General features: G+C 64.0%; 3 protein-coding genes across 15 annotated transcripts; 2 read left to right on the top strand and 1 right to left on the bottom strand.

Annotated features, from left to right (window-relative positions):
- The first annotated feature begins 25852 nt into the window (after window positions 1-25852).
- RBBP8NL (RBBP8 N-terminal like) lies at window positions 25853-40250 on the top strand. 8 transcript variants are annotated; one of them, XR_014832034.1, is made up of 14 exons: window positions 25853-25966; window positions 31062-31207; window positions 32163-32205; window positions 32763-32858; window positions 33203-33275; window positions 33673-33745; window positions 34138-34268; window positions 34415-34497; window positions 34731-34897; window positions 35455-36172; window positions 36400-36523; window positions 36869-37079; window positions 37162-37297; window positions 38884-40250. XR_014832034.1 is itself a non-coding variant. In XM_085003329.1 (14 exons), the coding sequence occupies exons 1-14, from the start codon at window positions 25859-25861 to the stop codon at window positions 38901-38903; spliced, it is 1986 nt and encodes a 661-aa protein (XP_084859455.1). In that variant the 5' UTR covers window positions 25853-25858; the 3' UTR covers window positions 38904-40250. The 8 variants fall into 8 exon arrangements, 5 of the variants coding, with proteins under 5 accessions (XP_084859455.1, XP_013853480.2, XP_084859453.1 ...); XR_014832035.1 differs by having other exon boundaries at window positions 33163-33275; XM_085003329.1 differs by having other exon boundaries at window positions 37012-37079.
- Window positions 40251-41635: 1385 nt separating this feature from the next.
- Window positions 41636-55086, top strand: CABLES2 (Cdk5 and Abl enzyme substrate 2). Of its 3 annotated transcripts, XM_085003330.1 has the most exons (11): window positions 41636-42030; window positions 47303-47421; window positions 48814-48885; window positions 48983-49075; window positions 50025-50102; window positions 50322-50430; window positions 50888-51053; window positions 51413-51516; window positions 51659-51765; window positions 52663-52867; window positions 53002-55086. In XM_085003330.1, the coding sequence occupies exons 4-11, from the start codon at window positions 49047-49049 to the stop codon at window positions 53140-53142; spliced, it is 939 nt and encodes a 312-aa protein (XP_084859456.1). In that variant the 5' UTR covers window positions 41636-42030; window positions 47303-47421; window positions 48814-48885; window positions 48983-49046; the 3' UTR covers window positions 53143-55086. The 3 variants fall into 3 exon arrangements, 2 of the variants coding, with proteins under 2 accessions (XP_084859456.1, XP_001924544.1); XR_014832036.1 differs by lacking the exon at window positions 47303-47421 and having other exon boundaries at window positions 50322-50579; XM_001924509.5 differs by lacking the exon at window positions 47303-47421.
- Window positions 55087-55194: 108 nt separating this feature from the next.
- On the bottom strand, window positions 55195-56448 carry RPS21 (ribosomal protein S21). 4 transcript variants are annotated; one of them, XM_085002502.1, is made up of 6 exons: window positions 56331-56448; window positions 56108-56170; window positions 55961-56024; window positions 55753-55824; window positions 55344-55522; window positions 55195-55260 (listed from the first exon to the last, which is right to left on the bottom strand). In XM_085002502.1, exons 2-6 carry the CDS (start codon window positions 56155-56157, stop codon window positions 55251-55253), a joined length of 375 nt encoding a protein of 124 aa, XP_084858628.1. In that variant the 5' UTR covers window positions 56158-56170; window positions 56331-56448; the 3' UTR covers window positions 55195-55250.
- Window positions 56449-66983: the final 10535 nt, after the last annotated feature.

Here is a 66983-nt window from a genome sequence, read left to right as displayed (position 1 = left end):
TGCCCACCAATGTCACTGCCCCTCATGCACGGTGGGCTCTGAGGGAGGCCTGCAGGAGGCTGTGTGGGAAGGGGAGGCGGGAGCTCTCCAGGAAGGTGGGGACCACCTGGGAACCCCGGGAGCCTGCTCGTCCTGGAGAACAGGCCAAAACCCACCTACCTCTTGCCGAATGGCACAGGGTGGGAGGTGGTCCAGCAGAGGCAGGTGGTGGTTCTGCCGCAGGCTGCCTGTGCCCGCCCAACTGGGACAGTGACGCTTCTTCCTCCCGCTGGTCACTTCTTATCTGTTCATCTTCAGCTCAAAGTCAGAGTGACCCTGCTGGCCCGGTGCTTCTCCCCTGCACGTCCTGTGGCCTTTCTGGCACCTGCCCGTCCTGGAACCACAGATTTGAATGTCCTGTGCCCTCTCAGTCTCGCCCATGAGGAAACAGCTTCCCTGAGGACAGGGACTCGTCTGGCCCCTTCCTGCCCCCAACCCCATGTCCAGAGATGAGCCCAGTGACAATGGAGTGAGGGCAGTGTGACCCACGTGCCTGGCCCTGCTGACCAGCCACCCCCACCCTCCACCCCGCAAAGCCCATCCATCCACCTGGGGGGGGGGGGCTTCTGACTGTCTCCCGTGACCCTTCAGACCCTCAGTCCTGCAGGGGCAAAAGAGGTGGGGTGGGGTCCCCAGGGCCCTGGGTGAGGGGGGTCCCCAGAAGCACGTCCCCAGGGCAGGATTGGGGTGGGGGTGATTTTTGAAGGTGAGCTCCTAGATGCCATGCGGGGGCCAGGGAGGGAGGAGCAGCTGATGCCATTTCGGGTGTGACCCAGCCCCAGCCTGACCCACCAGGCGCCGAGCGTCCAGGATGCTCAGAGGCGGCCCTGGCCCGAGCTGTGGAAGCCGCTTTCATCCCCCACACTGGTGGGACCCTGTGCTCGCGGCCAGGGGGCTCCAGGGGTCAAGGACCAGGGTCTGCCTGCCTGGGGCTACAGCCTCGACCTCCAAGACCACCTGCCCCCACCCTCCGAGCCAGATTCCTGCCCTCTGAGGCCCCCGTCCCCAGGGCCAATTCCGATCACAGAGACCCCAGGCCTGTTCTGGGCCGGGGGCTGGGCAGACTAGAGGGGCCCTGTGGGATTCCCCCTCACCTAGACAGCCATGTGTAGGAGCCGTTCAGGTGCCACGCGGCAGGCAGGCCTCGCCCCGGCAGGCCTGTGGACACTGGCCAGGCTGAATCCACCAGATCCTTTTTCCCAGACATTTGGAAATGACTCCAGGTGGGGGAGGGGCAGAGGGCCCTAACCTGCTCCCAGGGCTTCATATCTGACCTCTGACACTAACCAGTGACCTCTGACACTAAGTCGCGTCTCCGTGTGTAAAATGTCTAGTGGTTGTAAATTACGCAATTGTCAAGTTCGGCTCCAGCATTTCTTGGCTTTTTAACATGCAGGGGCCTCGGAACACGGCTGTGGGCAGCGTCCTTGATCTTGACCTCTGGGAGGCCCTGGTGGCCAGGAAAACCCACTGGGGGGCATCCACCTGTGTGCAGGGAGAGAGGAAAGAGGCCGTGAGGCGACAGACAGAGATCGAGGACGGAGTGGGACACGGACGCTCCGGGCTGACACCTGAGCCCCCTTTCCCCCGTGGGCTGTGCGGGGGCTTGTGTCCCTGGGGGTGACACTGGGGGCAGGAAGGACAGGGATCCTGCTTTCCCAGGCAGCAGGGGTGACGGAGGCTTAGGGAAAGCAGGTGAGGCATTTTCCGAAAGATTCTGAAGACCCGGCCCTGCCCCCTGCGGGGTCCAAATCAGGAGGGGCTGTGGGGGGAGGAGTCGGGGAGGGGCCCCCCAGCCAAGAGCCCGCCAACCTCTGCTGGGGAGCCTCCCGAATGGGGGCACCACCTGCCCCCGCCCCCCAGGCAGGGCTCAGAGGTCACCCAGGGTACTGGCCAGCTTGAGCCGGTGAAATGGGTCCTGCGGGCCCCTGGGCCCAAGCCCGCCCGAACCCACCTGAGAGACCTCAGCCCTGTGGAGGGTGGCCAGGGCTCCTCCGCTTGAACGTGGTGTCCACGGGCCCAGCTCTCACTTCTGGGGACAAGGGCTCGGGAAGGGGCCGGGGGCTGGGGTGGCAGGCTGCCCCCTGGCTCAGGTCAGGTGGGTGGTGTGATTTCCTCAGCCAAGCCCGGAAGTGCATCCCGGACGTGTGGGGACAAAACGAGCTGAGCAGAATGACTGGGGTCCTCCCTTCAGGGACTCCCCTGCTGGCTTCCAGAAGGATGGGGTGGGGGACAGTCACCCCCATGCAGTCCTATGAGGCCTCCCTGCAGAGCCCGGAGCCCTCAATTCAGACCCAGCGGTTAGGGGGAGCATAACGAGTTTCTCTGATGCTTTAGCAAATCACAGAAAAGCCTGAATTCGGCGGCCTCCTTAACCCAGCACGCAGCCAGCGTGCGCTGCCCGCTGAACAGACAACCAGGCGGATCTCCTGGAAGCTGCGCCAGGATTTTCTGGAGAAAGACTGAAGACACGCCAGCATGGCCCCATGAACCCTCCTAACGAAAGCATGGGGCCCACGCTTCCGGCCCGCACACACTTGAAAGCAGCCACTCCCCTGGTCCCGCTCGGAGCCCTTTCCTGCGCTGTGGTCTCGGGACAGCGGAACGCCTGCAAGCGCTCATAGCCACTTGCAGACAAATCTCCTTGTTTATTTTATGAATGAGAGGGGACGTGAACGACTCCGATTAAGTACATTTCCAGGCTCCAAGGCCAAGAGACACTTAGCGCCAGCCCTTCGAAGCCCTAGAGAAGTCAGAGCCAGGTCCACAGCGACGGCCCCTCGGGGTCTCCAGGCAGCAACAGGCTCCCCAGACCCACCATCGAGGCCCCAGGAGGATATTCAACTCTTGGGACAGAGCAGAAGGGTCTCAGACAGGCAGACAGACCAGCACTAACCGGCTGGCCAAGAGCAGGCACTGGGCCCCCTGGCGTAAGGCATCAGTCGGGCTGACCTGGGCAGGGATGGGGCAGAGTGGGGACTGGCATAAGCGCCCAGCTGCTCTGTGCCAGGTGCCCCCCTCCCTGCACCCCATCTGGAGAGCCCACGTGCTGTCAGAGAAAGCCAGTGTGGGCCTGCGTGTGCCCCCGCCGGTCCCGGGGGGCCAGCCTCAGGCCCTGTCCTCCGTATCCTCGCCACAGCCTCTGGGGCTTTTACAAGGACCCCGCAGCATTTCTGCCAGCAGAGAAAACTCGGGCAAAACCCCACAACCTGCCCTCCCATTGTCTCACCCACTAGGGGCCTGCCCAGGCCAGCGCGCTGGGACACTCAGTCCTGGCCTGGTTCTGGGGTAGAAAAGCAGGTGGCGTTCCCATTGTGGCTCAGTGGGCTACAGACCCAACTAGTGTCCGTGAGGATGCGGGTTTGATCCCTGGCCTCGCTCAGTGGGTTAACGATCCAGCGTTGCCATGAGCTCTGGTGTAAGTTGCAGATGAGGCTAGGATCCCGCGTTGCTGTGGCTGTGGTGCAGGCCGGCAGCTATGGCTCTGATTCAAGCCCTAGTCTGGAAACTTCCAGTTGCCGCAGGTGTGGCGGCCACGTAAAAAAAAAAACAGAAACAAAAAAAATGAAAAAATAAAAAAAATTTAAAAAGATAGAAACAAAGAAAGGAATGCCTTCCTGGGTCCTCCCTGTGGACCCCAAAGGGAGGGGCAGCCCCTGGGGCCCCAGGAGGAGAGGAGGCCACTCTTAGGTCCTAGGGACAGCCTGGCCCACTCCACTGCTCACTGGGCATCCGCTTCCTCCACTCCCAACCCCCAGTCCTCACACACACTTGCTCCCTGGACAGGGCGGTGGACTCCCAGCCTGTCGCCCCCTCCCGCCTCCCCCAGACCCCAGCTCGGGGGTGGGCAGGCAATGGGTGTTCAATAAAGACCAGTCTTGGGCAGGTTAAGGATGGAAGGGGCCCAGGGCCCACTGCAGTCCTGCCAAGAGGGGGCTGGGCACCCCCTGCCTCTCTCCGGACTCTCACGCTCCCTCCTCAGCCAAGACCCTGCTCGAAGAACCCATCAAGCCAGACAATAGGCTCTAAAAATACCCCGAAGGCCGGCGGGATTTCCCAGGAACATCGGTAAATTCTGTCCAGCGGAAGTTATAAATACTAAATAATGCTAATTCAGAGCCATTCGTCATCTGGGGACAGCCTCGTCCTTTGTGGGGTTAAGGGATGTTTTTCCAAATTCGTAATTTATTGCTCTTTACAGTTAAATCCGGCCACGGGCAAAAAAGGAAAAATGAAAAAAGCAGGGTCTTCCCTGGAGCCACTGAGAGCCGGGGCCCCAGGAGGTCCGGAGCTGGGTCAGGCGGTGCCCGGACCCCCTCTGTCCTGGCCAAGGACCATGGGCGGCCACCATATCACCCCCTCTGCCCCCACCCCATCAGCAGCCGGGACTCTGGCTCCCCTGGGGTCTCAGGGTCAACCTTGACCTCTGCAAACGAGCCAGTCCTGGTCGGCCTCCTAAATGAGGCTCCGCTTCCTACACGCAGCTCTGCCCGCTCCAGCCGTGGGTGACCGGAAGCCCCCTCCTGCCTTTCTGATGCCCCCGACATCGGTCCCTCATGCCCAGCCCTCCAATAAGAGCCCAGCAGGGTTCACGCTCATCCGCCCTCCAGGCTCTACCCACTTGCCCCCTCGCAGGCACTGCTCAGGGCCTGTCTCCCCCACGCCCTGCCCTGCCCTGCCCTCACACTCCTGGCCAGGCTCTGGTCTGCCCTGTCTAGGGGGACTGGGGTCCCGTAGGCACCAGGCATGGCCACCTGTGCACCCGGGACCCAGCAGTCCCCAGGGACACACCAGGGACTCTCCAAGGTGATTCAGAGGCCACCTGCGTCCTCAGGCACAGATCCAGCCTCCAGCCCACTGGCCGGGGAGCAACTGGGAGCCACTGGGGCTACAGGGACCAGCCACATAGGCCTAGCCCGCCTCCAACACCGGGACACGCATGGGTCAGTTAAGAGCATCCAAGTGGTCAAGAAAGGGCAGCTCATGTACCAGCGCCTTGGGTGGGGTGGCGGAGGTTAATGGCCCTGAGGACACAGGCATATGCAGGTGCATGGGGATCCCGGGACGAAGGTCCCAGAAAGAACAACAGCCATAAACCAAAGGGCAGCGTCCCCGACAGAGGTTCAGGCTGCAGCCGGCACCCAGGGGCAGGAGGCCATGGGTGCTGGGATCAGCCGCAGCCGTGAGGCTGGGCAGGCGGGCATCAGGCGGGGATGCGGGCCGGGGATGTGGGGACACAGCAAAGGCAGCAGTGATGAAGCAGGTGGATGGCCCGCCCTCTGCTAAGCCACGTGGTGGTTAGCAAGGAGGTAGGGCAGGGCGGACACTGTGAGGGGGCGAGCCCGGGGAAGGCAGAGCCACACACGCGCGTCGCTCCCACTGTGCGCCCCAGGAAAGGCCCACTGGGGTTCGAGGGCAGCAGCGCCCCCTTCTCGTGGGAGGAGGGCCCGTGTCCAAGGATCCCTCTGAGTTCCTGCTTCTCCTCTGAGAGCTTCGCGCGGGCACCGCGGGCACACGCGACGGGCGCGGGATGAAGAGATGACTATGCCTCCCACGCGGCGGCAGAGCGCCTGCGCAGGGAGGTTTGGAAGGTGGGCGGAGCCGGGCACGTCTGGGGGCTGCCCACCCCCGGGCCACTGGGAGCTGTGGCCCGGTCCGCTCACAGCAGCCACCTCTCTGGAGAACCGCCCCGGACCAGGGGGAGCCAGGACCTGCCCTCCCAGGCAGAGCCTGGAGGCAGATGACGCCCACCAGGCAGGGGCGGCCACGGTCAGGGACAGACGGGGGAGGGGAGGGGCTCGGGACCAGCCCTGTTCAGCGGTGGGAGTGGCTCTGGGCATTTCCCGTGGGATCAGGCCGAGGCTGGTCTCCAGCAAGACGCCCTCCTTCTTACCTTCCCGGCCCCATCCTGCATCCTGCCAACCCTTCTCCTGGGAACCCCTCCAGGGGCCACTGCAGGTGGTCACCATCCCAGGCTCTGCTTCCAGGGACCAGGACTGAACAGGAGCTGAGAACAAAGCCTGGGAAGCAAGGCTGCTCTCAGGACTTACTGGTCCCGTTTTTTTTTTTTTGTTCTGTTTTTGCCTCAGCATGTGGAAGTTCCCGGGCTAGGGGTCCAATTGGAGCTGTAGCTGCTGGCCTACACCACAGCCACAGCAACGCCAGATTCCCTCACCCACTGAGTGAGGCCAGGGATCGAACCCACAACCTCATGGTTTCTAGTCGGATTTGTTTCAGCTGCGCCACGACTGGAACTCCCGCTGATCCCGTTCTTTACCAGCCTCAGGTGCAAGTCAGATGTGGGCCTCTGTGTACGTACACAAGGTCCAGGGCTGAGGGCTGCTGAGTCCCCTACACCAGGTCACGGGTTGAACGGTCCCCACAAAATTTACCTGCATGTCCTAACACCTGCCTCTCAGAATCTGACTTTATTTGGAAATAGGGTTCTGCAGATGTGATTAGTTCAGGTGAGGTCCTTAGGGCAGGCCCTGACCCAAGCTGGCCAGTGTCCTCAGAAGAAGGCAACACGGGGACACAGGCAGGCTCACAGGAACACGGCTGAGTGCGGATCGAGGCAGAGATGGGCTGAGGCGTCCTCAAGCCCAGGACACCAAGACCGCCAGCACCTCCAGAGGCTGGACAGAGGCTGGACAGACGCCCCGCGGATCCTCAGACCCAGCAGAGCCAGCCCTGCCCCGCCTTGATCTCAAACATCCTCCTCCCGAACCAGGAGAGCGTGGGCTTCTGCTGTGCAAGCCCCAGTCCATGCTGCTTTGTGACAGTGGCCCTGGTCCCTGGCACCACCTCCCACCCCTCCCCCTGGAGTGTCCACCAGGAGAGACGACCACAAGGCAGCTGCACAGAGACCCGCCAGGTGCCAGACGGCGCCCTGATCCCATCCCACAGGTGAGAAGATTGAGGACTGGAGCCTGGAAGGCAGAGGTCCCGTGCCTGGGTCCAGGTGGGTCGGCAGAAGCCGCTAGGGCTCTGCCCACTCCGGTCGAGGGAGCCGAGCCTGTGGACCCCGCTGCCCAGATTCTGCTCCAAGTCCGAGAAAAACAGGAGCGGCCCCCTGACCCCCGTCTTGCAAGTTGGCCTGTTCACGTCCGACAGGCCATTGCCTCTAGCTGTGACGTCCTCTGTTGCATGTCTGCCCACCGTCCAGGCCAGTACTGTCCAGTTAATCACAAGTTGAGCCACACGTGTGCCCTCGGTGTGCCGGTGGCCACGCTGAGAAAGGAAAGAGAAACAGGTAGGACGGCGTTATCAGGCCGTGCGGTAGCGGCGGTATCAGCGCCCAGCACTCCATCACACAGCAAGAGCTAGGGCACCTTCGCATCTTCCGCTCCTGCTGCGTCTCTGCGATCCGTGTGCATTTCACGCTGACGGCGCAGCCCAGCTGGGACCTGTCCCGGCAGCCGCCTGCGACTCTGGACCACCAGGAGGGGCCGCGCAGGTAGAGACAGCGCCACCGGGCTACTTCCCGTTTCCATCCTCAAACCCAGAGAGCGTGAGCACAGGCCACGGACACTTTTGCTTGTTTGCTGAGCAAATGATTGGCCCTGCAGGGCAATGGGCAGCAACCTAACCGGCCTTGAGGCCGCCTCTGCGCCTGCGCGGAAGGGCGGGGCTGCCAGGCAGGAGGCAGGGCGTGGTTTGGGGCGGGGCCACCAAGCAGGGAGCGGGGCGTGGTTTGGGGCGGGGCCCGCACCTGGCTCCAAGGTGTGGAGGGCGCCCAGACCTGGAAGCAGGGACCCAGGTGCAGGGGACGGGAGCTGGCCATGCCCCCGCTTCCTGGAGGTGTGGGAGAGGAGGAGGGAAAGGGGAGCCTGGGTCGCCCACGTCCCCTTCATGACACTCAGGGGAGGGGGAGGCAGGACCTCGTGTGGCCTTGCTCCATCCCAAACCCAGGAAGCTGGACTTCGACTTTGTGCTCAGTTCCCACCCCAAAGGGGAAGGTTGCGCTGGTGTTTGGAGACGAGGCCTTCGCGTTCAGAAGCCCCAGGCACACAGGCCCAGCCCCCCACCATCCCCTCGTCCGTGACAGATGGGGTGGGTTTTCCATGCAGCCTCCTGGCGGACACCCCAGAGTGGCCAGGCCACGTAGGTGGGATGGTGGTTGTGCCAGCTCTGCTGCCAGGCCGAGGTGTCTGCTGATGCCCCAGGGAAGGAAGGGCCTGGTGGGGAGCCAGCCGCGGGGGAGGAGACTCACATTTTCCGATGATGACAGCAACACCGCCGGGCAGCTGGGAGGCCTGCGTAATGAGGGCCCTTAGTCCCTCCTGGGTCAGCCCCAGCCATGGGTGGGGGCGCAGGGCACACCCGGGGCAGGTCTAGCCTGGACCATGGAACGTGTCCCCCAGAACCCTGAAATCGGCCGTAGGTTCCTTGCCCCAGTCTCACTGCCTACACAGGCCGCAGGGAGGACCAGGGCTGCCGAAAGGGAGGATGAATGGGTGGAAGCCCCCGGCCCCCAGGGCACCTGTTCCATCCCATTAAAGCTGAAGGTCCTACAGGGCCAGCAGCTTGACATTGGTGAGCACAGGCCACTGGCCCCGGCCCCACACATCCCCTAAACCACCAAGCCTGGTCAGACGAACCACACACCCACCTGTAACCTGTCATCAGGGAGGGGCAGGTGCGGGCTGTTCCGGAGCAGGGCCCAGACCACACAGCACGCGGCTCCATTCCCAACTCTGCATGTCCTGGCTGTGTGGCCTTGAGCAAGTCACTTCACCTCTCGGTGCCTCCGACCAGCCCTGCTTGTTATTGCAGAGATCGGAAGCCCCCACAGCATCAGCAGGGCCAAAAAGAGTACTCAGGGGGGAGCAGGGGGCCGCTGAGGGAATCTCCTGGACACCCCACACCCCTCGTGCAAAACACCAAGCTGCCACGGAAGGCATTTGTCCAACCGCCACTCTCAGGTCCATGTTCCTGGGGCTGACACGGAGGCGAGGTCCTAGAGGGGAGAGGTGGCAGCCACATGGGCAGGTCACCTTTCTGCAGCCCCATTCCATGGACAAGGGCCCGGAGGCCCCCAGCACTGGGTGTGCCCCCACCTGTCACCTACAGGGCTCCCCTGCCTCACAGTCCACTGGGCTCTGGTTAGAGCTTGGGACGCGTGTGGGCAGAACCAACCCTGGCACCCTCTCTGGGGCGCTGTGGACGGGGCCCGAAGCCCACAGTCCAAGGCCTCCCTCATGAGTCCCTTCCAGCCAGGGTCTCAGACACATGGGGCCACTGGCCAGCCAGCAGGACTCCTCCCCACATTCACAAGAACGGTGGCTGCCTGAGGCCAAAGAAAGGGCCACTGACCAGAACATTCTGAAACCCCTGAGCAAGGCAGGTCTGTCACTGCCCTGAGGCATCGCAAACCCCAGGTGTGTGGGTCCCCTCGTTAGCCCCACCCCTGGGCCCTGGAAAGGGGTTGGGCCCACTCCCCCCCCCCCCCGCCCCCGCATTCATCTGCCTGAGGTCAAACGGGAGCAGCAGAGACCCCGGAGGGGGCCCAGGTGCTGGGCTTACCGCTTGGGAAGGCCTGGCTGTCCTGGGCCAGACTGGCCCTAGGACTCTACAGGCAGGGGCTGTTGGTCCTTCGGGGCCTGGGGGTGACACCTGGCAGGGAGGGGCACACGGTCTGTGCCTGAGGGAGTGAGACTTGGGAGGCTCCCAGGCCCAGAGGCCAGCCTGGCCCAGCCTGGGGGATGCCATCCATTATTCAAGCCATCAAGTGCCCCCTGTCAAGTGCCCGTCCTGGGCTGTGTTCCTGTCTTGGGGCGGCTGAAGCAAAGGGCCATAAACTGGGAGCTGACAGCAACGGAAGTTTACTTTCTTGGCCTGAGGGCTGACCCCAGGGCGCCGGCAGGGCTGCGGCCCCTCCGAGGATTCCGGGGGGAGGGTCCTTCCCGCCCCTCCCAGCTCTGGCGCTGCAGTCCCTGTGTCCCTGTTCTTGTGGCCTTGTCACTCCAAACCCCTCCCCCCGGCACATGGCTGCTCCCTGGGCCTCCTGTGGACATCTCTTCAGAAGGACCCACCCGGAGTGCCCATCGCGGTGCAGCAGAAACGAAGCTGACCAGGAACCATGAGGTGGTGGGTTCAATCCCTGGCCTCACTCAGTGGGTTAAGGATCCAGCATTGCCGTGAGCTGTGGGGTAGGTCGCAGACACGGCTCAGATCTGGTGTTGCTGTGGCTGTGGTGTAGGCTGGCCGCTGTAGCTCCAATTGGACCCCTAGCCTTGCAACCTCCATATGCCGCGGGTGCGGCCCTGAAAAACGCAAAAAAAGAAAAAAAAAAAGAACTAGTCGTTGGCTCAGGGCCACTCTGGTGACCTCTTCCTGACTTGACGACTTCCAGGATCACAAAGGCCCTACTTCCAAAGGAGGTCAGGTTCTGGGGGTCACATGCCTCCTGGGGACATGGTTCAACCACAACAGATGCCAGCCCCTTTGGGCTCCGTGCAGGTGGCCGGGAAGGGGGCAGAGGGGGGACCGCTCAGCAGGTGCAAAGGCCCTGAGGCATCAGCCGGCCGGAGAATGGGGGGAACAGCCTAGGATCCCGAGGCTGCTGGGGATTCGGAGGTGAGGGATGCACTTCCTTTAAAGGGCCCTCTGCTGTGGCGCTGGGCACAGATTGCAGGGAGGTAAGGTGTGCACAGTGCAGGAGGTACGGCGGCCATGAACCCGATCCCGCACCATGGAGCCAGGACACAGAAGGATTTTTTTTTTTTTTTTTTTTTTTGTCTTTTTAGGGCCGTACCTGCAGCAGATGGAAGTTCCCAGGCTAGGGGCTGAATTGGAACTGCAACTGAAGCCTATGCCACAGCCATGGCAACACAGGATCCAAGCTGCATCTATGACCTACACCACAGCTCAGGGCAACTCTGGATCCTTTACCCTCTTGCCACCGCAGGAACTCCCAGGGTCGGAATTTAAACACCACGCTGAGCAGGAGGACCCAGCCCAGGGGAGGCAGGTGTTTCCAGGACACCGCAGGTGAGAATAGAATGTCCCAGCTGCAGCCCACACCCGCAGGTCCTGGGCCTGGGGAGAGGGGCCCCCAAAGCTGAGGTCGGGGAAGCGGCCTCCTTCCCCACTCGTGTGTTCAGCCAGCCCTGGGCCGTGTAGGCACAGAGGGTGAGGGGCCCTCCGCATCACCCCAGGGGACACCCCTGGCTCTGTTATGCTGCCCGTAAGAATGGGGTCTCGGTGCTCCTGGGCGCCCCAAGTGCCTCCTCCAGCACAGCCCCCACGGTGCCCCAGACCCCTGGGCTCTGAGCTCAGGAGGCAGCTACCCCTGTGGGGACCTCAGTCCAGCCCAGGTCCCTCGGGCGTCGGTGACATCTCCCCTCCAGCTCCCGCCCCCGTGCAGTCCAGTAACAAATGTCCAGGTGCCCACAGAGAGACCCTGAGCAGGCAGCCCCAGGCAGGCCCCTGGGCCGCACTCAGGTATCCGAATGTCTGGGGTTGCCCGGGGGGCCCACAGGACAGAGCCCGTCTCCCGGGGGCCGGGCGCACGTGCTGGGGCAGCCGCGGGGCCTCCACCGGCCAGCTCCCTGGCGCCAGCCCTGGGCCCCAAGGCCAGGCAGCTGGCGAGGCGCCCGGCCGCTTGCTGGCGCTCACTGACCAGCACTGAGTCCGTCCCGAGCACCCTCGCTGGACAGCACCAGACATCAGCGGTGAGACCTGGGGAGCAGCGGGAGGCCGAGGACCGGGGCGGGCGGGGGGCTGCCCTGGACTCCTGACTACCTGCCTCCCGAGCCCTCACCCACCCGCCTCCGCGAGGACCACGGTGGGCTTCGCCCTGCTCTCTTCCTCCACAGGCGTCTCTGCCCCGCCTTTGATCTTCCATCAAGCCCTCGGCTTCTGCTCCGTGTCGGCCGTGACATTGACAATTGTTTATTAGTTCTAAAATAGCTGAAATTCATGTCAAACATTCCGCATGTTAGAAAAATGTTTATGAAGTGTTATCATCGTTTATGTAACTGTGTGTGTTTGGAAAGCAACATAGGATGTAGGGACCACACAGGCCTCAGCCCCAGGCCACGCCTGCCCAGCTCCGGTGCTCTCGCTGCCTCTCAAGTTCAGGGAGCTGTCCCTGGTGCCCTGGCCACCCAGGTGTGTCAGGTCCAAGAGGGCAGGAGTCCATGGCCTTCATCTCTAACGCAAACAGCCCGGGAATTCCCAGCACGGCTCAGGGGTTATGACCTGACTGGCATCCATGAGGTGGCGGGTTCGATCCCTGGCCTCACTCCGTAGGTGAAGGATCTGGCGTTGCCGTGAGCTATCGGGTAGGTCGCAGACACGGTTCAGAACCCATGTTGCTGTGGCTGTGATGTAGGCTGCCAGCTGTAGCTCCAATTCGACACCTAGCCTGAGAACCTCCATAGGCTGCAGGTGCAGCCCTAAAGTTAAAAAAGAAATAAATACAGCAAGCCCCCTGGGATGGGGGGCATTGCTGAATCCTTGAGGGGTCTCTCCCACCAGGCTGCCCAGCCCCAGTTGGGGCCAAGTGCACTGTCCTGCTCTACCCCCGGACCTTTTTTTTTTTTTTCTTGCGTTTTAGCGGCATATGGAATTTCCCAGGCCAGGGGTCAAATCAGAGCTGCAGCTTCCAGCCTACACCACAACCACAGCAACTCGGGATTCGAGCCGCATCTGCAACCTACACCACACCTCACGGCAACACCGGATCCTGAACCCACTGAGCGAGGCCAGGGATGGAACCTGCAACCTCAAGGATCCTAGTTGGCTTCATTTCCGCTGCACCACAACGGGAACTCCTCCTTTCCCCAGAGTTTGATGTATCTACGTCCCTCCCACTGGATGGGCCTTGCTTTGGAGGCCGGTCCCTCCTGGGACAAAGGTGCCCACACAGGCCCCACAGTTTGGGAGGCGGCGGCCCTCGGAGCGGGGCTTCGTCGCAGACAGGCTCTGATTCTGCCCACCGCCCAGCACGCGGCCCGGACAGCTCACTTCAGCTCTCGGCCTCCGCTGTCTTATCTCCAAATTGGGATCAATACCTGCAAGAATGGCTTGAACCAAGAGGGACAAAGGGCTCTGTGGGAAAGATGGGCACCCCTGGAACTCACGCGTGCTGGCAGGAAGGCGAGGCGCTTGAGTAGACACTGCGTGACCCGTGGCGCCCTGCTGCGTGTGGGCCCTCGGAGAGGAGGACCTGCGCTCAGGCAAAACCTGCGCACGAACGCCCACGGCAGCTCCGCTCACCAAACGGGCGTCAACAGGGAAGCAGGTAACAGGTGCGGGAGGGAACGCAGCTCAGCAAGAAGAAGGTGCCCGCTGGGAAGGGACCCCGTGGGTGCATCTCCAACACAACTGTGACCAGACGGGGCCACCCACAGCATGGCTGCGGCCACCCCTGGAGGCAGAGTGTGGCCCGGTGATTGTGTCGGGGACTGGAGGGGGTGAAATGCCCAGAGAGAGGCAAGAGGCAGCCCCTCCAGGCGAGGGAAGCCCTGTGATTTGGGGCCCCATCGTTATACGTGTTCATCAAAGCGCACCAAACTGGGAGTTCCCGCTGTGATGCAGTGGGTTAAGACTCCAACTGCAGGGGCTCGGGTCGATGTGGAGCTGTGGTCGATCCCCGGCCCAGCGCAGTGGGTTCAAGGACCTCATGTTGCCATAGCATCAAAGCTTCAGCTCAGATTCAGTCCCTGGCCGGGAACTTCCATGTGCCTCAAGTGCGACCACTTTAAAAACAAAAAAAAGTGGAGTTCCCATCGTGTCCCAGTGGAAACGAATCCGACTAGAAACCATGAGGTTGCGGGTTCGAACACTGGCCTCGCTTAGTGGGTTAAGGATCCAGAGTTGCCATGAACTGAGTTGGGTAAAAGCAAGTCCTCAGGGCACCCTGGCCGCGCCAGAGCCAGCGGAGCCGGCTTACGGGAGGCCCAGCTGCTGCTGCTGTGTCCAGCCCAGGACACGCGTTGGGCCCACTCTCCAGGCCTGTGAATGTTTGCACAACCCCAACACCCCTCGTCCCATCACCGTGCCTTCCTCCCCACGGGGGAGGCTCCCAGCGGGCCTCGGGTGCACAGAGGGGCTGCCAGGCCGGGTACGGGCGTCAGCGGCACCTTGTCCCCAGGACGCTGAGTCAGCAGGAAAGGATTTTGACCCCCTTACCCATGTCCTCATTATTTAACTTTTTTGAAAGGCTGTAACATTCTGACTTTTAATATTTTCAATTCTTGTTTCTCATAAAACAACAATATTAGTGTTTCTGTAAAGCGCAGCAACCATTATTGTATCTTTACGACGTGTGCGGGATCCGTGGTGCATGGGCCGCGGCTTCCTGACATCACACGCCCGGTCGCGAGCCTCGTTACAACATCTGGGCGCACACAGGCTCCTCCTGCGCTGCAGGACGATGTGCTTTTACTATCGGTGAGCTGCCAGTGGACGGTGCGGCTCGGCTGCGAGCACTGCGTCACAGACCCCTCCTCCCCTAAAAGCACGATCCAGCCGTCACAACTGCCAGCGACGCGCCGTCCCCATCACCCGCTCCTACGAATCCCTGTAGCTCGTGGGAACCAAGGCCGCCCTGGGCAGACACACACGCCCGGGAGCCCTGCCATCCATCGTGGTCCAGGCTGTTTATATCCGGGGACAAATAAGCAGAAGAACGAGTTTTCAGCTTCCTGGAGTCAGGCGAGGTGGCCCAGAACTGCTGGCCCGGCTCCGGGCGGGCATCACAGCCCTAGTGACCAGGACGCCGTGTCCAGGGACAAAACCACCCTCACTGACAGCCCGGCTCCCTGCACCCGTGTCCCACCTGGCGGAAGGCTGAGGGGTCAGCGCCCTCTTCAGCCACTGACCCCAGAATGGCAACGAAAAAACAATCTCGAGTCAACTTTGGGGGAAAAAAAAAAAAAAAAAGGAGTTCCCATTTTGGCTCAGTGTGAAAGACACCCACTGGGATCCATGAGGACACGGGTTCAATTCCTGGCCCCACTCAGTGGGTTAGGGTTCTGGCATTGCTCTGGCTGTGGTGCAGGTTGCAGGCACGGCTTGGATCTGGCATTGCTGCGGCTGTGTCATAGGCCAGAAGCTGCAGCCACAATTGAACCCCTAGCCTGGGAACCTCCATACCCTGCGGTGTGGCCCTGGAAAAAGAGTGCGCTGTGGGCAGGGCTGAGCGGGCTGGGCCTGCCCTCGGCCTCCCACACCGGTCCTGCCCTCATCACATCCCCACACGTGCCAGGAGACAGGCACCCAGAAGCCACCGTTGTCCCCAAAGGAGGCTGAGGTGGGCAACAGTCCACGGCCCCAATCTGTCCCAGGCCCCTCTGCCTCCCTCCCCCAAATTTTTGAACACTCTGGAGTTAATGTTTGTCTTTTTTCTTTCCATTCCATCTTTGTTTTTAATTGTATGGCCGCACACACGGCACATGGAAGTTCCCAGGCCACGGACTGAATCTGAGCTGCAGCTGCGGCAATGCATCCTTGAACCCACTGCGCTGGGCTGAGCTGCTGCAGTCGGATTCTTAACCCACCACACCACAGTGGGAACTCCTCTTTCTGTCTTCTTATCAGCAAATAGTTCCGAGACCTGCCAGCAATCGTCCACATCTCTTCTCGACCCGTTCGCATCCCTCTGAGACCAATTCCTGCTCCACCTGGCTTCCCCGCCCCCGCCCCTGCCCCCCAACCCCAGAAGCTTCCGTGGGACCCATCCCCCCAGAGCTCCCCTGCACTCCCCTGACCGATGCCTCGTGAGCTAGGAAGCTGCCTCATGCCTCAGAACTCAATTCCGCCCTAAAATGCCTGGCAGTGAGCTGCTGGTTGATGCTTCCAGGTTTGGAATCACAGATTTGCTCCACTGCCCTCCAGGCTCCAGAAGCACTGAGGAGAAATCTGAGGTCTGCGGTATCCCGACTCCTGCCTAGGGCCTTTCCCTTCCTTTCTGGAAGCTTCCAGGGAGGCCTCTTCCTTCCAGGTCCTGGGCAACTTGCCCTGAGATGCCCAGATGTGGGGCTTGCCCATCACACGCTCTGAGCCCTCTGGGTCCCTTCCTTGTGCACCCGTGCGTACTTCCGTTTGGGGAAATTTTCTCATTTTATTTCTTCAACTGGGAATAAAGTCTGCCAGGGTCAGAATCATGCCAGGGTCCCCCATTCATGCGTTCATTTAAGAAGTGCGTGTGTGTGACCCAGCAATCCCACTGCTGGGCATCTACCTGGAGAAAACTCCAATTTGCAAAGATACATGTACTCCTATGTTCATGGGGCACTGTTCACAACAGCCAGGACATGGAAACAACCATTGACAGAGGAGTGGATAAAGAAGAGGTGGTACATACGCACAATGGAATACGACTCAGCCATGAAAAAGAATGAAATCATGCCAGCTGCAACGACATGGACGGAACTAGAGAGGATGATGCTGAGTGAAGTGAGTCAGACAGAGAAAGACAACCGCCATATGATATCACTTATACTTGCGTCTAAAATATGACATAAATGACCTTAGCCGTGAAACAGAGGCAGACTCACGGACACAGAGAGCGAACTTATGGTTACCAAAGGGGACAGGGAGGGGGGGACACGTGAGCAATCTGGGAATAGCCGACTGCCATACACACTACTGCCCAGAAAACAAACCAGGACCTACTGTGGAACATGGGGCACTGCACTCGGTATCTTGGAATAACCTAGAATGGAAGTGGCTCTGAAAGAAAAAAGAAAGGCCCACGGTACCCCACCACGTGCCTGGTGGCAGGACTAGGAGATGACAATCTGAAGTTACTCCACGGACCAGGAGGCCACTGAGACCTGCCCCCTGCAATGCTGGGAGAGGAGGGCCTGACCCAGTCTGCAGTCAAGGAGGGCTGCCCTGAGGAGGTGGTGCTGGGGCCAAGGCATAAAGGATGCCCAGGAGTCGGCTGGACAAAAGCGGGGAGCTGGCTGCAGAGGACCCCCACCACGTGGGCCTCGGTGGGCCCGTCCAGGAGGGACCAGACCCGCAGGCTCTGAGGAGGCTGCTGGCTGCACTGGGGAAATAGAAGTTTGTGCCCGGGAGCCGTTGGTGGCAGGTCGAGGACAGCAAATGTCCCCCAGAGGGGACCACCTGCCCTGGGCTGTGTGCTGAAGCTACAGCCTCCTTCAAGCAACCTGCTGACGTGGGGGCGTGGCCAGCCCCCAGAGTAGAAAACAGGGACCTGCAGCCAAGCCTCCCCACCCCGGGGCCTGCCTCGGAATCCACACCAAGCTTGCACAACCCGGAGAGCCGGCACCTCCCTCCACTCTCCCTTGTCCTGTCTTTATTTAGCTAGTTTCTTTTTTTTTAGGGCTGCACGCACAGCGTATGGAGGTTCCCAGGCTAGGGATCCAATCAGAGCTGCAGCTGCCGACCTACACCACAGCCACAGCCACGCCAGATCCAAGCCATGCCTGTGACCTACACCACAGCTGACGGCAACGCCGGATCCTTAACCCAACGATGAGTCCAGGGATCGAACCCGCATCCTCATGGGTACTAGCCGGGTCCATTACCACCGAGCCAAAGCGGGAACTCCCGTCCTGTCTTTATTTAAAGTGTCCACACTTCTTTCATCACCAGTCGGGCCGGGGGCGGGGGGTCATCCTAAGGTCCTATGAATTTTGTCCTTCTAAAGTACTGCACTTCATCTTTGGAGTTCCTGTCATGGCGCAGCAGAAACAAATCTGACTAGGAACCACGAGGTTGTGGGTTCAATCCCTGGCCTCACTCAGTGGGTTAAGGATCCGACGTTGCCACAAGCTGGCAGCAACAGCTCCGATTAGACCCCTAGCCTGGGAACCTCCATATGCCATGGGTGTGGCCCTACAAGGACAAAGAGCCCCCAAAAATTAAAAATAAAAATAAAATAAAGTAAGGCATTTTAATATTATGGGCTATTTCTTTTAAAACTAAACATACAACTCCTGCATGAAGCAGCTGTGGCACCTCAGACCCCCCCCCCCCCCCCAGAGCTGTGAAAACCTGTGCTCACAGAAACGCCTTCACAAGAATGCTCACAGCAGAGTTCCCGTCCTGGCCCAGCGGTTAAGGAAGCCAACGAGGATGCATGAGGACGCGGGTTTGATCCCTGGCCTCGCTCAGTGGGTTAAGGATCCGGCGTTGCCGTGAGCTGTGGTGTAGGCGGTGAATGCGGCTTGGATCCGGTGTTGCTGTGGCTGTGGTGCCAGCGGGCAGCTGCAGCTCCCAGTCGACTCTGAGCCTGGGAACCTCCAAATGCCGCGGGTGCGGCCCTAAAGAGCCAAAAAAAAAAAAAAAAAAATGTTCACAGCCACTGATGTGTGGTCAGCCACCCGGGGCCCGGTGACCTTCGGGCGGGGGTCGGGGCCGGCTGCTCGCCTCCGGGCACACGGCAGATCTCCAAGCATTAGCGATAAAGAGAAAGAAGCCACTGTACAAACGGAGGGCTTGGAGGACCTCAGGGCGTTACGCTGAGAGCAAAAGCCCGTCCCAAAAGCTCGCACACGGTGGGATCCCATTGATGTAGCACTTTCGGAATGACAGAGGTCAGAGATGCAGACCAGATGAGCGGCTGCCGGGGTTTGGGGCCGGGGTTGGAGGGAGGCGGCGCGGTCACAAAGGGAATGGGGCGTGTTCTCTGTCTCGGCTTCGGCGGCGGGTCCAGGCAACTGGGGGAGAGAAAACCACGCAGGACCTTCACACACACGCAGTGCGAGGGCCCTGCCACCCCTGGGCGGGTGTGCGTGCCCGCCGTGGAACAGGCACGTGGGACTCTGTATTATTTCTCGCAGCTGCCTGTGACTCTGCAATCATCTCAATCAACATTTCAATTGAAGCGACACCAGAAGTCCCACTGCGGTGCACTGCGGTAAGACTCCGACTGCAGCGGCTCCCGTTGCTGCAGAGTCTCGGGTTCAGTCCCTCGCCCAGGAACTTCCATCAGCCGTGGGTGCAGCCATTAAAAACAAAAACAAATCAAAAAAACAAAAACCCACAGAATCCAGAAATGAATGTCACATCTCTTGACTTTTGGTGTGGCCTTGAATTTTGTCCCCTCTCCTCACCCAGATCCAGCCCCGGTAGAGACCCCCTACCTACCAGGGTCTCCTCCTGACTCGGCCGCTTGCTCCCTCCCCGCCCCAGACGTCTGTGGACCCGCCTGGGCCCTTCCGCTCCGTCTCCTGCACCGCCCAGTTCAGAGCCAGGCCCACAGCCCTTGGCCTGGAGCCCACCCAGCCGGCCTGTCCTCATCTTTCCTCAAGAATCAGTAGCACCCGGGCAGCAACCTGAGTGTCCATCGACAGGACAGTGGGCGCAGAGACGTGGTACAGACACACGACGGACGGACGACCCCTCCGGAAACGGCAGCAGCAGGAAAGCCTATGGGAAGGCGAGGTGGTTCACACGGAGGGAACCTGGAGCCGTGAGAATGGGATGCGGGCCATCAGGCTTCCAAGATGAGCCTGAGAGCGGCTCTGCCTAGATCCCCAGGGGAGTTCCTTGGTGTCTCGGTGGGTTAAGGATCCAGCGTTGTCACCACTGTGCTGTGAATTCGATCCCTGTCCCGGGAACTTCCGCATGCCGCGGGGGCAGCAAAAAAAGAACTAGATCCCCGGGTTTCGCCTCCAACCTGCCGCGTCCCGGTGTCCACACTAGCCTGGCCGTCGGTCCCGTCCATCCACTCCCTCCCTATCCAGCCAGCCAGCTATCCGCAGACCCATCTCCCTGTGCATCTGTCTCCGCCCTCTGTCCAGGCTGGTCGTCTCCTGACCTGCCTTTCACACACTGCCACAGACACACGAACAACCGTTTTCAGCAAGGACCCCGCTGACTCCAACATGAGGGTGTGCAAAACCCAAACACGGTGCTAAAGGCAGCGGGTGGTTCTCACTCGCTGCTCAATTAAATCACTTCAGGTTTGTTGAAATCCTGAGCCCTTTGGCAGCTCCCCAAAAAGTTAAACCTGAGGTCACTGTACGACCCACCCCTCCTGCTCCTAGGCATCTGCCCAAGAGAACTGGAAACAGGTGTTCCATCAAAACCGTGTAGGTGAGGAGTTCCCGTTGCGGCTCAGAGAAAGTGAACCCGACTAGGAACCATGAAGACGCAGGCTGGATCCCCGGCCTCGCTCCGTGGGTTAAGGATCTGGTATGGCTGTGGCTGTGGTGTAGGCCAGCAGCTGCAGCTCCAATTCAACGCCCAGCCTGGGAACCTCCACATGCGGCGGGTGTGGCCCTACAAAAACCCCACCAAAACCACGTAGGTGAATGTTGAGAGCAGCCCAGTCCACTGCAGCGGAAAGGTGGAAAAAAACCCGGGTCCTTCGACAGGTGGGGGATACACGAAATATCTGTTCCTCGGAGGGAATAGCATTCGGCCGTGAAAAGGAGTATTAACTCGCTCTTGGTGTGGATGAACCTTGGAAATGTTATGCTCAGTGACAAAAGCGCCACCAAAGACAGCACAGGGAGTGATTCGGCTTACGTGCTGCGTCCGAACAGGCAAACCTACAGAGACAGAGGGCAGCCTCGCTGCTGTCGGGGCCGGGGGCGCGGCAGCTAAGAGGTCCTGGGGTTCCTGCTGGGGTGATGAAAATGCGCTGGAATGAGGGGTGACAGCTGCACAGATTCAGGGATGCGCTGCGTGTCCCTGGGCTCTACGCTGTCCAGACGGTTAAAAGGCAGAGGGAGGCGGTGACACGGGCAGGAAGCACGGGCAGGAAACACAGCCAGGCCGAGCGGAGGTCCCGGGGGAGGACGCGCGGTCCTCACGGAAAGAGACTTCGGCCTTCCTCGTGCTGCTTTACTGCTTTGCCGGGTGGGTCATCCTCGCAGCTCTTGCTGTCAGAAAGGAATTTTAAAGCTAGGGCGCCTAGGGTCGAGGCCGCATGGAGGGCGGGCTCTGGGGGCCTCACCCTTTTCCTCCCCCAAGAAATCCCAGGCCCCCTCTGCCCTCCCAGCTGCCCGGGCCGGGCCCCTCCCCAAGCCAGGCCACCCAGAGCCAGACAGGAGAGGGACCGTGGCCCCAGACATCACCGCAGGCCCCTCTGCAGCATTGATAGGTGACACATTTATCTGGGGGCCAGGGCTACAGGGCTGCCCCTGGCCTGGCCTGGCCAGTGACCCCTACCTCCCCCCACCCCGTCCCCTCCCACCCCATCTATCCATCCAGTAACACAAACAGCAGGCACAACAGGCCCTGCTTTTAAAGGTACTTTCGCAGAAGTCTTTGAAGCCTTATCTCCGACCCTCCCAGCACTTGGATAAAAGCCCAGGCCTCGCCCCGCCAGCCTTCTGTCTCCAGCTGTCCGAGGAAGCAGGGCTGGGGGCCCAGGAGCCCCGCTCGCAGTCCCAGCCCCAACCCCAGCCCCCTGGGGTGAGAGGAGGCACCGGTGCAGGGGTCCCCTTGAGCCGCCCTGACGCCCCACTCCATGGCCTCAATCTGAAACTGAAGACTGGGGGTCAGGGGGTGACCCCCCTGCTCTGCCACCTGGCCCGGCCTGCAGGGTGGGTGAATTGAGGGTCGGTGCGTTTCCCATGAGCCTGGACAGCGTTTCTCCCACTCCCCAAGATACGGTCACATTTGCTCCTCGCATCCGCGCTGTGAAGTAGGCGTCTCTGTGCAGGCGGGGCTGAGCCCCGAAGCGGGTGTGGATATCGGGAGGGGAGAGGGAGCGGATGGAAGCAGCGGAGCCGCCTCCGTCAGTCCAGACGCCTCCCAGACGCTCTGAGGAGCGAGGAATCCCTTTGTCACACAGCAGAAACTAGCACAACCTTGTAAATCAACATACTTCAATAAAACTAAAAAATGAAGAAAAATAAAAGCATTTAAAAAAAAACCAAGAGGATAGAGTTCCCGTCGTGGCTCCGTGGTCAACAAAGCCGTCTAGGAACCATGAGGTTTCGGGTTCGATCCCTGGCCTCGCTCAGTGGGTTAAGGATTTGGAGTTGCTGTGAGCTGTGGTGTAGGTTGTAGAGGCGGCTTGGGTCTGGCATTGCTGTGGCTGCCGTGTGGGCCGGCAGCTGCAGCTCCCATGTGACCCCTAGCCTGGGAATTTCCTTATATGCAGGTGCGACCCTAAAAAGAAAAAAACAAAGAAAGAAAGAAGAGAAACAAGCATGCCCACTCTCTCACCCACTTCAGGGCGTCTCAGACCCTCCCCCCACCTGGTAGCCCATCATGGACCCCAGGCCACGAGCCCCCAGGGCCAGATACGAACACAGAGGTGGGGGGAGAGTTTGAGAAACTCCTAAGGGTGTTCGGGTAAGACAAGCGCAGCCTGGGACCCAGCCCGGGGGAGGGCTCGCCTCCTCCAGGACCTCCCCCAGGGAAGGCCCCCTCCCCCCAGGCCCCCGCCTAGCACCCCACCCGCCCCCCGCCACCGTGCACAGAGGGTCTGTGTGGGGCCAGGAGGCGAAGGTGAGCTCCCAGAAAAATCCCGGCTCAAATGCTTGACCGGGTGATGCCCAGAGCACCCCTCACGGGCCTGGGCTCAGTTTCCGCGGTGAGGGGCCAGGGCGGAGGGGCTGAGGCAGGAGCACCCTTGGCCGCTGGTCCGCATCCAAGGACAGCTGTTGAGAGTCGCGGCAAAGCAGGAAGACACTTATTCCTCCTGGGCTCGCAGCCACCCGGCAAACAGGTGGTCCAGAGCAGGTGGCGGGATCAGGTGTCAGGTCCAGCCACCGGCCTCCCAAGACGGGGTGGGAGCCGTGGCCTTGCCACAGCCCGGGGGCCACACCAGAACCCAGACAAAGCCTGAAAGAAATCAGGGCACCCCGGGAACATCAGGCCAGCACCCGTGTCCTGCCCCAGAGCAGGCCAGGGCTGGGGCCGACTGGCAGCCAGGGCAGGAGTCAGGGGCCAGCGCTGCGGGCAGAGCATGGACACGCCCAGCTCCCAGCCCTAAGAAGCATTTCGGCTTCTTCTTTAATTTTTTTTTGTCTTTTTGTCTTTTTGCCTTTTCTAGGGCCGCTCCCACAGCATATGGTGGTTCCCAGGCTAGGGATCGAATCGGAGCTGTAACCACCAGCCTACACCACAGCCACAGCCATGCGGGATCTGAGCCACATCTGCAACCTACATCACGGCTCACAGCCACGCCGGATCCTTAACCCACTGAGCAAGGCCAGGGATCAAACCGGCAACCTCATGGTTCCTGGTCGGATTCGTTAACCACTGCGCCACGACGGGAACTCCCTCGGCTTCTTAAAAATCAGCTTTATTCTTCTCATGCAGTCCGTCCATCACGCTCCTTCATATTTACGCAAAGGTACTGAAAACTATGTCCATCCATGACCCACACGCGGGTGCTTCGAGCAGCTGTCGTCACAGCTGCCAAAACTTGGAAGCAAGCAGGATGCCCTTCAGGGGGGATGAGTAAATGCACTGCGGTCCTCCAGAGCGGGAGAGCTGAACGACCGTCACAGGAATAGCACTGGAAAGGAGTGAGCTTTCCGGCCGTGAAAAGACATCAAGGACGCGTAAGTGCCTTTCACTACGTGAAAGGAGACAATTCAGAAAGGGGACGGAACTGGTGATTTCAACCCCAGTCGAGTTCTGGAAAAGGCAAAACCATGGAGACAGGAAAAAGCTCAGGGGTTGCAGTGGCGAGGAAGAGGGGGTGAACAGGAGGAGCGCAGAGGACCCCCGGGATGGGGAGACCACGCCGGTGACACTGCCACGTGGACACGCACCCTGCTCCGTGTCCACACCCACAGCAGGTCCAGCACGCGAGCGAGCTCTCAGGGAGACTGGGGGCCCTGGGGACAATGACGTGCCGGTGCAGGTTCAGCCGTCACAATGAGGCCCCACCTGGGGGGGACGTGCGAGATGGGGGCGCTGTGGGTGGGTGGGCAGAGAGGGTATATGGGACATCAGTGTCCCTTCTTCTTGAACCTAAAACTACACTAATAAATAAAGCTATTTTTTTTTTCAAAAACTTGATTGGGGTATAATTTGCATACAACACAATTCACGTTTTTTAAGTGTAAGTTGAATTTTGTCCACCTAGCCCTCCCCTGTAATAGCAACCACCACGATCAGAATCTAGAACTTTCCATCCTCCCAGGGATTTCCTGCTGCGTGTCCCTGACCCTGGTCCCCCTGGACCCTGGCAGCCTCTGGCTATCACGGACCAGAGGCTCCTTCCTGGGCTCTCATCAGTGGGGTCGGCGACACCCCCAGGGGGACGTCTGACATTGACCGTATCACGGTGTCAGAAGTCTCTCCTCCTGACCAGTGGTGTGGACGCCCTCGCGCCGTCCATCCACTCACCCGACTGAACGTGGTGCTGGGAGCACCTCGGACCCTGGGTTGTGGGGTGGCAGTGAGCTGACCTTGAGGAAACCCAGAGCTTGTGTCCTGTCAGAGCCCCTGGCCCATCCGCTGGTCAGCACCGTGAACACCTGGGGGGGGACCCTGGCCCAGCAGGTGAAGCCAAATTTGCGGCCAAGACCCTGGCTCAGAGAGGTTGGGTAACTGGCCCCAGGTGATCCAGCTCTCAAGAAGCAGAGTCAGGGTTCAGAGCTGGCTGGGGAGGGGAGGGGAGCAGCGCAGTTAGGCTGACGCTGGCCGATGCGAGGGTCAGCCCTCCCCGGGGACACCCAGACTCACACATGCAAAGCCACGCAGCACACACTCATGACCTTGACACCCACCAGCCACACGACGAGAACATACCAAACCCACGAACACACAAGCCGAGGGGTGAGCACATGCAGGAACACACAGTCCCCACAGGCCAGGCTGTGCCCACACTCCCACGTCCACCCCCTCACCCAGGGCACGCAGGCACTGCAAAGTTCCAGGGCCTGGCTGGAGCCTGGGGGTGCCCGGCTGACAGCTCCGCCCCTGGGAGCCCAGGGCCGGCAGGGGCCTCAGCAGGAAGTGCATCCCAGGACTTCGCCAGGGCTGCTGGCCCAGAGCCCGGTCCTCCTCCATGAAGACCTGGGCACCGCCTGGGGTTCACTTGGGCACCCTTGGGGGAGCTCCTGCACAAACCAGTGATGGCAACACGAGGGGTGCTTGCCAGGGTCAGGGAGGGAGGCACAGGGTTGGGGGCTGGGAGAGGGAGATTCCGGGGAGGCCTGGGGGCAGGGGGCAGGAGGCAGGGGGCGGTGTGTGGGGCGGCTGCGGCCCTCGGAAGCCAGCTCTTTTCTGCATGAGTGCTGCCACCGTGTCGCCAAGCAGAGAACAAACACGGAAAACCACAATGACCGCCTCCTCCTGCACCCTGGGCCATGGCCCCTGGGCCCAGCCCCACAGGGCACCCCAGCCCACCCTGATTCCCAGAGATGCCCACCCACCTGGCCACCTGGCCCCCCGCCTGCTCTCCATGGGCTGGGATGGGGGCGTAGCGCTGGGTGGAGGGCCTCCCGACAGGGCCACTGCCAACCTCCCTTCTGGGTTTCTGTCTGCTGAGCTCCAATAGGGACAGGCCTGCCCTCGGCGTCCCCACTGTGCCGACAAGGAAACTGAGGCTGGAAAGGCCAGCCCTCGGGAAGCCAGGGGGAGAGGCAGGAGGGGGCCCTCGGGGCCAGAGGCCCCAGCTGCCCCCCCTCCCGCCCCAAGGTGACAACCAGGACCGATGCACCTGCTCCTGCTGGTGTGCCCCTGCAGCCCCGCCCCGCCCCTCAAGTCCAGGGTCTCCCTGTGAGCCGGCTGGCCAGAGGCGCGGGCCACGCGGTAATTACGGAGAAACAATCCAACCTCTATGAGCGCTCAGACCGACCCGTTCTGCCACTTTCAGGGATGGCAGAACCCGTTGGGCAGCTTCGAGCAGTCTCTGCCTCCTTTCTGCTCCTGGCCCCGGGAATTGAAAACCAGTCTAGCGGGTTTGGCCAAAATTATGTCTTGTTCCCAAGCAAGTTCAGCGCCGGCTTCTATCTCGCAGGCGGGAGGCTCCAAATCGGAACCGAGGGGAGGGCCACGGACGTCGATGCGGCCGAGGGGCCGGGTGAGTACCCGGGGGACCCCCGGGTGGGACCCTGTCTGCCGTCGGGGGCAGGGGAAGGGGGCACGTGGTCTGGGGTCGCCATAGGGGCGGTCTTCCCCGAGGTGGAGGCCCGGGCTGCTCACTGAGTAGGAGGTGGGGCCGGCCACCTGCTGGGGGCACCCGGCCCAGGAGGCCCAGTGGGAATGTGGGCCTCAGTGAGCTCCCTGGGCAGAGGGCTTGGGGGAGCCAAGGCTGGACCTGGCACAGATGTGCCAGGGAGTCCCCATTGTCTGCGGAGGGTCTGGGGGCACCAAGAATGGACCAATGGCCAGGGTCTTCATCCTGGACCTGCCCACTGCTAGACCCTCACAGTGCAGAGCAGGTGCAGCCCGGGGGGAGAGGGGCAGAGCGCCGTGCCGCCAGCCTCAGCTCGGGGCTGGGTGCCATGGGACCCTCGGCTGCCCCCAGCTCAGTGCCCCCTGGGAAGCAGTACAGATGGCTCCTCGGGGACTCAGGTCCTGCTCAGTGTCCCCAGCCAGGCCTCAGGAAGGCAGCCAGCTCAGGCACAGCGGGCCCCCGGGGCCACCCATCCCTAAGGAGTCAGGTTGCAGGGCCCGCTGTTATCTGAGCCACGAAGCGACACCTCAGCCTCACTGAGCAAGAACGCGCACACCTGCCTGGTTCCTCTGCGTGTGTGCACATGTGCAGGCGTGCACACGCGTGCACAGCTCTCCCGGCGCCCATGCAGTGCTGTGTGCGTGGCGGGGGAGGTGGCTGAGGGTGGCACCCACGTGCACAGCGTCTGTGTTGGGCATGCACTCGTATATGGTGGAGGTGTGGGTGTCACACGCACATGTGCACGAGTGCCACGGGTCTCTGTGTCGGGCGTGTCAGAAACAGTCCCTGGAGTGGCCCCTCTCTGGACTCAACCTGCCACCTGAACCAGCCCAGGAGGTCATAGGAGGCTGCACTGGTGACTGGACAGTGACACTGCTTTGAACCTCAGGTTCCACATGTGTGAAGTGGGGGCCACCCTGGCCACTCGGTGGGCATTTGTGTGCCCCGTAAAAGCACTGCACAGGGAGCCTCTGCTGGGCACCTGGATGTGGGGCTTCGTGGACTAGTGACCACCTCTGTGTTTGATTGGTCACTGGGCGCCCGTCACATCGAGCCATCCCAACAGGCCAAAGTGGCACAGATGCCCTCCAGCCTCCAGAGCTGGGCTGGGGCAAGCCACCCTCCACGCTGTGGCCCAGACCACCGAGGCACAGCCATGGCTGGAGTTGCCATGGAGGGGCTTCGTCCATCACCGGGTGGGCCCCCCAGAGGCCGCGCAGAGACACCAGAGCCACTGCTTCGGGCCTCAGTGGCTGAATCTAGAGAGTGGGCACCTCCGCAAAGACCGCGTGGGCTCCAATCACGCGGGCAGACAATCGGGAGACCGCGGTTACTGCTGCTATCGTTGGCACTGTTATTCGGGGAGAAAGAGCAGAATCAGGGGCTCAGCACGCCCGCCTCCCAGGGGCTGCTGGAGCTGAACCCCCACAGGGAAGGAGCCCGGGGGCACCCGGCCTGGGAACAGGGCAAGAACTCTCACCCTCATGGGCTTTTCTGTTCAGCCAGGCCACGCTTGGTCCAGGGCCACAGCTGGGGGTTCAGTGGCCCCCTCCATGCATGGGGGCCAGGTGGCACCTTCCCCAGGCGCAGCCACCACGATTCAGTGGACCCTAGGACAGGCATTGTCCGGCAGGTGTCACCTGGACACGCATTACTTGTAAGGAGCCTCAGGACGAACTGACAGGGGGCTGGAAGTACCCCCAGGTGAGGAAGGAGGCCCAGAGATGGGAAGGCCTCCCCGAGTGACACAGGGGAAAGGCAGGACGGGGACACACCAGGGCTGGTGGCTTGGACACCCTTTGCCTGGGCTGACTCTGCCCAGTGTGAGTGGCATGTGGGCAGGGCCACCGGCTGACCCACCTGCCCTTCCCCCCACCTGCTCATTCCAGGTCCTTGACCCTAGCACGGACCTTCCAGCCTGGGCATGGAGGGGCAGGGGCACCCCTGGGGGCCTTAGGAGCAGAGCTCGGGCCTCTGCTCCCCCACCACCCTCACCCCAGTGGGCCATGCAGGCCACCCTCTCCTGCGCGCAGACCCCTGCCTCCCGAGGGCATCGCCCCTCATTATAGCACCTCCACGGCTCCCACCCCAGACCCTAGCGTCTGTGTCCAGAAGCCCCCAGGCCTGGGGGGGTGCCCGCCTACCTTGAGTTCCCAGATCCCAGCCCCCCACGCCTGGCAAACAGAGCAGGGCTACCGAGGGGCTGGCCCGCCAAGCCCCTGGTGGGAGACAGGTTGCACTTTCACAGCCCAGCCCGGGTTCTTTCCACCCACAGCCACTGAGCTCCTGCCCAAAGCCCAGGGCTGGCAGACCTCACCTCGGGCAGGGACCCGCCTCCCTCCACCTCCTCCCACTTCCCCGGACCCTCCCCATGCTCCAAGGGTGGAGGCTGGAACTGGGGGGGCTACCTTGCCTCTGCCAAATGCATTTCTGTCGCCTGCCAGCCCAGCATGGGTCACAGCGGCCCCATGGTATTGTCACCTGGGCTGGAGAGTGCTGGTCCCTAGGAAGCAAGGGCTCCTGGCAGGATGTGAGCCTTCCAGCGCTGCTCCCAGCACCTCCTGCAGGGCCATGTCTGAGCGTCCCCCTGCCCAGCAAGCAGGACCCTTCAGAGACCCTGAGAGATGCGGCCGGGGGGGGCCCTCAGATGGTTTGGGCCATTTGGGGAACGACAAGGAGCCCAGTCTGGGGGCAGGGGAAGATGGCCTGGGCCTTCGCCAGCCCAGCCTCCACACGCAGTGATGTCATCGGAACAATGCCGGCCTCTCACTCGGACACAGAGCCCGCCCAGCCTCTCCCTCTCCTGGCCCAGGGGCACTGCAGGCGCCCCGAGGCTGCTCCTTGCTGGTCGGCCCAGCTCAGACGCAGGCGCAGGCGGCTGCTGGGAAAGGGCTGCCTGTCGGGCGGGTCCGGGTGGAATTTCAGGCACAGCGGCTCAGCCCCTCCCCGGCCCACAGGCCCCGCCTGCCCAAGCCCGAGCTCAGAGCCCCCACCACCTCGGTGCCCAGGAGCCCCACTGCCCAGCAGGGCCACCCGGGTGCGTCCCTGGTCCACGCCAGTTAAGGGCACGGCATCCTCAATCCCAAGTGGGTTCAAGCCCCACCACCCACTTCCCACTGGGCAGCCAGGGAGCGTGACCTGACCTCCTTGGGCCTCGGTTTCCCCATCTGGTGAGTGGGCTCCCTGCAGTGAGGTCAGGGTTAGACAGGCTCCAGAAGTGGGGCCAGGATGCTCATTTATACCCCCTCGAGCCCCGGCCTCCCCCGGCCTCTGGAATTGGCCTCTTGTCCCCTAGCCTGCAAGGACATCCCTCAGCAGGTGAGCTCTGGCTCCAGGCCCAGAGTGGGGGACCCTCCCAGGCTCCCCTCTCCCCAGAGCCCTCACCCACCCAACAGAGCCAGCAAGTAGGCACCCCCACTCTGCCGGCCATCGCTCAGGAGGGCCCCAGAGGCCAGGCAAGTCTGAAACGAGTTTGGACTTTGGGGAGCCCCGCCTCCCCGCCGCTCCGCCCTCCAGCACACCCCAGCTGGTCCTGACCAGGCAGCTTCCGTGGCCACTGCGGGACACAGGACTAGAACTGCTCTCTGTCCTCTTGCCGGGCCCAGCCTTGCATCCCCAAGTCCAGGCTTCCCCAGGGCTCTGACACTTGAGCTGGGGTTCAAAGACCCTGCTAGGAGCCAGACTCCACTGTCAAGCCTCCCTGGGGACAGCTCCAGCCCAGAGCTGGCCCCGGCCCCTGGCTCCTCTTGGGGTCACAGGGTCTGCTCCCTCAGTTAGTGATGCCCCAGCCCCGTCACCCCAGACACCCACCACCCCAACTTCCAAGAGCCCCTTCTGTGCTCTGTGTGCGTAACTCCTGCAGTGGGCTGGCTTTCAGGTCTGGCCCCCGTTGGGCAGTGTCACCCTGTAATGGCACTGGGTGTCAGGGAGCCACCACCAGACATTCACCAGCAGGAGTTTGGGGGCTGCGGCCGGGCCAATTTTAAAGGCAAGCAAGACCACGCCCCTTCTTCAGTGCGTTGTAGGGGCCCAGGGGGGCTCTGATCACACTTTCCAGGGCCTGTGCAGCCTCGGGGGCGGGGCGGAGGCAAGGACGCCAGTGCCCTGGCCCAGGCAACACACCAGGGGTCCCGCGGTGGTTGGGCCCAGGCGGGCACCGTGAAGCAGGGAATGGTGAGGTTCCGGGCATAGCTGCTGCTGACAGTTCAGTGCGGGATGCTGGGAGGAGCCGAGAGTTCCAAGAGGCCAGCTGCTCATTTGCGGGTCCCCCTTGTCCAAGCTGGACCCCAAAGGATCCAGCAGGATGCTCGCCCATGCCCACTAGGCGGGCACTGTGGCCACGGCCACAGGGAGGAAAGGGCAGCTCAGTGGGGCCAGCGCTTGCAACAGGCAAAATCTGTCCAGCTCCCAGCGTGGGCTCTCAGCCCACACTTCATCCTCGGTAAAGGCTTCACGGATGTGAAACCCAAGCAGGAAAGGGGCTCAGGCCATGAGGGGCGGCCAGGGGCTTTCCCGCCGATGCAGGGTTGCCAGGTCCTGCAGGGGAAATGGGTAGCTGGCCCCCACAGAACCCCTGCCCACCATGGCCCCCCGGGGTCACCCATGCCACGGCGGGCACCTGTACCCCGCTGAGTGGTCTCCCCACTGGGTGCATGCACCCTGCTCACTCCCGCTGGTGGTGAGCTGGTCTCCAGTCTGCCTGAGCAGCAGGCCCACGGGCACCATCGAGGCCCTGCAGCACGCCTGAGCCCGTGCCTTCAGACCCCTGCTTTGCTGGGAGAAGCAGATTAGGGAGTTGAGGTTAAGGGGCGATGTCCCATCCCCAAATGTCCCCCTCCAGTGGGGACATGACCCAGTGGGAGCCGTGGGGTGGCCCACAAGACAGGGGTCCCACACCCACGGGGACGGGCACCCACCTCCTCTCCAGGCCGCTGCCAGACCTGCAGCCCACAGGCCCTTGCTGAGCCCCGTGGCCCTGACCCCACTTCCTACCCCACAGGCTGGAACCCGAGGGGCGGTCGAGGCCGGGGGCCTGTCCCTGCACCTGGAGCACAGAGGGGCCTGGGCCAGGGCTGTGGGGAGCCATGGAGAGCTTCGTGGAGTCACTCAACAGGCTGAAAGACATCCACGAGAACGAGGTCATGGGTGAGCACCTTGGGGAGGGCCACCCCTCACCTGGACCTCGGTCCAAGGGCCAAAGCCAAGCCGGGGCTCCCCAGGCCGCCTCCGATCCTGGGCCCCTTGCCCTCCAGGCGCAGAAGGGGAGTCCTGACTCAGAGCCCGGAGCTGCAAAGTGCCGGCGACGGGCCTCGGAGCCGCAGCCCAAGCGCGGCCCTGGAGGGGCAGTGCCCGAATGATCAGCTCGCATCAGAGCGCACATTGAAAGCCGACGCGGCTGCAGACAGCCAGGAGCTCCGGCCAGGGTGGGGCCCTCACCCAGGGTGGGGCGCCCCAGTGTCCCCCGAGAGGTCGCCTACTTTTGGGGATGGGGTCTCAAGGCTCCAGGGGCCTGTCTGGAGCCTTCCAAGGACTGGAACTGAAATCCCTGCTTCCCCCCACGACCACCCCGCACCGCCCCCCCGTCTCCCCCCCGCAGCAGGCCTGGGCCGGCTCCTCCCCAAAGGGCCTGGTCACCTCCTCAGAGACCCAGAGGGATGGGGAAGCGTGGGTTAGCCTAGGGCCCAGGCTGGACCCCAGGCAGGTGGCGGGTAGGGCGTCTGCTGGGGTCTCCATCAAGAGCCCATTTAATTTCCACCCTGGCAGTGTCCCCCAAAACTCTCCTGGGACTTGGCCAAGGGGGTAGTCACTCCCAGCATCAGGGTCCCTCCCACCAGATCCAGAGCCGCCGGGAGGGGAGGGGCCTGTCCCCAGGCAACCGTGAGGCAGAGGCAGGGTGGGGGGCAGGCAGAGGGTATGGACTGGGAGCCCTGGGGTGGGGGCAGCCTCAGGAAGCCAAGGAGGGCACCCAGGCAGGCAGCGGGCGTCTGGAGAGGGCCCGCCAGACACCCAGGGACAGGAGGGGCCCGGGCTCTGCCACGGGGGTGGCCCGGGTGGCAGCACAGCTGGGCCCGACCCTCTGCCCCTTTCCTCGCTCCTCCAGGCCTGCAGAACAAGCTTCTGGAACTGAACTCAGAGAGGTGCCGGTGAGTGAGGTCAGGCCCTGGCCCGGTGGGAAACAGACGAGAAGGGCGGCAGCCGGCCGCGCCCCGCAGCCCCGGGGACGGGTGCCACCATCATCCTGCAATGCGAGGGGGACCCAGGGGAGTCACCCGTCCAAGGTTGTGTGTCAGGTTGCTGGTGGAGCCCACCCGAGGGAACAGGGACCTCCAGGGGCTGGGCACGCCGCGTCCACGCAGGCCAGCCCCACCCCCACCCGGTCCCAGTAACTATCAATAGCAGCACCCCCGTGAGTCCTGGAGACCTGGGGGCACGCTCCCCATACCCCCATTTCACAGAAGCCTGCGTAGTAGTCCTGTGGCACTGTGAGTGGCACGTGGACAAGCCAGCGTCACCAAGGTGGCCTTGAACGCCCGCACGTGGGCACGCTGGGTCAGGCACGGCCCATGTGAGGTCCACTCCTCAAGGACGCCCCCCAGCTCGGGACCTAAGCCAGTGGCCATGGGCGGAGGCGGGCGAGGGGGGGCAGCAGGGGCTCCCCGGCAGAGAAGAACCTCCCCCCCTCGGCTCATCCCCCCCACAGGGACGCCCAGAGGGTGGAGGAGCTGTGTGCCAAGAACCATCAGCTCCGGGAGCAGCAGAAGGCTCTGAAGGAGAACCTGCGTGCGCTGGAGAACAGGTGGGGGCGCACCTGATGGCCACCCCACGATGGTGGGGGCGGTGGGTGGAGGGAGGGTGAGAAGGGGTCTGTGAAGAATGAGTTTGGGGAACTGGAGTAAATCAGCCAGGCAGGTCTCCCTCTGCAGGACTTCTCAGAGCCTTAAGAACCTTGTACTTTCAAGGTTCCTTCCCAAACCCCACGCACATGAAACGCTTAACCTGCCAGGCGGGGCGCCCACAGCACATGCTGAGCGTGGGCAATGAGGTCCCAGGCGATGAGGCCCCCGGCCCTCCACGGCCCTCTTGCCCTCCTCGCCCCGCAGGCTGCGGGCTGGCCTGTGTGACCGCTGCATGGTCACCCAGGAGCTGGCCAGGAAGAAGCAGCAGGAGTTCGAGAGCGCCCTCCTCCAGAACCTGCAGCACGTCTTCCTCCTCAGTGAGCCCTGCGCCCCGTGCCCCCCTCTGGCCCCAACAGCCCCCCCACTCCCCAGGCCCCCGGGCTGGGGCGTCCCTGCCCTCCGCTGCCTCCTTCCTGTGATGAGGAGGGTCCCGGGGGTCCTGCCCACGAGGACCAGCCCTTTCCCTTGGGGGGGTCCCGGGGACAAGCTCGGTCCTGGGGGCGGGGAAGCCCCTCCAGGCTGGTGGTATTCCTCCGCGCCCCCCCCAACCCACGCGGGCAGCAAGCAGCTCGGGGGCACCTGCTGTAGCCCAGGCCCTGGGCCAAGGGCTGGAATCCCCGCTGGGGGCAGGAGAGGGGGGCTCCTGGGGGCTGTGCAGACCCCACCCTGCCCTTCTTACCCCCACCCCACGCCCCTAATCCGTGTCTCCTGCAGCCAATGAGCTGACCCGGCTGCAGGAGGAGAACGACACTTTGAAAGAGGAGGTGAAGCGGCTTCGGGGTCCAGGGTGAGTGGGGGTGGGGGAGGGGGAGGCATTGGGTCCAACAGGCCCAATCCACGTACCCCCAAGAGCCGGTGGAGCAGAGGGGCTCCCACCTGCCATCACCCCACGACAGACTCGTGACCTGCCCTGGTCCACAAGCCCAGGACCGAGTAATGGGCGCCTTGGGAAGGGAGCCCCCCAACCCCCACGGCGGCTCTGCCGCTTGGGCTCCACCAGGACATCGGTGTTTGAAAGGCCCCAGGAGGGTGCGGCTTAGTCCCCACTGTCTTTCCTGGTCACCCGAGTGTCCCACACAGGCAGCTTGGTCCCCAGGAGGGCAGGTGCCTTAGCCTTTCTGGGGGTCCCAGGGCGCTGGCCTCCCTCAGCACCCATCTTTGCCTTCCCTCTGGAGACAGGCCCAAGCCCCCGCTCAGGGAGGGCTCCTCGGACCCCCCATCACCCCGGCTGCCCCCCTCCCTGGGCGCCCAGAAGGCCATCACGGAGAAGCCGCTGGGAGGCCACGAGGAGAGAGAGGACGACCACCCAGGTGCGGGCGGGCCCCAGGGAGACGGTGAGGTGGGGGCGGGGGAGGCCAGCAGGCTGGGCCCCCCAGGGCCAGGAGCCCTTGGGCCGGGGCTGAGCTGCCCCTCTGAGCGCCCCCCAACCGTCCCGCCTCTGCTGCTTCTCCCACAGAAAGGCCGGTGGGGTACAGGACGTCTCCCGTGGCCAAAATCTCCCCGGGGGCCAACCTGCCCGAGCCCCGGGCCCCGGACATGGTGAGGGCAGGGGACCCAGGCGCACTCCCCTTTCACAGGCAGCCCGAGACGGGAGACTGGTGGCCCTGCTCTGTGCCAGGCACCCCAACCATCCCATGGGGCACGTGCCTGTGCTCCCTCCCAGCAGGGCCCCTGAGCCCCGTGGGACCTGGGTGGAGGTGAAGGGGTCACACAGAGAAAGGGCAGAGGTCCACGCCGACCCCCACCGAGGCTGACCTGTCCACCCCGTGCAGAGCCCCCAACACATCTCCAACCAGCTGCACGGGACCATCGCCGTGTTGCGGCCGGGGTCCCGGGCCTGCTCCGCCAACCGAGGCTCGGCCAATGGAACGCCCCCGCTGCCGCCCCCCAGGAGCAGCCCACCCAGCCCACCTTGCGGGCACAGCCTCCCTCTGGACAGGTGAGGCCCCGCCCACCGCCACCACCAGGTGCCGCCTGCGTGGGGCGCCCAGTCTCCATCCTGGTCCCACCTTTCCAGAAGGGGCCAGCAGCCCGGGGAGTCCCCCCACCCTGTCCCTCCAGGAGCTCCTGCTCTTCCGGGCTCGGCTTCCCCAGGTACCCTCTGCATGGCCACCTTCTGAACAGCCGGGGCCCAGTGGGGGTCGTGGGGATAGGAGGGGGCCTGAGCCCTGCAACTCCTCTCAGAAGGGCCACGCAAAGCCTCTCGCGTGGACCGAGACCACTCTCGGTGTCTGAGAGGAGCGAGGGGTGCGCGGGTGGGATGGGCGCTCCAGCTGATCGGACAGGCAGCTGATGCCCAGTAGCGGCCTTGGAGGGTTGGTCCCCTCTCAGAGCCCCAGGCCATGATCGCCAGGCTCCAGGAGCTGCCCCTCCATCCTCTCCCCACCGTGTGACTCCCACTCCCACACCCCAGGCCTCGGAGGGCAGCTCCCCTCACCTCCCTGTGAAATGAGGGCCACCTGAGGGCCTTGGTCACTGGCTTCTCCTTGCCCGCAGCTTCCTGCAGCCCTCACAGCCCGCGGCCAAGACCTGTGAGTCCCTGAAGCATCCCCTCCCGGCTGAGCGCCTCTGCCTCCTGAACCGCCACCTGGCCCTGCACCTTCGGAGCCCCTACTGCAGTCCCCGGGCCTCCGCCACAGCCCCCAGTGGTCCCCAGCCCCAGGGCCTGAAGGCTGGGGAGACCGAGGCCTGGGAGGAGCCAGCGGGCCTGCTGGGCCTGCCGGGCACCCTGGCAGGCGTGCGGGATTCGCAGCTGGAAGGGGCGCTGCACCTGCTCCTGGCCCAGCAGCTGCGGGCACGGGGGCGGATGCGTGGGCCCAGGATGAGGGGCCAGCCAGCGCCGGGGGAGCCGCCACCCTCTCCGCCTGCCAGCTTCAACTCCAAGGGACCCGAGGGCGAGGCGGCCGGGACAGCATTGCCCAGAGGGCGGCACCCACAGCCCACAGCCCCGGGCAGCCCCAGCGGGAAGGAGGCCACAGCCACACAAGACGGTGCCCCAGACAAGCCCCTGGACCTCTCAGAGCGGGGCCGGGGCCGGGACAGCACCCCCAAGCCTGCCAGCCTGTTGGGGTCCCTCAGCCCCCCGATTGCCCACACTCCCAGCCCCAAGCCGCCCCAGGGAGCAGAGGCACCTGGTCAGCCTGGAGCCCAAGGACTCAGCAATGGCACCAAGGAGGCCAGAGAGCCGGAGTCGGAAGGGCCTCCAACCCCGGCGGTGAGGGCCCCAGCCCTGTTCCTGGCCTCCACCCAGAGCATCCGGCTGCCCCAGGGTGCTGTCAGCCCCACCCAGCCAGCTCCCAGTGCGCCCAGCCTGGTGCACCCCACACGCACACACCGAGCCCCCGCTGCAGCCCCCGCCGGGGTCCAGGGCTGCCCCGAGGCTGGTCTGGGGGCAAGGAGGTGGCCTCATGTGAACTCAGGTCACTCTCTGCCTCCCCCCAGGACCCCCCACGTTGTCTCCCAGGGCCCCACCCCAGCCTGCCCTCTCCCAGTGGCACAGATGAGGACAGAGGGCGCCCCAAACCGCCCCCCCGCTCGCAGAGGCCGGAGGGAGATGGCTGCCCAGGTGCGGATGAGCCGGGGGACACGGGGAGAGGAAGCACGGCGAGGAGAGGGGCGAGTGGCGGCATCAGCCGGAGGCCCCACTGTGGGACCCAGCTCAGCCCCCTGGGCCTGGTCCACCCAACCCTGGGTCTGGGACCCCCTCTGCCTCCTACAGACCCAGAAAGGCGTCGGGGGCCCGGGGAGGGCACGTTTCTGACCACAGGGGGTGGAGGGGGAGCGTTCTAGCAATGAGGGCCTTGGAGCAGGTCGCGCATCCGTCACCCAGGGCCGAGCCGGGGGACACCCAGCTGGTGGCGACATCGCACGGGTGCTGGGGACACGGGGCCTGGATCTGACTCCAGGGCAGGTTCCTCAGCCCCTCAGGGCCTCAGGTTCATCATCTGCAGAGCTGGTCACCCCCGGCCCCAGTCTGGCAGGTCAGCGGGGCCCGTGCTTTCCCTGGACTTCCAGGCCCCCGGCCTGGCCTGACCCACGCCCTGCGCCCTGCAGAGCTCAAAGCCGACGTGCAGCAGCTGGAGTCGGATGAGCTGGACGCGTCGGACGCCTCCGACAGTGAGGTGGGTGCCGGCCCCCCGCCGAGGGTGGGGGTGCTGGGCTTGGGGGCGGGTCCTCACCATGGCCACACCCCACACCCCTCAGGTGGGCCTGGACTTGGAGGCGGGGGCCACGCGGAGCGCCCCGGGGGAGGGGCCCAGCTGCTTCTGCGCCAAGGAGCGTGGCCGGGGCCTGCAGCAGAAGAGGAAGAGGGCCTCGGACCCGGACCCGTGGAGCAAAGGTATGGGGGGTGAGGGGGACGCAGCCGCAGCACCAGCGCCCCCGCCCCCTTTTCTGGCTGCTTGGAGCCCAGAAGCCAGCCCTCGGGCCTCTCCCAGAGCGGCCCAGGAGGGAGAGGGCCGGGTCAGGCCTGGGTGAACCCTGACTCGCCTCCTCCTCCCAGGGCCAGTCCCTTCTGCCCGAGCGTCAGTGCCCTCCGGAAAGGGGGCAGTAGCCGAGCTAGCAGGAGGTCCAGCAGGATAAATTACAGGGCAGAGGAGGCGTCCTGGGCCACGAGAAGCCCCCAGGCCTGATGGCCTTGGACCCCTGTCCCCCTCCCAGTCCCACCTGGAAGGAAGTAGGGATTCCAGAACCCTCCAAAGACGAGCAGCACCCTCTGGGGGTGGGTCGGTTTGCTCCCTCTGGGGGTGGGGTGCTGCTCACCTGTTTGCCGAGGGTGGTACCCGTGCCCCGTCCCCACCCCGGCCGAGGGTCTCAAGACGCCCACCCCCCTGCCCTGCTGAGGTCACAGTGGGAGTTGGGCTGGGCCTCCAGACGCCCGCGAGGGCCTTTGAACAACCGAGCTAACACGGGATGCGGCCCTGGTGTTTTTCCAAGCAGGCCGGCCTTGCAGCTGGGCTGTGGCCGCCACAAAGCGCCATTGTTGCCAGGAAGGTGACCACGGCCTTGTTTGCAGGGCCAGCGGTGGGGGCCGGCACGCCCGTGTGATCTCGTGGCACTTCCTCCTAGGCATCTCTGGAAGCTGTCCTGGTGGGCACAGCGGCAGCGGTGTGCCCCGCCAGCCCCCAGCCTCCACCCTGAGCCGAGCCACCCCACCACCACTTGCCCGCCCAGCCGGGGCTCCCCAGCAGGCAGCCCTAGCACTCACAGGGTGATCAGTGAGGACACAGCCCTTGCCAGCTTGCGGCGCGTGGCTCAGCACCAGGGGCAGCATCCTTGAATCTTGTGCCCGTGGAGAGGTTCAGTGGCATCCTGTCCTGAGTGCCTTTGGGCCTCATGACCCGGCCCAGTGGGGAATGATCTCTGTCTTGTTGACGGGGAAACTGAGGCTCAGAGGCGCAGTAACTTGCCCAAGGTCATGGAGCTGGTTCGTGGGGTCAGGATTCCAGCCTGGCCCGTCTGACCCAGAGCTGGTTCTGCATCAGAGATGCACCTGGAGCCCAGCATCTTGGCGGGTCCCACCTGCAACGGTCTCAAGGACCAGATGCGCCTCCCCCGTAGCCCCAGAGGGCAGGCCCGTGGAGGCAGCAAACCAACGTCTTAGGGACTCTGAGGGCGTTTCCTGTGAGCTGGGTTTATCCAGAATGTCCCAGACCCTCTGCAAGGAGGCACTGGGGCCAAGCCGATTCCAGGACGATGCGCCTGGGGAAAGGTCCACCCTTCCCCCCAATTCCCTAGGCTCACATCCGCTCAGGGCCCCTGCTCCAGGGTCCCTCTCTGTCAGGAACAAGTCGGATCTGCCAGGGTGGGCTCTTGAGTTCCCAGAAACTGCCACGAGGCCCTGGGCGGGAGCCCAGCGTCACTGCAAGAGAGACACGCAAGGCCACTGCCATGCCTCCTGGCCTGACCTCGGCCCACTTCCCACAGCCTCCAAGAAGCCGTCCTGAGGAAGGAGTCCGGGGAGCCAGCCCCTCAGCCAGCAGCTGGGAAGAGACCCGGGGCACCACAGCCCTCCCCAAAGTGTCCCTACCTGACCGCCCGCAGCCAAGACAGCCCACACCACCAGCCCAGCAGAGCAGAGAGGACTGGGCCCCAGCCCACATCCAGAGACTGGGAAGCCAAGACGGCTGGCCTTTGGACCCCCTCCATCTGAGACATGTGCCCGCAACCCCCTTCCCAATATCTGTCCCCTTGGGGGAAGCAGGAGCCAGAGAGGCCCAGATGGCTCCGCCTCCAGCCCAGCCCCACCCCCACCCCTGCTGGGCACAGGCAGCCCTTCCTGGGCAGCAGCCCCTCCTCTGACCTACCCAGATTCCACAGCACCCCTGAGCCTGGGGCTGAGCGCCTAGCGGCCCAATCCTCAAGGGGTGGAGCTCAGAGCGGCGGTCTGGGGCGCCCCCTTGTGGAGTCCCACAAACAGGTGCTGGGCGGTGAGGGTGCAGGAAGCCCAACAGGCGGCAGTGCAGCACCCTGGCAGAGAGGGGTCCCAGGGCACCGAGACCTGAAGTCTGAAGAAGGATGGCGTGTGCAGCTGGCAAGGTCGGGGGTCAGCTGAGCATGCACCTGCCAGGGCAGGTGACTCATGAGGCTCTTGAGTGCGTCCAGGGATGGGGGGCGGGGGTCACTGCCTTTCTGAAGGGCAGGATCCAAACCAGCCCCACTCACAGAGCACTGCAGGGACCAGGGTACCCTCTGGGGAGGACTGCAGGAACAGAACAGCCCCCTCCTCACCGACACCTCTGAGTCCTGGCTCCACGCCCACGCTGACCTGTCGGCCACCTGCACGGCCACAGGGCAGCTCAGCCAGGCTTCCACTCTCAGCACTGGGAAATATTCTGCCATTGTCACTGTAGGAGGGGGTCTCAGAGCGCCTCCATGGGGGGGGGAGTCGCTTAAATAGGTTCCTGGGTCCAACCCCAGACTCACTGAACCAGGAACCGCAGGCACCTGGGAATCTGAGTTTTAAGAAGCTCCCCAGGCAGTGCCCCTGCACGTGAGGTTTGAGAACTGGCCCTTCCAAGGCCAAGGCAGGACACAGGTCAATGCCTAGGCTGGGTGAAGCCTGGGGCAAACTGGGGGCACAGGCCTGAGTAATGGGGGCACGGCTGCCACCTTGCTCACTGTGGCCTGTCTGCCTGTCTGAGAGGCCAGAAGGACTAAATTCCCAAGAGAGACATCCAGGCGCCCTGCCCCTGTGAGCACAGGCGCATGTATACGCCGTGTCCCACTGTTAAGAGCTGTGAAAGGCTGCTTTGATTTCTCTGCAATAAAACAAAACCTGTGTGCTCCATTCACATCCGACTAGTAGACCAGGTTTGGCCCGTGGGCACCCATCTCCAGGAGCCTGGGGAGAGAGAGGGCACCAGAACCTGGACGATCCGGTTCCTCCCCCACCCCCGTCCCTGCAGCACCCCCAACACAGTGCAGCTGGCAGGGGACAGATCCTGAGCAGACGGCATGGTTTTGGAGCTGAGGGGCAGTAACACGGTCCATGTCCCCTATGTTTTCCTCATTTGGTATCAAGTTAACTAAGAGCTACCAGTGGGTCAGCCCCCACCTGCCAGGTGCTCCTGCTAGTAAGAGCTGGCCAGCAGAGCCAGGCCCTGGGGCCCTAATGGATGTTGATTCCAGCCTCCTCCTGCAAACAGGAGCTCCACCCCCACTCCCAGCACCTGCTCAGAAGAGAGAAGTGTTGAGTGCTGCCTGCAGTTCCATGCAGGAGCATCCACGGAGAGGCTGGGCAAACCCCACCAAGTACCCCATCTCCAGGCGCCCCTGTCAACCCCCACAGCATCCTGCAGTCGGAATCACTGTGCCTACCTGAAGGAAAAGTAAGCCCACAGGCAGAAAGGTGGACAGAGCAAGCCAGTGACACAGAGGTGGCTGCGGGACCCTGCTTCCCTCCCCCCACCCCCCAAGACACAAGGGAGTTCCTGGAGGTTCCAGAAGGCAACACCTGAAGCAGGAAGCCACAGGCTCTGAAGTCAGGGGTCCTGGGTACAGAGGAGGAAACAGGCCGGCCCTCCTCCCCACACTCAAGGTCGCCTAGATGCCGAGGGAGGTGCAGGATTCTGCCTGGGGCTGAAGGCCCCGCCCTGGCCCCGCCCGCCTGCCACCCAGGCAGGTGCCTTCTCCCCTCAGACCCGCGGTCTCGTCTTCCGTCAATGAGGGGGGCCCGGTGGCACCGCGGGCCATTCCTGGGGCTCCTCGAGGGGCGACCTAGACCCCAGACGGCGGGTGGCACAGCTCCAGCCCCTGCAACCCAGCCTCCGCCCCCGCAAAGATACACCCGGAGAGGGAAAGTCCGTTGGAGCCTAAAGACGAGGCTCGAGGGAGGCCGCTAACGTCACAACCCGGCAAGGGGAACCGGGCACTGCCACCCCGAAGCCGTGGCTGCCGAGGCGGGGAGGCGAACGTGCCGCCTCGCCGCTGCGAGGCTCCGAGCCAGACCTCGCGGGACCGGTCGGCGGGCAGACGTTCCGCTCCCGGCTCCCAGGAGCTTCATCCGATCCTCCGAGACCCGGGGGAGCCCACCCCCGGCCCCAGCCGCCCGCGCCGCTCTGGCCAATGGGAGGGCGCGATGCCGATGTATTTGCATGCGGGTGCGCCCCGGCCAATGGGCGGCGTGCGCGTGCGCGTGCGCGGCCGGCCGCGGCGCGCGCGGCCGGCCGGCGGGCTCAGTCGGAGGATGGCCGCGGCCGCGGCGGGTGGAGCCGCGGGCCCGTCCCCCGGCCCCGCCGCCAGGGCCCCTCCGCAGGCGCTGCGGCGGCGTGGGGACTCCCGGCGTCGCCAGGCCGCGCTCTTCTTCCTCAACAACATCTCGCTGGACGGGCGGCCCCCGAGCCTGGGCCCCGGCGGCGAGAAGCCCCCGCCGCCGCCCGCCGAGGCCCGCGAACCGCCTGCGCCGCCGCCGCCGCCGCCGCCGCCTCCCCCGCTGCCCGCGCCCCCCGCCGGCCTGCCGCAGTCTGGTCCTCCCGGCAGGGCCTCGGCGCCCCAGGGTCTGCTCAGCCCCGCGCCCGCGCCCACCGGCTTGGGCCTAGGCCTGGGCCTGGGCCTGGACGGGCAGCGCCAGAGGTAAGTGCCACCCGGGTCTCCTGGGGCCTGGGGGCGGCGGGGTGGCCCCGGGCAAGGTCAGCGCAGGGGTCGGGGGCTCTTGTCAGAGTCACCCGGGCTCAGGGTTGGGGTCACCTGAGGGTGGCAGAGTGGCCTGGAGCTGGGTCAGCGCAGAGGTGAAGGTGGCCTGGGGACCTCACAGCCCAGGACAGAGGGTCAGGGTGACCTGGGGGCCTCCAGCACAGGGGGCAGGGTGGCGAGGCGGCCCAGGCTGGCCCAGCTCCTAACGTGGGGGTGAGGCGACCCTCAGAGGATCCGGATCTGCTGATGACATGGGGTCAGAGCGGCCGGTCAGCGTAGGACTTGGAGATGCGGAGGTGCCCCTCGGCCATGCGACCCCCGACACACGGGCGGGGGGTCCTGGGCCCGGTCAGGGCGCAACAGGTTGGGATCTCCTGGGCCTTGCCAGCCCTGGAAGGGAGTCTTGCCTGGGCCCCGCCAGCCTAAGATGTCCCCTGGCCCTCTGTCACCCCTGGGATGTTAGGGGTTCCTGGAGCCCTGTCCCTGGGCTTAAGGGTCATGGTCCCTGAATTCCACCCCCACCCCGAATGTGGGGTCAGGGCCCCCGAACACGGGTCAGGGTTCCCTCGGCCGTTCTCAGACCGTAGACACAGAGCCTGTCGGCCCTGGACACGCCCCCTCCCCAACCCTCTGTCCTCAGCGCTGTGGACACAGGGGCTCAAAACCCTCCCCTGTGTGCTCCCCGCATTCTCTACACTGGGCGGCCGCCCCCACGTGGGCCGGGGTCCTCCCCATATTGTGACATCTGGCATCAGAGTCTCCCGCGCCAGGCCAGCCTCCCTGCCCCCCACAGCACAGCTGGTGGTCCCCAGAGCCCCCCACGCCCCCGCCTCCATTGTCCCGGCTCTGCTCAGCACCCCTGAGCCTGTAGACTCCCAGGTTGCAGTGACTTCCCTTGTGCCCCACCCCTGAGCTCTGCCCGGCTGGCCTGCCTTGTGCCCACATAGCGCCTGGCTGCTGGACACCCCACTTCTTCTCCCAGAGACCCTTCTCCCACAGCCCCCCCACAAAGCTGCAGCTCCCGACACCTTTGCGCACTGGCCCCCGGGTGACCCCTCTCCTCGCACCCTTCCTCCAGACCCCTGCACTGGCCTGGGCCCAGGACTGGCTGCTCATCACCTTCCCTTCTCAAGGGCCACTGTTGGCCTTTGGTCTGGGGGCAGAGCTGCTGAGCAGGCTCGCTCCGGGGCAGGCTCTGGAGCTGTGCAGAGTCCTGCAGCTGGTGCCCCGTGTGGGTGGGTGAGACCTGGAAGCCACCGTGGTTCCCTGGTGTCCGTCCAGAGGTGGCTCTTCTTACCTGGAGGTCACCATGTGGTTGCCTCGCACCCCTGGTCCTCAGGCAGGTCAAGGTGATGTGGGGTCTTCCCAGGGACTCGTGGTCGGGATGGAGTCCAGGATACAGCGCTTCTGGCCACACTGCTTGCCCTCACAGAGGTCTCCGTGGCCCTGAGGCCACCGTCCCACCCCATAGGTGGACAAGGGGAGGCAGAGGATGCCTGTGGCCTGACCCTGTCCGCCGACAGGCCAGCCAAGGCTCCGGAGGGGCTTAGGGCCCCGGTGGGACAGAGGGAGCAGTTTGCCTGACACCTCGCCCCCACCTCCCCGGGGAGATGGAACTGCGTCTCTGACGGGGCACTGATGCTTCTCGGTGGAAGGCCGTCCAGCTGGTCCTTGGCAGCCTGTCCCTGGCAGTGGTCATGCCCCCTGGCGGCCATCGGCCCAAGGACAGTCCCTCGCCACACCCAGTCTCCCTGGGGTCACTGTGACGCTCCAGGGCAGAGCGGTGACACCTTACGCTGTGTGAGGCCTCACATGCGCGGATGCGCGCGTGGTTCAGCAAGCAGTGCAGGCGCCCGGGTCGTGGGCCAGGCCCATTCCTGTGGGAGGGGCTTCTGGGAGGGTGGGCATTGCAACCCAGCGCCTGGGACCAGGGCCCTGCTGGCAGCGCTGCCTGGTGATGCTCTTGCCGTTTGTGAAGGCCGTGTGTGCAGAGGCCTGAGCTCTGAAGGACATGGGGACGGCTGGGACGTGGCACACCCGCTGCGCCCTCCACGGTCCCCTCGTCCCTCCACGCCTGCCCTCCCTGCCACTTGGCCTTCAAGTCCCATTCAGATGTCTTCCAGGCCCTTCGCGCAGTCGGCCCCTTCTCGGGCCCTAACAGCTGACGGCTCCCAGGGCAGGCACTGCCCGTCTTGCACTGCTCCCCAGGCCCAGAGGAAGGGTGGCTGGCCTGGCAAAGGGGGCTGCCAGCTACAGGCTGTGGACTTCGAGGGTCGGTTATTTGGGGAACAAGATGCAAGGGTCTCTCCCCAGAATCTGTGTTATGAGTGCGGCGGTGGGGCCCAGGCCCTGGGAGCAGAGCTGCCTGGAATCCCAGCCCCACTGCCCAGGGGCTCTGTGACTTGGAGCAGGTGGCACTGGTCTCTGAGCCTCCGTTTGCTCCTTTGTGAAATGGGCTTGCGTTAGGCACTACCTGCCTGCCAGAGGGCTGTTGTGAGGTCAGATGCCTGGCAGGGGCTCAGCGGGGTTGGCAGAGTGGCCAGGGCCAGGCGTTATGTCCAGGTGGCCCAGGGGGGTGCTCCCTGCTCAGTGCACCTGAGGCGGGGGTGGGGGGGGTCCCACCCTGGCATGGCTTTTTTCTGCTAAGGACCACTCATTCAACAAGCACGCACGAGGGCCTGCAACGTGCCGGCCCGAGCTCAGGCCAGATAGAGTGGGGTGCTGGCTGACCGGCAAGACCGCCGCCCACCCTCTCCAGGCAGAGCAGGGTTCAGTGTCGTGCTGGCACCTGTCCGCTGCCCGACGTGAGAAAGCGGTCACAGCAGTGGCTCGGCCGGTTCCCGGATGGTCTGACCCCCTGACGGCAGCCCCTTCGCTGGGCCCCCGGCCGGCTCTAGGTGGTCCCCAGACCTGACCGCAGTCCTTCTTCTCTGGCTGGGTGTGCTTTTCCGTTACAAAGTGAAGGAAGTTTATCCGGCACGGAAACAAGGTGGGAAAAGCAGCCGCGGGCCCCTGTCTGTGAGCGCGTCTCGGGGCAAGGCGGGTGTGCAGAGGGGCCACCCTAAGCGTGAGCGGGGGGCGGGCAGGCCCGAGATCGACGCAGTGGTCGCTGTGCCCTCTTGACAGCCTCCCCTGCCCCGACCCCTCATCCCTAAAGAGGCAAACGCAGGGGGCCTTGGGCCAGTCGCAGAGGACGCAACTGGGCTCGTGTGACGTGGGCGCGGCTTAGCAGAGACGGGCCCCTGGCTCCCTGGGCCTCGTGTCTGGCTGGACGGCCGAGGCAGCGGAAAGCCCGGGCTTTGTTGGTGGCAGTTTGTGTGAGGCACTTGTACACACAGCGGGGGCGGGGGGGGGGTGGGGGGGTGGCGCAGGCACCCGGCACCGCCCCTCCCCACACCCGGCGCACCGCGGGGGCTGCTTCCAGTGGGGTCCGCGTCCGGGCGTGTGAAGGCGGCCTCCTGCTGACGGCCGGGCTGCTTCAGACAGAGCTGCTGGAAGGGTCCCTTCCAGCCTGTGGGACCTGGGGCGGCCCATGCTCAGCATTCGGACGGATTCCAGGAGTTTCCAGAATGGCTGAGCCGGGCGCGCAGGGTGCCATCCTGCTGGGGGCCACGGGGGTCCCGCCTCAGGACTCCCAAAGGGCGACCGGCTCCGCCCGGTTTGGCCCCTGGGAGGCCTCCTGTCCACCCGGGCCCCGTGCCTCCCGTGGGGCGGCATGGCCCCCGTTTCCCTTGCTCTCTGAGAGGCGCGGGGCCCAGCGGGGTCCCCTCAGCACCTGAGCGCGGTGGTGTTCCTGGGACTGTGCAGACCCCTTCTCTCCCACTCTTGAAGTGTCACACGGGGACGTCCCAGTCACCCGATCACCGCTGTGCTCGGAAGCAGCCTGAGGCTCGGGGAGCAGGAGGCGGGCCGCGTGGCCGGGGCTGGGCCTGCAGGGCTCAGGCTCCGGGCCGCCGTCGTCCGCCTTGGCCCAGCCTTTGGACCCAAACCGCACCACGCAGAGCACGCCGAGTTCAGGAGCGGAGCCCTGAGCAGAGCAGCTCACCCGGGGTCGGGAGGGCCGTGCGGCTCCCGCCAGCTCTGTGCCTCCGGGTCCCTCCAAGCTGCGGGTCGTGAGCATGGAGCGTGTGTGCCTGCCGTGTCACAGAGGCAGAGAGAGGGGAAGCCCTCAAGACGGAGACCCGCGAAAGCCGAGCTCTGAGAGCCGAGGGGCCTCCTCCGGCGCTGAGCCGAGACCCACAGGGAGCGAGCCGCGCCGCAGGGCTGGCTCCCCAGCGCCCGGGGCCCCGCCGGGCGGTCCTCAGCTCTGCAGATGAGGCCCCGGGGAAATTACCTGAGGAAGCCACGCGGGATCCTCCCCGGGCGCCGAGCCCAGCCCCGCGGGGCAGGACACACACACCCCGCCAGGGACGGCGCGTCCCCGCAGACCGGCTTGGCTGCCCGGCTCGGTCCTGCAGGCCCAGCTCAGCAGGGCGTCCTCTCAGGGCATCGCCCGCTGTGGGGCCCTCCTCACCTGCCCCTTCCCAGGCCGCCTGGGATGCTGGGGGCCTGCCTGGCACCCTCCCCGCTGCCATCCTGGCCGCTCCTCCCGCCTGGGTCTCCCCACCGATTCGGCCTGCACGTTCGCATCTCCCCCACTTGCCTCCTGGCCGGGCCGGGCCCCTCCTCCACCATGTGGGGCAGGCGGGCGCACAGCCCCCTCTGGCTTCAGGGCCACCATGGGGCACCCTGCGTTTTACTGGGTTTCTCTCTTCAGTTCTAGTTTCTTTTCAACCAGTTTCTGTTGCCTTTGTCATTTTAAAGACTTAAGTAGAGCAGGGCCCTCACGTCAGGGTGACAGCTGGCTCTGATCTTGGGCAGGTGCCGAGCCCCCTGTGCCACCGAACGCAGTTGAGCACTGGTGTGCGGTGGCAGCTCCAGCGCCCTTGCTGGCAGGTCAGCCCCAGCGTGATGGTGCCTGTCCCTCTCGCCAGCTCCTTGAGGACACGCTGGCTCTTAGTGATCTGGGCTAACCAACCCCCAGGGGGCCTAACCACGCCCAGGGGTCCTGCTGGGAGTGGGGGGTGGTCCGCAGATGCAGCGGGGAAGGTGGCGCCTGGACAGGCCTTAGCTTCCGGACATGGCCTCGGTGACGAGCCCTCCTCCGTGTCCCCTCCACGGAGGCCCAGGCCAGCTCATGCCTTATTGAAATGGCTGCTGTTGACCATTTCAGGACAGGACCCGCCTTGCTTTGCCTCCTAAGCGCGGAGCCCCACGTGCCAGGAGCCGTCCCTCATGAGGCAGTGGGCACGGGGCCCCCCTCTGTGGCTTTGACCTAAGCCGTCCCTGCTGGTGAGACATGCATGTTGGCCGAGACCACAGCGGTGGCCTTGGTGGCAAGATTTGTGATCTTGGCCCGAGGGTGCAGCCTGCCAGTGCCAGTGCCTGGGGTGGGGGTACCTCCTGGCTCCCCAGTGCGCACCGGGTGCTGCTAAGGCCAAACATCCCGGTTTGTCTCTCGGGCAGCCCCAGCACCTCATCCCCCAGAGGGCTGGTGGAGCCCAGCTGTCATTGGCAGCTGATCCCTAGTCCCCTTCCGTGGTCACCGGTACACGCTCCTTCCTGGCCACCCGGCACGGCTGGGCCTCTGGGCTTCAGCCTCTGGCCTGACCTCGGCTGCATGTGCCCCTCCTGAGGAGTTGCTGCGGCCGTCCCCCCAGCTCTGGCGCGCCTGACCACGCGGCCACACACCGATGCTCAGATGCTCCTCGGTGCAGGTCCCCCAGCCTCCTTTCCTCCTTGTCACCGCGCAGGGCTTTGCTCCGAGAGGATCCCAGCCACCGGGCCTGGATGGTGCTGGCCAGGGGCTGTGCGAGGCTGGGTCTGCCGCACCCACTGGCTCCTTTGATGCCTCTGGCGGGGGTGGGGGTGCGGGAGGCGAGGGCCACTGAGCCAGGTGAGCTCAGAACGCTCCCTGCGTCCCCCCGCCCCGGGCAGCCCAGGTGTACGCCTCCCTGCCGCCGTCCTGGGGTGGCAGGTGGTGCCACAGCTGAGCTGAGCCTGGGGTCGAGGATGTGGCCACGGGAAGAGCTGGAGCAAGAAGGTTCCAGACCGAGGGAACAGCCCTTGCGAGGGCCCTGAGGCTCATGCAGGGAGCAGGGGCAATGAGGGCAGCCCGGCCAAGAATGAGAGGCCTGGGCTGCGCTCTGAGGGCTCCCGGGCCAGGGACAGAGGCCGGTTGTCAGCTCTGGCAATGGCTCTAAGCAGGGGCTTCATGGCTCTGGCACCGGAGTAAGCCAGAGGGTTGGCAAGACGTGTGCTGCTCTGACATCCAGCCCTGCAGAGCCGCTCTGGGCCCCATCTAGCCCCCCACACCGCCTCCCCAGGCTTCTGCCAGCCCCTCAGACCTGAGGGGCCTCCCCAAAGCCCCTCTCTGCCTGCAGCCTGCTGTGGGCAAGCGGGTCATGCCCACGGGTCCCGGGCCTGCAAGGGCTGAGCTACCAGAGGCGGCTGGCCGCCACCCCGCCCAGCGCCCCATCTCCCTCAGATTCTGATGGCAAACTCTGTCCCTGGGTGGCCCTGCTCAGCACTCAGGCCTTCCCCACAGGAGGCTTCTGGCCCATGGCCGGGCCACCCTTCCCGAGGGAGGAGCCTGGGGCCTGAGAAGCAGGTGGGGCCTGGGGGAGGGGGCCCGCAAGGCAGCCTCCGGGCTGTGTCCTGAGCCCTGCTGTGTCCTCCTGACAGAAGGCGAGTCGCCTCCCAGCGCTGCTCCCTCGAGTTTCTGGAAGACGCCGTGGGATGTGCCTCAGTTCAAAGGTTAGGCGCCCGCCCGCCCCAAGGCCTGCGCCCCCGCCACACTCCTGGGGCCAGAACAGGTCGCAGGAGGGAAGACTGACCTGCTTTTCACCTGCAGAACCAAGCCTATCTCGGGCTCCCCGCGACACAAGGGCCTGAAGAAGACCCACTTCATCAAGAACATGCGGCAGTACGACACCAGGAACAGCAGGTACCCGCCGGCGGCGCCGAGGCCTGGGGCCCGGGCCATGCCCAGGGTCCTGTCCTCCAGGGCACGAGGGCGTACCCAGAGCCCGTTCCACGTCCCTGCCCATCCCACACGCCTCCCTCTGGAGTCACCAGCTGCCGGGGCCGCAGCACACCCCAGCCTCGGGTCCAAGTGCTGACGTGCTGGAGCACTGGCGACAGTGGCAGGCAGAGCGGCAGGATGTGTCCAGGAGAGAGAGGGTGGCTTTATGCGGGAAGCACAGAGGGCACCTGGCTCGCCTGAGCTGGGGAGCAAGGTGGCAGCAGTGCCCACAGCCCTCGGAGGCCCTGGGTCTGTAGTCCAGGCGGGGGCAGTTCCTGTCGCTTGTCCCTCACGCCCCACCCTGCTGACCCTGAGCCGGCACCCTGACCCAGAGGGCCCCCCACCCATCCCCCTTCCTGCTGGAGGCCACGCCAGGTCGAGGAGCCCACAGTGGCCCAGCACGGTCCCCAGCACCACAGGCTCAGCCTGGCGCTGAGGAGCGGGCCGGCCGGAGCCGAGCCCAGGGAGCGAAAGGCCATGCTTCCGGCCGGGCCCCACGCAGGGCCCCACTCAGGCCGGTTCGACTCAGGACACAGGGTGGGTGCCTTCGGAAGCTGTCAGGCTCCTGCCCTTGGGCCCCCTGAGGACGGTCCCCTGAAGAGAACGGTCCTCGGGGCTGGCGCCTCTGCCTCTTGTGTCCTCCAAAGCCTGGCCTCCTGCCTCCACCTACCTGCCGCCAGCGTGCACTGCGTGGAAGGGCTGGCTCGCCAAGGGGACAAGACAGGGCGCCCTCAGGAAGCCCCTGGAGGGAACCAGCAAAACGCTCCCCTGGCCACTGGGCCGCCTTAGCCCGCGGGCGCCCAGGTCTAGGCGGGAAGGAGCCTCCCTGCAAAGGCCTGCCGCCCCGTGCTGACCCCCGCCCTCCCCGCAGGATCGTGCTGATCTGCGCCAAGCGGTCCCTGTGCGCGGCCTTCTCGGTCCTGCCCTACGGAGAAGGCCTGCGTGTCAGGTGAGCGTGGGCCCCGCTGGCTGGGGGACAGGGGCCCGTGGGCAGCTTCCACCGAAGCTTCTCGGGAGCCCTGCAGCGCGCCCGGGTCCTGGTTCTCTGGGAGGCACCGCTCATTGATCAGGCTGCTGAACCCGGGTGTCTGGGCCGCTCCTCCGGGAGGGCGCCGCGTGCGTCCCCGTGACCCGTCCAGGCAGCTGTGTCCCGTCCTGTGTGTTGCAGTGACCTGAGGGTGGACAGCCAGAAGCAGAGGCATCCGTCGGGCGGCGTCTCCGTGTCTTCAGAGATGGTCTTTCAGTTGGAGGGCGTCGAGCTGGGGGCCGATGGAAAGGCAAGAGTCGCCACCACGTGCAGGCAGGGCTCACGAGTGTCGGGGGGCGCGCCCCACGTTGTGTTTCACTTAGCCTCCTAAGATGCACGTTCCCGTGGGAGGAAGCCACCTGGCCCCTACAAACAGGCCGGTCGCCCCGCAGCGGCCAGGTGACGAGAGCACCGCCAGCGGTGAGGGTGTGGGAGGCCAGGGGCTGGAGGAAGGGAGGAGCTCCAGGCTGCAGACCCCGGATGAGCAGATGAGCAACAGGGCTGGGGGTATTCTAGAAGCTTCCCGGGAGTGAGCAGCATGAGCCCTGGGTGGTGGGAGCTGCAGTGGTCCCTTCCTTGTCCGCGAGTGTGGGAGCATCTGTGTGGGACCCTCCTGCCACAGGAAGGAGCGGGCAGAGCTGCCTTGACCTCTGGTCTTAGACGGGGTCGCAAGGCTGAGGCCACTGCCGCTGCCACTGCCTTTCCAGGTCGTGTCTTATGCCAGGTTCCTGTACCCCACCAACGCCCTGGTCACACTCAAGCCAGACAGCCACGTTCCACCGCCTCAGCCCCGGCCCAGCATCCCCCGCACCCTGCTGGCGTCCAGATGCAAACCTGGCCCCCCCAGGGCGGCGCCTGCCGGCACGGAGCTAGGTAACCTAAGGGCCCTGGCCGGGTGCAGAGCAGGCAGCCAGGGCCACCATGTGGCCAGCAGACCATGTCACCTCCAAGCCCCCGGGCCTCAGCCCAGGCTTGGGGAGTGGGGTCAGCCGCAGCCTCTCAGGAGGGGGCTCCCCACACAGCACACACCTGTGCATCTGCCAACGTCCTGCCTCCCACCCAGGTCTCGGGGAGGGGACCTCACCAGGAGCCCCCAGGACCCTGGCACTTCACTCCCCTTGTCCACAGTGACGCCCTGGCGCTGGACGGGCTCTGGCTGAGGCCTGGGTCGGCACAAGCCGTTGAGCGGCACTCTAGGCTCACGGTGGCTCAGAGCCACGCTCTGCTTGCAGGGGCCGACATGGGGGATCCCCTGGAGTACAACCCGAACCTCCTGGACGACCCTCAGTGGCCCTGCGGCAAGCACAAGCGTGTCCTCATCTTTGCGTCCTACATGGTACACAGGGCTGCCCTCGGGGTCGGGGGGGGGCAGCTGCGGTGGGCCACGCGCCCTGCCCTGGGGTCAGCCTCACCGCGGCGTCAGGGCGCAGCGTGCAGGCGTCCCCGGGGCTGCGTGGGGACGGCCTCCTCTGTTGCAGACCACGGTGATAGAGTACGTGAAGCCCTCCGACCTCAAGAAGGACATGAACGAGACCTTCCGGGAGAAGTTCCCACACATCAAGCTGACGCTGAGCAAAATCAGGAGGTAAGGGGGGCCGAGGCGGGCGTCCCCGAGCCCGCTGCTGAGACGAGGCCTTCCTCGAACCCACTTCTGGGAGTTCCCGTCATGGCTCAGTGCAGTGATTAAGGAATTCGACTAGAAATCAGGAGGTTGTGGGTTCGATCCCTGGCCTCACTCAGTGGGTTAAGGATCCAGCGTTGCCATGAGCTGTGGTGTAGGTCACAGATGCGGCTTGAATCTGGTGTGGCTGTGGCCGTGGCCAGCAGCTGCAGCTCTGATTCGACCCCTAGCCTGGGAACCTCCAGGCCGTGGGTATGGCCCCAGAAAAGACAAAAAGACACCCCCCCCAAAAAAAAAAAAAAAACCACTTCTGATGCGTAACCTGTGCCAGGCCTGGTTGGCTCTGCTCTCCTGTTTCCGGTAGATTCCTGAGCTTCATAAGCTCAGTGCACCCCTCCTAAGCCCACCCTTGCCAGCCAGCCAGGCCAGTAGCAGCAGCTCCGTCCTGCCTCCCGGGAGGTCAGGCCCTCTTGGTGCTTCTGCCAGCCCTTCCCAGGAGTTCCCCCTCACAGGTGCCCACAGCCCGTGAGGCGGGCACTGTGACCAGCCCCACAGCGAGTGGTCCAGACCACCATCAGCGCCACACCTCTGGGCCTTTGCACTGCTGCTCCCTCCCCACACCAGCCCCACCCCTGCTGCCCCAGGAGCACAGGGACTCAGTCCTCTGTGGGGTCCTCTTGAGAACAGGTGGAGGGGTGCCTCAGAGGCCAAGACCAGGCTGCTGCCTGCCTGCCAAGCTCTGGGCCTGAACACGGGGTCGTGCCCTCCGGCAGGAAATGTCACTTTTCCAGGGGCCCAAAGGCACATCAGGGAGCGCCACTTCCTGGCCCCACAGCCCTTGGCTCCCATGTAAACCCACAGTTTGAAACGAGAGATGCGAAACCTGTCTGAGGAGTGTGGGCTGGAGCCCGTGACCGTGTCCATGGCCTACGTATACTTCGAGAAGCTCGTCCTGCAGGGCAAGCTCAACAAGCAGAACCGCAAGCTGTGCGCAGGCGCTTGCGTGCTGCTGGCGGCCAAGATCAGCAGCGACCTGCGCAAGAGCGACGTGAAGCAGCTCATTGACGTGAGTCTGCCCCGCCCCGCCCCGGCCCCGCCCCGCCCCGGCCCCGCCCAGCCCTCCGGCCCCGCCCCGCCCCGCGCCGGCTCCGCCCCGCCCCGCGCTGGCTCCGCCCACTCAACCCCTTTCTCTTTGCGCAGAAGTTAGAAGAAAGGTTTCGATTCAACAGACGGGATCTGATTGGGTTTGAGTTCACGGTGCTCGTGGCCTTGGAACTTGCTCTCTACCTTCCCGAGAGCCAGGTCTTACCTCATTACAGGCGCCTCACGCAGCAGTTCTAGCCGGCCGCCGCGGGCGTTTGCGGGCGCTGCGGGGCGCACCCCGCGGGCAGTGCCGCCTCCTCCACCTTGGCTTCCTCGGAGCGGGCCTGCTTCCACGCCAAAGCACACTCCCCACCGCCACGGTATTTCTGAGCCCCCTGGCGTTCTTCCGCGAACCAGTGCGGGGTTTGTTACTGCTTCTTCTTTCCCTGTGCCTGAGACGGGTCTGGCACCAGCACGTGGATGTGCGCTGCGCGGGGCTGAATCCTGCCTCTTCAGCGCCTTTCTCCTTTGCGTGAGCCAGCCCTCTGCAAACCACCGTAGTCACTGCACTAGCATCTGCGGAGACCTGGGTTTCCAGAGCTCACTGGACGCCCTGAATTGCTGGAGTGACCCTGACAAAGCATTCATCTTGGCTCTCTCAGGTTTTCAGAAGTGGGAACTGCACTGGCCCCAGCAGCCCCTCGGGGGTTGCCGGCCCCACCTCCACCCCACCCTGACCGCCCGCCGCCGGCAAGGCTCTGGCATCAGCCTGGGCCCCGGCGAGTGGACTCCTGGCTGGTCTTGATCTTGCTTTTACTCTCGGGCCTCTGTTCTTGCGAGGATCGTGTCACTGTGAAGCCCTGATGCCCCGACTGTCACACACCCCAGCAGGCCTCTGGCACGGGCACTAGCCCACCCCACACGCAGGGACGCGTCTCACCAGGAACACCCCACCGGCCCATGACACTTAGGACCTGCAGGAGGGCTGAGTTGCTGGCTCTTGGTCTTCCTGAGCAATACTGCAGAGAAAACCCATTATTTATTGTCATGTAGGACTTGCTTCTGTAGGTCTTTTTTTCCTGAGGGAACAAAAGCGTGTTAAAGAGACCTGAAGTTGTGACTTGAATCACACTTGACCCTCAAGCAGGAGGAGACTGATCACTTCCCGGCCTTGCCTCCCTGGAAGGGCTGGTGCCCGGGCCTTTTCCCCATGGGCACGAAGTGGCTTCTCCACACCACGGTCTCCAGCTCTTGCGTGTGCTTTGCTGCCCGCCCGAACACTGAAGACCAAGGAGGAGTTTCTCCCTTGAGAGTCGGCTGCTCACAAAATGACTGTGTTGGCTGGGCCATGAAGCTGCTGTCCTACTGCTGTCCTAGAAAGCTGTCACTGGAGGGGCTCTGGGACAGCCCCACCCTGCATTCTGCCCATGTGGACTGGTGCTTTTGCAGAAAGGAGTTGCCAGCACTCAACCAGCAGCAGCTGCTGAGACCCCAGCAGAGGTGTGGGACGGCCACCTGCAGGCCTGCTCCCACCTGCCTGCTGTGTTCAGTCACTCAGTTGGGCTGAGGGGGACAGCAGGCCAGAGACAGAGCCCACGTGGGTTTACCGAGTGCCTCTTCCCCGTCCTCCTGCCCAAGACCACCCCGGACCCGATGTGCACCAGGGGGGTTTTGAAGGATGAAGCTGCTAGGCCCCAGGCAACTCTTCTAGGTGACCTGTCCTGCCATCACAGGTCTCACGGACACGAACACGTGCTGCAAGGGACCGACTTCCAAAACTGTACGTTGCTGGTTTACAATTAGCCTCAAGGGACCCGTCTTGGGGGTTTCTATACAGACATTAGGATGGCTGGAGTAATTTAAGTTTGCGTGTCCACGTAGTGAGGTTTTCTCGTTCACCAAACCCACCTGTAACCTTCCCCTTTGTGTGCTGCACCCTTTTTAATGATGTCAGGAGCTGCCACTGTGTGGTACTCCAGTGAAGCCAGTATTTAAGGCATTTAACTTCAGCCTAAACTGTCCCCCCCCACCCCCGAACCTGCCCAGACATGAGTCCAAGGGCCTTGTGCCGCCCCCTCAGCACCGGGCAGGTGTTGTGGATTTAAATGTGTGCTTAGTGGTCATCTGACCTAAGTCATGTGTCATGGATCTGTTAGCAAAGTCATGTACTTGTGCTTTTAAGTAAAATCTGGTTTTGCAGTATGCCTTTCAGGTGACAGGCCCCTTCCACTCACAGCAGATACCCCAGCCCCGACCCTCAGAGCCCAGAGGAGAGACCACCATCCCTCCCAAGCAGACAGTGAAACAACAGACGGATTTGCACGATTTATTTATGACAAACATTCCACATGTGTGAGCCTCGCCAGTCAGAAGTTCCTAGAAAAGGAAGAAAGATATGAAAATCTGGCTTCTGAAGAAGCCCCCCCCCCAGCCCTCTGCCCACACGCCGACCCTCTTACTTTGAGACGATGCCGTCGGCCTTGGCCAGCCGGAGAATGGAGTCGTCTGACTCTCCCTGGCAAGAAAAGCACCCTGAGACCACTGTCCAGAGGTCCAGCCACACCCCGGCCCAGCCGGACCACAGGAGGCACAGCAGCAGTGGGCAGACACTTAGCAGTGCAGGAGAGGCCCTGGGGATCTGAGGTCAAGGCCCATCTGTGTCTCTTATCAGGATGGCCCTTTCTTGGGACCCCCAAGCACCCCTCTTCCACCCCCCTCCCTCCCCCCGGGAAGGGGCTGGCAGCAGCACAGTCCAGTCCAACAGGCTCTGGCCCGTTCTGCCAACACATCTGCTCAGACCTGAGGACACGCAGGGAGAGACCATTTCCCTGCTCAAAAGGCCAGTGAAAGAGACCAGGGGACACTCACCATCCTGCGAATGGCACCACAGATGGCGTAGGTTTTAAACTGGCCGTTGAACCTGCCTGTCACCTTGTCAACCTGTAAGTCAGGAAGGGGGGTCACGAAGAGGCGCACCCGAACGCCTTTAGCTCCAAGCCCGGGGTTCAGAAGTCAACACGCAGACCAGTCCGGCAGACCTTGCGCCCTCCCCGGCGCAGAGATCCTCCCGACTCACCTCGGCCACGTTCATCTGGATGGACGCGTGGTCCTTGGCGCCGATGATGCGGTTGCTGGCGGAGCTGCGGGGGGCGGGAGGGCAGTGAGCGGGGAGGGGCTCGCTGGGAGCGGTTGGGGGGATTACGGGGCGGTGGGGAGCGCTCACCATTTTCGAGGCACGTATAGGTCCACGAACTCGCCCGCGTCGTTCTGCATGTTGAAGGCACGCCTGCGGGACCCCAAGCGGTGCCGTAAGGAAAGGGCCGCGCGCCCCTTCCCACCCACCCGATCCCCGCGCCATGCCCCTTCCCAGGCCCGACTCCGGTCGCCGCGCGGTCCCCCGGGCCAGGCCCCGACCCCCCCCGCCGTGCCCCCGGCCCGACTCGAACCCCGATCCCTGCGCGGTCCCCCTGCCCAGGCCCCGAGCCCAGCCGCGCGGCCCACCTTGTGTCACCACGATGAGCGCGAGCGCAGAAAGGAAGGGCCGGTTCCCCCGGCAGCACTACTGGCGGACGGGGGCGGGGCCTCGCGAGTACTTCCGGTTCTCCCGCGCTGCCTCGAGTCTGCGCGGAGAGCGGTGCGGGCCGAGCCGACGCACTTCCGCTTCCGGTGGGCGAGAGCCTCCGGGCGTCTGCGCTGCGGTCTCGGCCCCCCTGCGGCTCCTGGCCGTCTCGGCTGCGCCCCCAGGCTGGTTGGCGTGCGGGGCTGGCGGCCGGCGCGGGAGTGCTGGGACGGACCGCGCTCGTCTGAACGTGAGAGGTGTAGACCGTGCCGGGGACTCACCCCGGGAAACTAGCCAGGCAACGCGGAGATGGACGCAGGAGGGGCGTCGTGGGTTATAAGAGCAAAGGGTGCGGCGAGCCCCTGCGGTCCTGAGGGAGGCCGGGAGGAGCGGCGGGGCTGCGGCGGGGGACACCCTCGGGTTAGAAGCCAACCCCTCGGGAAACCAGGACCAAGCTGCGAAGGCGCTTGGCCAAGCCCAGTGGCAGAGCCCCCACAGCCCTTGCCCTGCACCATCGGGCCCCTCCCCAGGACTCTCCCCCACCGCATCACCCCCGCTACACCTCCATGGAGCAGTACTGACGGAGAGGCCCATTCCTGCGGCCAGGAATTTGTTGGTGAAGAAAACGGGAAACTCCTAGAGTGCAGAATTAATGTCCCAGAGCCCCCTGCCCACATTCCTGGGAGTGTGTGCGCGGCAGCCTGTCCCTTTGGGACTTCATCTCCGATGAAACGGAAGGCCCCTCCCGGGTGGACCCCAGGCCACACACGTCTTGTCTCCCGCTGCTGCCACCCTCCCATCCTTCAAGTCTGGTCTCCCCCATCACTTCCGCACCTGAGTCTCGGCTCGCCCAGGTGGGGGCTCTCCCAGGGCGGGCTCTGCTCACCGAGTGGGACTGCACATAGTAGGTGTACGAAGCCAGTGAACGTGCACACGATCCCTATCAGCCTGGCCCCACGGGGCCTTGTCTGAATCATGGCCAACTTCCATGGAGCTCTGGGCCTGGCGGGGACTGAGGCCACAAGTTCCTTCATACCTGTGTTTGGGTGGGCAGCGTGTCTGCTGTTGTTTCCATGGGACTCCAGCGGCTGGGTATCAGGCGTGAGGTCACCAAGGCCAGCACCTTGTAGAAGGGTCACTCAGTGTCTGTGCCAGCCCCGAGAGAGAGAAAGAGAGAGAGAGGTGTGCTTTGTCCAGGCCCCCCAGCACATGCACAGGTATTACATGTTTATGTTTGTGGCAGGGGTCTGCACAGCTGGCCTACCTGTCCAGCTAGGCCTGGTCTTCAAGAGATTCTGTAGGAGTTACTGCTGTGGCACAGTGGGTTAGGAGTCGACTGCAGTGGCTCAGGTCACCCCCAGCCTATTGCAGTGGGTTAAAGGAGCCGGCCTTGCCGCAGCCGTGGCATAGATTTCAATCCCTAGCCCAGGAACTTCCACATGCTGCAGCGTGCAGCCATACCATTTTCTAAAAATAAATTTTAAAAAAGATTTATCTCTAACTGGAAGGCAAGAGACAGAGTAGCAGGAGAGTGGCAGAGAGGGGCCTGCCAGAGTCTTAGCCCCGAAATAAACCCTCGTGTATACAGTCAAGTGATTTCTGATGAGAGTGCCAGGACCATTTAAGAGAGAAAGGGGAGTTCCTGTCGTGGCACAGCGGAAATGAATCCGACTAGGAACCGTGAGGTGGCCGGTTCTATCCCTGGCCTCGCTCAGTGGGTTAAGGATCCAGCATTGCCGTGAGCTGTGGTGTAGGTTGCAGATGAGGCTGGCATCCTGTGTGGCTGTGGCTCAGGGCAACAGCTGCAGCTCCAAGTAGACCCCTAGCCTGGGAACCTCCATATGCTGCGGGTGTGGCCCTGAAAAGACAAAAAGCCAAAAAAAAAAAGAGGGTGGTGTTCGCAGCAAGTGTGCTGGAAAGACTGGCTACCACGTGCAAAAGGATGAAGCAGGCCCCTTCCTTTGTGCCACGTGCAAAAATCAACACAAAATGAATCAAGGACACAAATGTAAAAATGAAACTCTTAGAGGAAAATTTAGGGCACAGCCTTTGCCTTGGCGATGCTTTCTTGCACATGAGATGAAAGACACAATCAGCAACAACAAAAAAGACAAAGTTTGAAAAATGTGTGCATCAAAGACACCATCAATAGAGTGAAGAGGCAAAGTCCCCACTGGCACAGCAGGATTGACGGCATCTTGGGAGCGCTGGGGCGCAGGTTCCATCCCCAGCCTGCCACAGCAGGTTAGGCTTGGGCAGCAGCTGCAGCTCAGAACTGATCCCTGGCCTGGGACTGCATGTGCCGCAGGACAGCCCAAAAAAAGGCAACCCAAAGAATGGGAGAAGGTACTTACATCTGATAAGGGGTTAATGTTCAGAGTATAGAGGGAACGAAAACCGAAGAACAAAAACCTGAATCAAAAATGGGCAAAGGACCCCAAGAGACATTTCACCAGAGAAGATGTGCCAGCAGCCCACTTGCACGGGAAAGATGCTCAACATCCAGAGCGCTGCAAACGCAAGCTGCAGGACGCTGCTCACGCCCTTCAGGAAGGCCTCCATGCGCTTTAGAAAGAGTAGGTGTGGGCGAGGATGTGGAGATACTGGAACCCTTGTTGGTTGGAATGTAGCCAGAACAGCCGCTGTGGGAAACAGCATGGATCCTCGAAAAATTCAGCATAGAACCACCACTGGAGTTCCAGTCATGGTTCGAAGGAAACAACCCAACCAGCATCCATGAGGATGCAGGTTCGGTCCCTGGCCTCGCTCAGTGGGTGAAGGATCCGGCGTTGCCGTGAGCTATGGTATAGTTCGCAGACAGGGCTCGGACCCCACATTGCTGGGGCTCTGGTGTAGGCCGGCAGCTGCAGCTCCAATTTGACCCCTAGCCTGGGAACCTTCACGTGCCGTGAGTGTGGCCCTAAAAAGAGAAAAAGAAAAGTAAATAAATATAAAGGTAGAACTTCCATATGATCCCGCAGTCCCGCTTCTGGACCATTTTCCCAGAAGAAGTGAAAGCAGTGTCATGAAGAGATCCTGGCACACCTGTGATGACAGCCGTACAATCACCAAGACGTGGGAGCAACCCAGGCGTCTCTGGGTGGGTGAGCAGATGAGCCAGACGCGTGCTCTGGGCACAGCAGGCAGCTGTGGGAGGAAGGAGGCTGGGACACCTGCATGGGGTGAAGCTTGAGGACGTTGTGAGTGAAACGGGCCGTGTAATTCCACCACGAGGAGGGACCTAAAGCAGCCCGGTTCAGGTAGAGAGTAGGACGGGGGCTGCGGGGGGCAGGGGCTGGGAGGGAGTTCGTGTTTCATGGCATGGAGCTCCGTCTTCACAAGACGAGACGTTTCTAGAGATGGTGGTGGCAGTGGCTGCACAGCAGCATGCGTGTATTTAATACCCGTGAGCCACACGCCTGAAAGTGGTCAAAGGTGAAAGTTTTAGATATATTTTATCACATGAAAAAAAAAATTGGGGGAGCAATTTCTCGGGGCTACCTGAGGTGCTGTTGCCTGGGCTTAAGTCCTAATTTCACCCCAAATAAAACTTAACTCTCAAAAAAAAGGAAAAAAATTTCTGGCCAAGCCGCCAGTGTGCCAGAGTTCCCAGGCCAGGGATCAGCCCGCGCCGCAACAGTGGCAATGCCAGGTCCTTAACCTGCTAGGCCACCAGGAAACTCAAAAAACCATTTTGATGACACACCACTCGGCACACATAGTCCCTGGTTCCCTGGGACAGGGTGCCAGAGTCCAGGTCTTCAAAAGGAAGCTCTGTGACCCCTCCCTCCAGACCGTGACATCTGGATGAGCCCCTCTCTGAGAAGCCCTGCTGTCCAAAGTCCCAGGCCCGCCAACAGGAGGGAGGGGCCCCTGAAGTGGGGCAGCTGCGCGGGTGGAGCCGAGCCGGACGTCCCGGGCCCATGTGCTCTCCCCGGCAGCCACTGCGGGGCGTCCAGAGCTGCTCCCGTGCTGCTCCTGGCCCCGCACAGCCCTGCCCGGGGTCCTGCAGGCTGCCTCCCTCAGGCCCGGCCCACATGCACCCAAGGGGTGCATTGTTGCCCGAGCTTCCTGTGGGGTCTCCAGGTGGGGACAGGGCCGAAGCTGGGGGGCTGAGCGAGCCTGGCACTCCGAGGCACCCTTGCTGATCCTGGCCAGCCGCCAGGGCCCGGGGCAGCCGCGGTTCCGCAGGGTGGTCCCATGAGGACCCGCGAGGGCCCCTGTGTTCACGGGACACGGCTGTTCCTGCCCCCGGGGCCTGGACCACGTGACTCCCAGCATCGCGCCAGGGCTGCAGGCTGGGTTTGCACGCCCTGTGCCTCTTAGCCGTGTGACACGCTGCGTCACTGCCCCCTCCCGGCTGGTAAAGCGGGGAGGTGGTAATAGCGCACGGGGCTCAGAACCCACGTGGAATTTGGGAGGCCCTCGGCGTGCCAGCACTCACCGCCACCACCATCACTGTCACCACCACATGTGCTCAGTATGAGGTCGTGACACAGGTCACACAGCTGCAGAAGACTCTGGAAGCTGAGGACCAGTCTCTCCCTGGTCCTTGTTCAGGCTGCCCAGGCGGGGGCTGGAGGCCGGGGGCCCAGGTGCGGGTGGAGGCTGCAGGCCCACCTTGCAGGCAGGTGCCTGGGGCCCCTGGATGTGTGGTGACAACAGCCACCCGGGAACCTCCCCCCACCCCCAGCAGCCGTTTCTGGCTGAGCCAGGCCAGGTCAGCCCCAACCCCATTGTGTGTGGACGGGACCAGCCCTGAAACCAGGAAACCCTCCTTCCTGGCCTGAGTGCAGGCCCAGGGTGAGCTGCAGGTCAGGGCCAAGGGACAGGCTTGTCCCCGTGCAGAGCTGGCCCGGAGCTCTGGCCACGGGCCCCTCCTGGCTGCCCTCTGCTCTTGGGAGAAGGCCCAGCCTCGGAGGGGCCCCAGGGGCATGGAGCACGCAGGCCTCAGTGAGCCACCGGCACGGCCTGGTGCCACCACCTCCCTCGGGATTCCAGACGGTCCTCCAGTCTCAGGGGGACACGGGCAGTCACCAGCCCTCCAGTCTCAGCGAGGCTCCAGGGAGGTCACAGCAGGTGCGGCACATGTGGGTCCCCACCGGCGGGCAGCCGGAGGCAGCCCGAGCGTGGCAGCCGGAGGCAGCTCTGTTCCGTCTTACTTTGTTTCACTTTGTCTGGTTATTTTTCTGCATTCAATTTTTTCTTGTGATCTAACCTACACGTGGCAAGGAACACAAACCCTAAGCATCGCATGTTCACCCAGGCAGCCGGGGTGTAGTGCTGACCACGCCGCCTTGGGTCAGGGTCAGGGCCGGGGACTGGGTGGGCCCGTGCCCCTCCCCACCTGCCCCCCGGGAGGCTCTCGCAGGCCCCATGCCCAGATGCAGGTGAAGGCACTCTGGAGGCGGGGCTGGGGGCCGAGCCGGGCCCCTGGATGCCAGCTGACGCCCGGGAGAGGACGATGAGGTCACATAGCCAGGCACGGCCCGTCTTCTGGCCCCACCCCTCCCTCGGGGCCTGGCTGTGAGGACAGAGCCAAGGGACAGGAAAGGAGGCCCTTCCGTCCCAGGCACACAGCGTCCCAGGCGCGCAGCTGGCTCATCCCCGTGGCCACCCAGTGGGCTCACCAGGCTGGCCAGTGGCCAGGATGTCCCAGTCAAACTGGGTGGAGTTTCAGGTTCAAAGGAAGGAGGCTGCCAGGCCCACCTTTCCCCCGGGACTGGGCCCGCCAGGGGCAGACGCCACGGTTGGTGTCCAAGCTGACCTCGGACCCCAGCCCTATCCTTCTCTCTTTCTGAGTCTCAGGTTCCCCATCAGAAGGCTGAAGCTGGGAGTTCCCTTGTGGCACAGAGGGCTAGGGATCCAGCATCACTGCTGTGACGCAGGTTTGATCCCTGGCCAAGGAATGGCCAAATGCCTCGAGGGCCAAAACCCAAAGAGGGGTGAAGCTGTTCTCCCTCCTTCCGCGGGTGGAGGCGAGGGTTCAACCGGACAGGGCACCCTGGGCCTGTGCACCTGGAGGGGACGACCAGTCACCCGCCTGCCCCTTTGTCACCGGTGTCTCCAGGGGAACGGTCCAGTGGTCGGTCTGTCTGTCTGGGAGGTAAACTCGGACCAGCCCTTCCTACCTCGGGACACGTGGGGGTTAGCCCAGCCGCCCCGCGCAGGACCGCGCATCCAGGGGCAGCTGCCCGCGGCCAAGGTCAGGGAGCCACGCGTTCCCACCCTGTGTCCTTCGCAGCCTCGCTCCTCTTGCCTGTGAACCGAGCCTTTGGTCGGGCCCCCACGGTGGCCCCAGGGCAACCCCGTGAGGAAGGGCAGTTGTGAGTCCACTTCACAGAGCAGGAAACCGAGGCCCCGGGGGAGGAAGTGGCTCCCCCAGAGCCAGGGAGCCAGGGTCTGAGGCAGGCAGGGCTGAGGTGCAGTGTGCTGGAGGAGAGGTCGCCCCCAAAGCCCCAGGCGGAGCCCTAGAAAGGCCAGGACGGGAGTTCAGGCAGCGATGCAGTCAGAAGCCGGGCGGGTTGGGAGGTCCCACCCCTCTCTTCTGTCTGTGCCGTGGGGACGCCCAGCTGGGGGCCAGGGGTGGATCAGAGAGGAAGGTCCCCAGGCCCACGGGCAGCACAGGCTGCTCTCAGGCTTGCCCGGCCCCTGAGCACCAGCCAGCAGGGGCGTTGGCAGCTGCAGGAACGTGCCCGCAGGCGGAGGTTTGTGTGGCCTGGAAAGCAGGGGAGGAAGGTGCTGGGATCCACATTCCTGCCCCAGGTGAGCTGGTCTGGCCCGGGCTTGTCCTGCTCAGCCCGGCCGGCCGGCTCCTCGGAGCCCTGGGCAGCTTCCCCCTCCCTGCCCAGCTCTGCAGCTGTGCTGGGACCCTGAAACCCCAGGATGTGCCATCGCCCCCGCCTGCTGTGACCCCACGCGGTGGCTGTCCTGGGCCCTGCTGGGTGCAAGACGAGACCCCTGTCCCCAGGGGAGCTCGTGGCTGGGGAAGAAGACAAAGCAGGTCGTCTCGGGAAGGCCCGGGGCGGGAGTCTCCTCCCAGACCCCCCCACGACACACAGCAGGCAGTGCTGGCTGTCGCAGCAGGGGTGGACAGGCACCACTGGCCACTAGTGGATGGAGGCTGGGATGCCGCCCTGTCCCGCAGCGCCCAGGACGGCCCTGCAGGGAGACTTCAAAGGGCAGTGTTCCCTGAAGAGGCTGGGGGGGGTCAGGGAAGGCCTCTCCGGGGAGGGGATGTGGCCTGCAGGGACCAGCCCTTTCACACTGGTCACCGCAGTGCCCCTGCAGCCTGAGAGACAGACCAGGCGCCCTCTCTGTGTGGGGGCAGGGAGGGGCAGCAGGATCCGCTGCCAGGCCTGGAGGGTTCCAGAAGGCGGAGGCCCCCTCACACCCTCCTCCCGGCTCCTGGCTTCGGCGTGTTCCTCCCCTGGGTGGGCGGGGCTGGGGTCTCAGGGAATTCCTGGTGGCGGTTCCGGGAGGCCCTGAGGGCAGCCTGAGCCAGCCTCCCGCCGACCCAGACAACCTCCTGGTGGGCCCTGTCCTGCTCGGCTCCGGGGCTGGTGCCACAGGGCCTTGCCGAGGGCACCCAGGGTCAGCCCTCAATAGCCAGGCGGTGGGCACTTGTCCAGCCAGGACAAGCCTTCGTGGCGGGGAGTGAGCACCTGGGAGATCAGGTCAGAGCCCCGAGCCCTGAGCAGCGGCCCATCGCCGTGCCTCGGAGTCGCAGTGCTGGGGACAGGCGGAGGCCACAGGGCCGCTCTGACCCTCCATCTCCCCTCTGACAGGTGGGCTTCTGTGAGCGTCCAAGCAGGAGCCGGGGCCCCGGAAACAGCCACTCCCTAAGACCACTGGGCGCTGGGGCGTTGGGGCCAAAGTCGAGGCAGGAGGCACGGTCAGCCCCATTGCTCCCGGGCCAGGGAGGTAGCACTTCTGACCTGAGGCCACATGGCAAGTCCCCAGCAGACCGGAGCACGGGGGCCACAAAGACCCGGCCCCCAGGGAGGGGCTCCGCTGCCCACCTCCACCCTCACCACTGCTCCTGGGAGGCCGGGCTCGGACCCCCAGGTCCCCTGGGAGAGGGAGGCCAGGCTCCCGCGAGCCCCCAGCCCGGGGTCTGGCAGGAGCCTCCCCATCTTGTGTTTACATTCCTCTAGGAAATCTTTCCCCAGAGCAGCCTCGGGACAAAAGTTTTGTAAATGTTGAAACTTGAGGCAAACGGAGGCCTGGAGCTGAGCCCACCCCCACCCCCACCCCCACCTCTGTGGCAGAGGGACTGGGGAGGGGCGCGGGGGCGGGGGGCAGCGGCCCAGCCGGGCGCCACCTCCATGCCCCTGCCTGTCTTCTGAACTCGCAAGCCCTCCTTTTATGACACTGGGGCGACGAGAGGTGTCATTGGCATTGGAAGCCCGGGGGGCCCTGGGGGAGCCCCTGTCAGGTCACCTGTCGAGGGGACGGGGGAGGCCTGGTCCTAGGGTGACGTTCCCCATCAGGCCTCCGAGGCACGAGCCTGCGTGTGACTGGGGGCCCCGTGGGCGCTCAGCGAGGACGGGGTGGGAGGCCCACGGGGGTCCGCGTTCCAGGCTGGGTCAGTTCCCTGTCGAGGGTTGCGTGTCCTCACCACGGCCCTAAACACAGGCCCGCCCTACACGTGTGCATGCACGTGTGGATATGTGTATGTGCATGCGTGTGTGTGTGTGTGTGTGTGTGTGTGTGAATGTGTGTACATATGTATGCATGTGTATAGTGTGTGTGTGAAGGTGTGTTTGTGTGCATAGGTGTGTGTGTAATTGTGTAGGTGTGCATGTGTGTATGTGTGTGTGTGTTTACATGTGTGTGTGTGTGGCTGGGGGGTCCTTGGCACCCAGAGGTGACTCTGCCTCCGCCCCCTCCACCTGACAGGCACCCACTCCCAGGTAAGCGGTGCCCGAACCAGCCCAGCTGAGCTGCCCCCTCCACCCCGGGAGAGGCCGGTGACCCAGGTGCACCCCCAGCTCCAGACCAGGCAGCCTCTCCCAGGAGCCCGCCTCCCAGCTCGCGTGCAGCGGCCGTGTGGGTGTTGAGCCTTTTCTTCAGCAAACACTTGGCCGCGTGCCTGGACCACCTCATACCTGCTCGCCCGCTCAGCTGCTGATGGGCACCTGGGCTTTTCCAGGCTGGCAGGGAAAGGGCTGCCACGAACGTTCACGGGTGGGATTTGGGAGTGAGAGTGTGGGACCCATGGGACACTGGCTGTGTCCCCACCGGCAGCAAAGGGCCCCGACTCCCACACCCTCACTGCAGGTATTATTTACTCTGTGCTGTGGCCCTCAGACCCACGAGGGAGCAATACCACGAGGGTCTGGGTGCTCGGCCCCCTCCCATGGGCCTGCCTGCCCCCACCTGGGGCTCCAGGCCACTGCAAAGGCCACGGGCACAGGGGTCCCGGCCTCCAGCCACAATGGCCCAGCACCTGCTCAGCAGGGCTCAGGACGCAAAATAAATAATCAGGTCATAAGATGAAGTGAAATAAATGCGAATGTTACATAGCTGTCGAATGAGGGGAGAATGCCCAGCAGACTGGGGGCCTCGGGGGCCGTGGAGCTGGTCTGTAGGGTGGGCCGGGTCTGGAGGGTGGGGGGACCTTCCTGGTCAAAGGTGTGGCTTGTGCAAAGGCCTGGAGGGGCAAGGGGGGCAGAGGTGGGGAGAGCGCGCGCGTCCCAGGCAAACTAGGGCAGCAGGTGTGTGGGGAGAGACAGAGACAACAGGAGACACAGAGACGGGGCGGGGCGGGGCTGGGGGAGTGAGAGAGTGAGAAGCCCGGAGAGGGAGAGTGGGCACACAGAGGCCAGGTGATGGAGGGAGAGATGGAGGCTGCGAGGGTGAGGCCCAGCCAGTGCCCAGGCGTGGCTCCGAGGGAAGGGCCGATGCCAGGCTGGGCCAGCCCCTGGGGGTTGGGGGAGGCAACCTGCTGAGGGCCCGTGACCTGGCTGGTCAAGGCCAGAGCAGGGGCTGCTGGACCCAGGCCATGGCAGGCCGGGAGTGGGCATACCTGGTGTGGTCTGCGTGGGGTTGGAAGGGGCAGCCTGACCCCCAGTCTGGCTGCTCTTGCCAGGGTGGCTGATACCCAGGGTTCACCACCAGGCCCCCAACCAGCTGTCCCAGAGTTGGCGAGGGGCTCGGGCTCCTCTGGCTTCCAGAGGCTCCGGCCCTGCCCCAGGCACAGCGCTGGGTCCCTGGCCTTCCTGCGGGATCAGATTCCTCCTGGGCAGCGAGGCCTCCTGGCCATATAAGGCCGTCTGTGGGCACCTCCTGGAGAAGCTGCAGAGCCCTCACCCCGCCCCGCCCCCCCTGGGAACCAGAGCTTGGCCAGGCCCCCAGGGATGGGGGGCGGGGGAGGGGCCTGCTGGGGCCTGACCTGGGAGCGATGGCAGGGGCTACCCAGGCCCCAGGGTGCCACCCCTCTCGCTGTGCTGGCGTGTATTCCCCAGGGCAGCTCGCTCGTCTGGAGTGCAGAGCGGGAGGTGGTGACCATGAAGGCCGAAGGCCAATAGGATAAAAA

Source organism: Sus scrofa, chromosome 17 (genome assembly GCF_054392235.1).
Source record: "Sus scrofa isolate SSC_HxYL_T2T_F1_AM1 chromosome 17, Sscrofa_HxYL_maternal_Yorkshire_Landrace_v2.0, whole genome shotgun sequence".
NCBI lineage: Eukaryota > Metazoa > Chordata > Mammalia > Artiodactyla > Suidae > Sus > Sus scrofa.
Note: the sequence above shows the minus strand (reverse complement) of the source record. Positions and strands in the feature narration are given on the sequence as shown.

Coding starts and splice junctions, on each gene's coding strand:
- RBBP8NL (XM_085003326.1), top strand. Junction 33,276..33,672: donor GCAGCACGTCTTCCTCCTCA/GTGAGCCCTGCG, acceptor TGTCTCCTGCAG/CCAATGAGCTGACCCGGCTG. Junction 34,498..34,730: donor AGCCCCGGGCCCCGGACATG/GTGAGGGCAGGG, acceptor CACCCCGTGCAG/AGCCCCCAACACATCTCCAA.
- RPS21 (XM_085002502.1), bottom strand. CDS start 56,157: ATGCAGAACGACGCGGGCGAGTTCGTGGACCTATACGTGCCTCGAAAA. Junction 56,025..56,107: donor CTATACGTGCCTCGAAAATG/GTGAGCGCTCCC, acceptor CGCCCCCCGCAG/CTCCGCCAGCAACCGCATCA. Junction 55,523..55,752: donor GTGGTGCCATTCGCAGGATG/GTGAGTGTCCCC, acceptor CCTTGACCTCAG/ATCCCCAGGGCCTCTCCTGC.
- CABLES2 (XM_001924509.5), top strand. CDS start 41,645: ATGGCCGCGGCCGCGGCGGGTGGAGCCGCGGGCCCGTCCCCCGGCCCC. Junction 50,103..50,321: donor GGAGAAGGCCTGCGTGTCAG/GTGAGCGTGGGC, acceptor TGTGTGTTGCAG/TGACCTGAGGGTGGACAGCC. Junction 51,054..51,412: donor GCCTGCCGGCACGGAGCTAG/GTAACCTAAGGG, acceptor CTCTGCTTGCAG/GGGCCGACATGGGGGATCCC.